Raw genomic sequence first — 72,089 nt, forward strand, 5'->3', positions numbered from 1 at the left:
TCCAACTCCCCACCCTCACACACACTGTATCCCCATCCCACTCCCCACCCTCTCACACACACTGTACCCCATCCAACTCCCCATCCTCACACACACACTGTACCCCATCCAAAACCCTACCCTCACACACACACTGTACACCATCCAACTCCCCAACCTTTGACACACACTATACCCCATCCAACTCCCCACCCTCACAGACACACTGTACACCATTCAACTCCCCACCCTCACACACACTGAACCCCATCCAACTCTCCACCCTCACAGACACACTGTACACCATCCAACTCCCCACCCTCTCACACACACACTGTACCCATCCAAATTCCAACCCTCACACACACTGTACCCCATCCAACTCTCCACCCTCACAGACACACTGTACACCATCCAACTCCCCACCCTCTCACACACACACTGTACCCCATCCAACTCCCCACCCTCACAGACACACTGTACACCATCCAACTCCCCACCTTCTCACACACACACTGTACCCCATCCAACTCCCCACCCTCACAGACACACTGTACACCATCCAACTCCCCATGCTCAAACACACACTGAACCCCATCCAACTCCCCACACTTTCACACACACTGTACCCCATCCAACTCCCCACCCTCACTCACACACTGAACCCCATCCAACTCCCCACCCTTTCACACACACTGTACCCCATCCAACTCCCCACCCTCACACACACACTGTACCCCATCTAAATCCCCACCCTCACACACACTGTACCCCATCCAACTGCCCACCCTCACACACACACTGTACGCCATCCAACTCCCCACCCTTTCACACACTGTACCCCATCCAACTTCCCAACCTCACTCACACTGTACCCCATCCAACTCCCCACCCTCTCACACACTGTACCCCATCCAACTCCCCACCCTCTTGTAATGATCAGTAACCTGTCATTATAAAATGGTACACTAGGTGGAGCTGTATGTTTAGCTATATGTATATAAGAGTGGGCTACCCATGATGCACTAGGCTACCCAGAAGGCTGTAGTCAAGATGGATGCTGTACAAGTCCACATGGCATGAATAAAGTGACGAGCTAGAAGCTAGCTGGTCATAATGAAAACGACTAGTTATTAATGAACATAACATGGTAGCAGGATTGGTAAAATCTGCTGAATATTGTGAAATGCGACATGGAGACTTTGAAGCCACCGGAGGGTTTGAAACTCACAGGGAATGTCGACTGCAATTGGCGGACTTTCAAACAACAATTTGAACTCTACATTGCTGCCATCGGGTTCGGTACGATGCCAGATGCTAGGAAAATAGCGTTGTTGCTCACTGTTGCAGGCCCACAGGTGATAGAGGTACTTAATACATTTGTTTTTGATCAAGAGGAGAACAGAAAAAAATTGGACAATGTGCTAAAGAAATTTGTTACACATTGTTCTCCCAAAAAGAACGAAACCTATGAGAGGTACGTGTTCCGTTCACGGACACAGCAGCAAAATGAGACTTTTGATAGCTTTGTGACCGATCTGAAACTGAAAGCACAGACATGTAATTTCTCTGAGCTGAAATCATCCATGATTCGTGACCAGATTGTGTTTGGTATTCATGATAAAAAAGGTCAGGGAACGTCTGTTGAGAGAAACTGAACTATTATTGGAAAATGCTGTGAAAATATGCCAAGCCAGTGAGCTAGCTCAAAAGCACGTGAAGACTTTCAGTGAAATTAATAATAATGCGATTGTAGTAAGTGATAGTGCTGCTGTCAGTGCTGTGTCTTACAAAGGGAAGAAACATGGGCAGAACAGAAATGCAAAGCAATTGGAGGAAGGAATTTTTAATTGTAAATGCTGTGGTTACAAACACCAGTCACGACAATGCCCAGCATTTGGAAAAATGTGCACAAAATGTCATGGAAAGAATCACTTTGCCAAACAATGCTTTTCAAAAGTAAAAACAAAGAAAGGGCAACAAGTCCAAGTCAATGTGATTGAGGACACTGATTTAAGTGACACATTTTCTGTAGGAATGGTGTCATGTGACAATATCAAAAAGGAAACAGAAAATGTGCAGCCCTCAGGAATGGACAATGCTGAACATAAAGTTAATGCAGTAAAAGAGGACAAATGGATAATGTCACTGCAGGTAAATGGAGCATTAGTTACATTGAAACTAGACACTGGGGCAAAAGCAAACTTAATCAGTATGAGTGACATTAAAAACATGAAAGAAAAGCCCAAAATACAAAAAAAGTCAGTACTACTGAAAAACTATAACGGACAGAAAATAGATAGCTTAGGTGTATGCAGGCTTAAAGTGACAGTCAAAGACAAAGTGCATCATCTCATGTTTTCTGTTGTGGCTGAAGGACTTGATTCACTACTAGGTGACAAAGCTTGTGAGGACTTAGAACTGGTCAAGAGAGTCTACCGTATAAACTGTGCCATAAGCAGACCAGATGACTCAGTGGATTCTGTAGTGAGTAATTTCCAGGATGTTTTCAAAGGATTTGGAGTGCTACCATTCACTTACAAGATCCAGCTAAAGGAGGATGCTCAGCCAGTGGTACATGCTCCACGGAGAGTTCCAGCACCCCTGCGTGACCGGCTCAAGAAAGAACTGGACAGAATGACCACACTAGGAGTCATCAAGAAAGTCGAAGAGCCAACAGACTGGGTTAACTCCATGGTATGTGTAAAGAAAAAGAACAATGAACTAAGAATATGCATGGATCCAAAGGACTTAAATGCAAACATAAAACGTGAACACTACCAGATTCCCAAGCAAGAAGAAATCACCAGTGAAATGTCAGGTGCCAGATACTTCACAAAGCTCGATGCCTCACAAGGATTTTGGCAACTAAAACTGGATGAAGAGAGCACCAAATACTGTACATTCAACACACCATTTGGCAGGTATTGTTTCCTCAGAATGCCTTTCGGGATAATATCTGCATCTGAAATCTTTCATAGAGCGATGGAACACATAATTGAAGGTCTGGAAGGAGTTCGGGTCTATGTTGATGACATCATCATCTGGGGCTCCACACTGAAAGAACACAATGATAGTAGCTGACTTACCAACAGCACCATGGCAAAAGGTTGGTATGGACCTTTTTCATTTGAATGGTAAAGAATATCTAATAGTGATTGACTACTATTCTAACTATCCTGAGATGGCGCTGCTCTCAAGCACCACAGCAAGCAGTGTCATAATGCATGTGAAATCCATCTTCGCCAGACATGGAATTCCCAGGATTGCCATTAGGGACAATGGTCCGTGCTTCAACTGTAAGGAGTGGCAACAGTTTGCAGCACAGTATGACTTTCAGCACATCACATCCAGTCCTCTGTATGCTCAGTCGAATGGTAAGGCAGAAAAAGGCATTCAAGTTCTCAAACAGCTACTGAAGAAAGCAACAGAAAGCAAGTCTGATCCTTATCTCACCCTGCTGAGCTACCGAGCCTCACCTTTAGACTCTGGTTCTTCACCTGCTGAACTCCTAATGGGTCGCAAGTTGCGTACCACGCTACCCTGCTGTGCAAAAGAAAAGCAGAGTAAGGAACTGAGACAGAGACTTCAACTGTTAAAGCTGAAACAGAAATCATACTATGACAAGTCATCCAAAACTCTGAAACCATTGACAAGGGATGATGTTGTCAGGATTGAGGATCCAGATGCATGGAACAGGAAAGCTACAGTTCTTGAGGAAGTAGGACCAAGGTCATACACTGTTAGAATTGAGGAAGGACAGATTCTCAGGAGGAACCGCTGTTCCCTCCTAAAAACACAAGAAACTATCCAAGAGCAAATCGATGACAATGCCGCAACTGAATCTTGTCAATCACCACCAGAACAATCTAACACAAACACACATACAGACTCTCATGAAAACACATCAGACTTACCTGTGCTGAGAAGATCCACACGTGAAGTAAAAAAGCCTGATAGACTTAATCTTTGAGTATAAAGTAAAGCTTTGAAAATGTGTTGACTGTTGTGAAAATGTTTATGTTTATAGAGCACTAACAAAAGTGTTACTGATATCATCTTTATCGTTTTTCTTGAAAGTTGATTGATATTGATTTTGTTTAACCTCAAAGAAAGGGGAATGTAATGATCAGTAACCTGTCATTCTAGAATGGTACACTAGGTGTAGCTGTATGTTGCTGTATGTTTAGCTGTATGTATATAAGAGTGGGCTACCCACAACGCACTAGGCTACCCAGAAGGCAGTAGTCAAGATGGATGCTGTACAAGTCCACATGGCATGAATAAAGTGACTAGCTGTTCATAATGAAAACGACTAGTTATTAATGAACATAACACCTCTCACACACTGTACCCCATCCAACTCCCCACCCTCTCACACACTGTACCCCATCCAACTCCCCACCCTCTCACATACACTGTACCCCATCCAACTCCCCACCCTCTCACACACACTGTACCCCATCCAACTCCCCACCCTCTCACATACACTGTACCCCATCCAACTCCCCACCCTCTCACACACACTGTACCCCATCCAACTCCCCACCCTCTCACACACTGTACCCCATCCAACTCCCCACCCTCTCACATACACTGTACCCCATCCAACTCCCCACCCTCTCACACACACTGTACCCCATCCAACTCCCCACCCTCTCACATACACTGTACCCCATCCAACTCCCCACCCTCTCACACACACTGTACCACATCCAACTCCACACCCTCTCACACACACTGTACTCCATCCAACTCCCCACCCTCACACACACACTGTATCCCCATCCAACTCCCCACCCACTCACATACACTGTACCCCATCCAACTCCCCACCCTCACACACACACTGTTCCCCATCCAATTCCCCACCCTCACACACACACACTGTACCCCTTCCAACTTCCCACCCTCACACCCACACTGTACCCCATCCAACACCCCACCCTCACACACACATTGTATCCCCATCCAATTCCCTACCCTCACACACACTGCACCCCATGCAAATCTCCACCCCTTTCACACACTACCCCAGCCAAATACCCACCCTCACACACACTGTATCCCCATCCCTCTCCCTACCCTCTCACACACACTGTACCCCATCCAACTCCCCACCCTCACAGACACACTGTACACCATCCAACTCCCCACCCTCTCACTCACACACTGAACCCCATCCAACTCCCCACCCTTTCACACACACTGTACCCCATCCAACTCCCCCCCTCTCACACACACTCTGTACCCCATCCAACTCCCCTGTAAGATTCGCAAAATTCCCACATTCCCCCAAGGTTATTAATAAAGAGGACCCTGCATGGACATTTTTAAAAAGGGTACCCAAAGATGGCGCCCGCACCTCGTGACCAAAAGCCTGCAAGATTTTAAAAGCTTGGACTCTGTGGCAGCACAAGCAGCTTTTGGGGAAATCGAAACCTAAAATGCAGTTTCTGTGAAAAAGGACTTTGTGTTTTGAGAAACAGACAGCAAAGATTGAATATGCATTATGCCAGATCGTAGACAGATCAAAACCAGTTAGGCCTACACTTGAGGCCATCAAGTTGCCTGCATAAATAATCGGAAACAGCTTATGGGAGCCGACAAGGCTGGACAGGCCGATTAGAATGCATTAATAACAATACAGCTCAGACGTCAGGTCATTAGGTGTGATAAACGGCCATCTAAAAACAGTTAGTTTAGATTGCTATAATCATTTAAAACAGCCCGCCAAAATTGAAACAATGAACTAACCTGATTTGGCACGCAGATAAGGGCCATTCGAAAGGAGTATAACTGTGGGCCCTGGGTAGCAATCACTCTCTTGACTCTTGCGCTCTTGACTCTGATCTTTCGTCTGATCTTGGGTTGCCGCCGCCCGTACTCATGCCCTGGCCTCATGGCGGGTTCTCTCTTCACTCCCCGTAGCAGAGTTTCAGCAACTAAGGACACTGTACCAACAGCAGGGGAGGGGAACGAGACTTGAGTCCCTAGCCATCCGGGACGCACAGGCCGCAAAAAGGAGCGAGACGAATTGAGCAGGTAGCCCAGGACTTGTATAGTAGTCCGGCAAGACGAGGCGAATAGAGACGAAGTAGGCGGTAACAACTCGATAAGAGCGAGCAGGGCAGCGAAAATCGTATCGATAAAGGCCAAACACCTAGTTATAAGCTGGCGCTTGGGAAGACAAACACCTTGTTGAACACTGCGATAACGCAGGTGTCTACGCCACAACGAATATACTGGCGTTTGACGCATGGGTAGTAAAATCTAAACGGTGAAGACTGCTAACTGTCTGATAAACATAACGTTACCGCCGACGACCGCCCGAGGTAGAAGAAGAGGAGAACCCATCGCGACAAGTCGACGACGGCAGCGGAGGAGAAGAAGGTGTGTCGCAGCAGCAGCTCCAGCCCCACGCCCCTGAAGACCACATGGCGACGAGGTACCAAAGAGGACAGAAAACCAAACCTCAAAACCTGCACTCGTTAAACAGTTGGCTTTGCTTTGGATTGGTGAGCATGAATTCTGGCCCCTCATAGCTTGATCTAGTTAGGTATAGGGGGTGGGATAAGGATAAGGAGATTGTTAACGTAGATGTATTTCCATCGATGTGCCGTGTGTTCCCCATTCGCTGTATAAGTATAGTTATAGTGTTATATGCCTGTATTTTATACTAGTAATCTTCTCATACGACTGTTTTATTTTCTGTTTTAATAGAAGCCTGGTTTTTCTCACATCCAAACTACTTGTCTACTCGAGTTTTCTGTATCGCCGCCTGTACCTAAGTCCGGTGTCTAGAACCCAGGGGCGTGGGAGCGATTCGAACCGCTCACAGACAGTCAGGGGCATAACTGACTGGGCGCACGCACGCCACACCCGCCAACCCCTTCACCCCACGCTCTCACATAGACTGTACCCCATCCAACTCCCCACCCTCACACACACTCTGTACCCCATCCAACTCCCCACCCTCACACACACACTGTACCCCATCCAACTCCCCACCCTCACACACACTGTACCCCATCCAACTCCCCACCCTCACACACACACACTGTACCCCATCCAACTCCCCACCCTCTCACACACACTGTACCCCATCCAACTCCCCACCCTCTCACACACACTGTACCCCATCCAACTCCCCACCCTCACACTCACACTGTACCCCATCCAACTCCCCACCCTCACACTCACACTGTACCCCATCCAACTCCCCACCCTCACACACACTGTACCCCATCCAACTCCCCACCCTCACACACACACACTGTACCCCATCCAACTCCCCACCCTCACACATACACTGTACCCCATCCAACTCCCCACCCTCTCACACACACTGTACCCCATCCAACTCCCCACCCTCACACTCACACTGTACCCCATCCAACTCCCCACCCTCACACTCACACTGTACCCCATCCAACTCCCCACCCTCACACTCACACTGTACCCCATCCAACTCCCGACCCTTTCACACACACTGTACCGCATCCAACACCCCACCCTCACACACACACTGTACCCCATCCAACTCCCCACCCTCACACTCACACTGTACCCCATCCAACTCCCGACCCTTTCACACACACTGTACCGCATCCAACACCCCACCCTCACACACACTGTACCCCATCCAACTCCCCACCCTCACACACACTGTACCCCATCCAACTCCCCACCCTCACACTCACTGTACCCCACCCAACTACCCACTCTTTCACACTCACTGTACCCCACCCAACTCCCCACCCTCACACACACGCTGTACCCCTTCCAACTCCCCACCCTCTCACACACACTGTACCCCTTCCAACTTCCCACCCTCACACCCACACTGTACCCCCATCCAACACTCCACCCTTAGACACACACTGTACCCCATCCAACTCCCCACCCTCACACACACTGTACCCCACCCAACTCCCCACCCTCACACACACGCTGTACACCATCCAACTCCCCACTCTTTCACACTCACTGTACCCCACCCAACTTCCCACCCTCACACCCACACTGTACCCCCATCCAACTCCCCACCCTCACACACACTGTACCCCATCCAACTCCCCACCCTCACACACACGCTGTACACCATCCAACTCCCCACCCTCTCACACACACTGTACCCCTTCCAACTTCCCACCCTCACACCCACACTGTACCCCATCCAACTCCCCACCCTCACACACTGTACCCCCATCCAACACTCCACCCTCACACACACACTGTACCCCATCCAACTCCCCACCCTCACACTCACTGTACCCCATCCAACTCCCCATTAAAGGCTCTGTATAAATGCAAGTTGTTGTTGTTTATGGTCACACCCTTCCCGACAGGGCCATAGCAGCCTGCGCCATTCCCTAGTGGGCACTTCACCACATTCTTGGGTTGAAGTGTAGGATGTGCTGAATTCTACGTCTTGGCTTTCTCTGTGCTACCAGACTGCTTGTCCAACATGTGCTCTTGGATAATCATCCCTTCATTTCTACATCGGGAAGACTGAATCCATCATCTTTGGCCACCGCAACAAGCTCCCTTCTTCTGTAACTGATTCCACCCCTTCTCCAGCCAGTGACTCAGACTGAACCCGACCGTTTACACCGTCAGCTGTAGGATGCAATGCAGCGTAGGATTTGCCGAGCAAAATTGTGGGCAAATTGGAGCTTATGGAAGGCAAAGAATGGGAGAGTGTTGGAATGATCGAGTCTGAAGGTGACACAGGCATGTGCAAGGGTTTGAGTGATGATGGAGCTAAAGTCGGAGCTGAGGAGGGTGATGTTACAGAGGGAGAAGTTATCAGCCTTTGGAGAGGATATGGGGTTCAAAGCTCAGCTCAGGGTTTATTGGTGACTCCAATGGTTGCAGGGATCCTGAACTCAGTGGTAAATCCCAAACCCATTACACTGTCCTTCCTGACCTACATTGATTCCAGAAACCCCAAAGCCTTACATTTCAAATCCTCATCCTCAACGTTTCCATATCACCTTCTGCTTTCTGTCAATAAGACAGTTTACAGTTCATGCAGCTAATTTGTCATTCATTTCCTGAGTTTAAATGCTCTTTAAGAACCTTATGAATGATATTTTATTGTTTGCCTCCTGAATTCCAAGGAGATTATAGCCACTGGATTGTTTTTCTGAACAAGTGCAGTGATACACTCAAAGGATTCCGGTAGATTTTTTCGGCACAACCTATTGCTTCCCAGCTAAGTTGATTCTTCGGGTAACCATTCTCAGCAATAGGTATGACCAAGCAGTTAGCTCTGTTACTATGGGAAACAGCCCATCATGGGCAAGATGAAGAGACTTAGAAATAGTCACTGAGGGTAGGGCGTGGCGAAGAGAGCTTCACTGAGGCAATCTCTGGCAGTCTCTGTTTCCAGTTAACTCCTTACATGCAGGCACAGACTGCTTTATTATCTGAGAAATTGCGAATGGAATTTAACACTGTGCAATCATTAACAAACATCCCCACATCTGACCTTCAAATGGAGGGAAGGTTATTGATGAAGCAGCTGAACCCAAGCTGAGCGTCGGTGAGCAGGTTATTAGTGAGTAAGTGCCGCTAGAGAGCACTGTCAACAACACCTTCCATCACTTTGCTGATGATTGAGATTAGACTGATGGGGCGGTAATTGGCTGGACTGGATTTGTCCTGCTTTTTGTGGACAAGACAGACCTGGGCAGTTTTCCACATTGTCGGGTAGATGCCAGTGTTGTAGCTATACTGGAACAGCTTGGCTAGAGGTGTGGCTAGTTCGGGAGTGCAAGTCTTCAGCACTACAGCCAGGATGTTGTCGGGGCCCATAGCCATATCTGCATCCAGTGCCCTCAGCAGTTTCTTGATATCATGTAGAGTGAATCAACTTGGCTGAAGATTGGCTTCTGTGATGGTGGAGACCTCAGTAGGAGGCCGAGATGGATCATCCACTCGGCACTTCTGACTGAAAATAGTTGCAAACGCTTCAGCCTTGTCTTTTACACTCACACGCTGGGCTCCGCCATCATTGAGGATGGGGATGTTCATGGGGGGCCCCTCCTCCCATTAGTTGTCTAATTGTCTACCATCATTCATGACTGGATGTGGCAGGACTCATCCGTTGGTTGTGGGGTCGCTTAGCACTGTCTATGGCATGCTGCTTCTGCTGTTTAGCATGTATGTAGTCCTGGGTTGTACCTTCACCAGGTTGGGACCTCATTTTTAGGTAAGCCTGATATTGCTCCTGGCATACTCTTCTACACGCCTCTTTGAACAAGGCTTGGTTGCCTGGCTTGATGATGATGGAGGAGTGAGGGATATGCCGGGCCATGAGGTTACAGATTGTGATGGTATACAATTCTGCTGCTGCTGATGGCCCACAGTGCCTCATGGATGCCCAGTTTTGAGCTGCTACATCTGTTCTTAATCTATCCCATTTAGCACAGTGGTAGTGCCACGCAACATAATGGAGGGTGTCCTCAGTGTGAAGATGGGACTTCACCCCCGCAAGGACTCTGCGATGGTCACTCCAACCAATACTGTCACCTGAGATGAGGTCTTGAGATGCATCTGTGACGGGTAGATTGGTGAGGATGAGGTCAAGTAGGTTTTCCCTCACATTGGTTCTCTCACTACCTGTTGCAGGCCCAGTCTGGCAACTATGTCCATCAGTCCTCCAACTCGGTCAGTAGTGGTGCTACCGAGTCACTCTTGGTGATGGACATTGAAGTCCCCCACCCAGAGTACATTCTGTGCCCTTGCTGCTCTCACTGCTTCTTCCAAGTGGTGTTCAACATGGAGGAGTACTGATTCATCAGCTCAGGGAGGGCGACAGGTGGTGATCAGCAGGAGGTTTCCTTGTCCATGCTTGACTTGAAGCCATGAGACGTCGTGGGGCCCGGAGTTAATGTTGAGGACTCCCATGGCCACTCCCTCCTGACTGTATACCACTGTGCCGCCTCCTCTGGTGGGTCAGTCCTGCCGGTGAGACAAGACATACCCAGAGATGGTGATGGAGGAGTCTGGGACGTTGGCTGATAGATATGATTCTGTGAGTATGCCTATGTCAGGCTGTTAACATAAGAACATAAGAAATAGGAGCTGGAGTAGGCCATTCGGCCCATCGAGCCTGCCGCGCCATTCAATCAGATCATGGCTGATCTTCTACCTCATCTCCACTTTCCTGCATATCCCCATATCCCTTGATTCCCTTAATATTCAAAAACCTATTGACCTCTGTCTTGAATATATTCAACCACTGAGCCTCCACAGCCCTCTGGGGTGGAGAATTCCAAAGATTCACCACCCTCTGAGTGAAGAACTTTCTCCTCATCTCAGTCCTAAATGGCAATCCCTTATTCTGAGACTGTGACCTCTGGTTCTAGAATCCCCAGCCAGGGGAAACATCCTCCTTGCATCTACCCTGTCAAGTTACTTGACTAGGCTTTAGAACAGCTCTCCCAATTTTGGCACAAGTCACAGATACTAGTGAGGAGGACTTTGCAGAGTCGACTGGGCTGGGTGTGCCTTTGTCGTGTCTGAATCTGATGCCTAGGTCGAAGCTGAGTGATCCGTCCTGTTTTATTCTTATTATACTTCTTTGTAATGGTTTGATACAACTGTCTAAAGTTAGGCCATTTGAGAGGGTAGTTAAAAGTCAACCACAATTGCTGTGGGTTTGGAGTCACATATAGGCCAGACCACAGATTATTATTTATATCAAACATTCTGCTAATGTGGTAAAACTCTGAAATAAAAATCTAAAAACCCAGGAAGTCCTTCTGTCCACTGAAGGATGAAATTGGCAACACAGAGTCTGAGCCGAGATTTGACAGAGGGATGTTTCTGACTGTTGCACTTAATCCTTTCCGTGCTGTGGGGAGTCACAGCCACCGGAGCAGCATTGCTAGGGTATGCTGTGGGGAGTGCCGGAGAACGATCTATATAATATATACATAATTCAGCAAAGCATTACAGAGTTCAGCAGCACTGTGTGTCGTGGTGCAGGGTAATACACCACAACCCAAACCCTGACCTTTAAGTGAAAGTAAACCAGGTTTCGTCCCAGGTCTGGTCTGTGTATTCGGGACCCATTGAGCCATTGGTTGGTACTTTACACCACATTCATTGTGATCGTGTTGCACTATAAATTACTTCAAAGTTTGAATCGCAAAACTGATGTAATTTGAAACCTGGAGCGATTATCAGAGAGACATTTACCCCATTAATCTGAGAGTGTTTTTTTTTAACTTTAGCGGAGTATTCAGAGCACAATTAAAGAACAGTGCACCAATGAAAACATGTCCCAGCTTGTTTTACCTGGAAGAAAAAACAGAAAGACTTGCATTTATATAGCACCTTTCATGATCTCAGGACATCGCAAAGTGCTTTACAGTCAATGAAGTACTTTTTAAAGTGTAATCACTGTTGTAATGTAGGAAACACAGCAGCCAATTTGCGCACAGCAAGCTCCCACAAACAGCAATGTGTTAATGACCAGATAATCTGCTTTTAGTGATGTTGGTTTAGGGATAAATATTGGCCAGGACACCGGGGATAACTCCCCTGCTCTTCTTCAAAATAGTTCCATGGGATCTATTACATCCACCTGAGAGAGCAGACCCTGTTTAACGTCTCCGCCAAAAGACGGCACTTGTGACAGTGCAGCACTCCCTCAGTACTGCACTGGAGTGTCAGCCGAGATTTTGTGCTCAAATCGCTGGAATGGGCTTTGAAACCAGGACCTTTTGACTGAGAAGCGAGAGTGCTACCGACTGAGAAATGGCTGGCACAGTCCTCAATACCTCCTCTCAGATGGAAGAAATTCACCACTATTGTTCTGGGTATTGTTCAGTTGGGGCCACAAAGTTTATTGATGGTTTACATCAATGTGCTCCAAACGATCAGAAAAACTGCTCAAAAAAAGTTGTAAGGCAGGACATGGTTACTTCAGGACCCTGCAGCAAACTACGAATGTTATAATAACTTCTGATAAGTTGATAATTAAGATTGCCAGTATTCTTGTGAATCAGTCCAAATTTTGGCCGTATGTTTCATGTCACTGCCATAAACAATGAACTCAGTGAAATAAATAAGTTGGGCTTGAATTTGACATGTTTTTCTTATCTTCAGCTTAAATTAAATAATAAATGTTTCACAAACAACATCGGTGCCAACAATAATAAAAGTAATAAAAAGGGAACTGAAAGTTGGCACCAATGGAGTTCAGACAGGGGAGTCAGCCGGAACACCAGCCCTATTACATCACACTTCCAGTACGACCCTCCCTCCCGTCCCAGAAGCTACATGTCAACCAAGAAAATTCAGAACTGTGCAAACCTTCTGGGCTCCGTCAAAGTCTGCTTCTTAGTATTCTCCTGCTAAAGCTTCAAGAGAAAATAAGGTAAGAACTTAATCCTTTGGATAAAATTCTGCGGAATAAATCTGTTGAAATACTAACGTATTTTATGGCATCGTTATTTTGAAGTGTATCATGATTGGTAAGTTGAAAAAAACTTAACCCCTTCACCACTAAATCCCTTAGCAGAGAAGTCAATAACCGGGGGCATAGATTTAAAGTAATTGGTAGAAGGATTAGCGGGAAGTTGAGGAGAACATTTTTCACTCAGAGAGTGGTGGGGGGTCTGGATCTCAATGCCTGAAAGAGTGGTAGAGGCAGAAACCCTCAACGCATTTAGAAAGTAAATGGACATGCAGTTGAAGAGCCGTAACCTCCAGGGCTACGGACCAAGATATTCGGCCGGAGAGCTCTTTCTCAGCTGGCACAGACACGATGGGCCGAATGGCCTCCGTCTGTGCTATAGATTGCTACGATTCTATATATCCAATTCTAAAAAGGCTCTGCTGTGAAACATTAAAGTAACATTCGAGAAATGTAGAGCAGAGAATATTTTATGGCTTATGTTAATAGTGGAATAAAGTGAAATAACTTCAAACAGTAATATTAAAGAATTTGACATTAAAAGCCGATGTAATCTTTAGAGAGTTAAAATATAAATGCTGTCACATCTTTGAACAATTTATATTCTGCTAAGAGACAGAAAGCACACTTCAAAGAAATGCTATGGCAATCTTTCATGGTTACTGTCGCTGCACAAGCTTCTTGCTGGAGCCTGTTATTAACATGTACGCAGTTTAAGAAAGGATTTACGTAGCTAAAAGAGAGCCTGAGGGAGCAGAGCATGAAAAAACTTTGCACTCTCTAGTGATTAATAATAGTGATAAATCAGTACACATGTTTGAATACGGTCAGACTGTTTGTTGACAGGTAACAGTGAGGATTACAGGCTGACTGTGTAGTGGTAGGCAACAGTGAGAAGTACAGTCAGACTGTGTGTTGACAGGTAACATTGAGAGGTACAGTCTGATTGTGTATCACTGTTACCTGTTAATGCACAGTCAGACTTTACTGCTCACTGTTACCTGTGAACACACAGTCCAACTGTAGTCCTCAATGATACCTGTCAACACACAGTCTGACTGTACTCCACACTGTTACCTGTCTACACACACTCTGACTGTACCCCTCAGTGTTACCTGTCAACACAGTCTGACTATATTCCTCATTGTTACCTGTCAACACAGTTTGACTGTACTTCTCACAATTACCTGTCAACACACAGTCTGACTGTATTCCTCACTGTTACCTGTCAACACACAGTCTGACTGTATTCCTCACTGTTACCTGTCAACACACAGTCTGACTGTATTCCTCACTGTTACCTGTCAACACACAGTCTGAATGTATTCCTCATGGTTACCTGCCTACCCACAGTCAGACTGTACTCCAAACTGTTACCTACCAACACACGATATGACTGTACTCTTCAATGTTACCTGTCAACGCAGTCCGACTGTACTCCTCACTGTTGCAACTCTTCAATGTTACCTGTCAGTACAGTCCAACTGTACTCCTCACAGTTACGTGTCAACTCACAGTCAGACTGTACTCCTCACTGTTACCTGTCAACACACAGTCCGACTGTACTCCTCACTGTTACCTGTCAACACAGTCCGACTGTACTCCTCACTGTTGCAACTCAAGAAGCAGTCCAACTGTACTCCTCACTGTCACCTGCCAACACAGTCTGACTGTACTCCTCACTGTTACCTGTCAACACAGTCAGACTGTGTATTAACAGGTAACAATGATGAATGCATTCATCATTGTTAACTGTTAATGCACAGTCTGACCGTACTCCTCATTGTTACCTGCCAACACACAGTTAGACTGCATTCATCACTGTTATCTGTTAACACACGGTCAGACTGTACTCCTCACTGTTACCTGCTAATGCACAGTTGGACTGCACGCCTTATTGTTATGTGTCAACACAGTCAGACTGTATTCCTCATTGTTACCTGCCAACACACAGTCAGGCTGCATTCATCACTGTTACCTGTTAATGCACAGTCAGATTGTACTGCTCACTGTTACATGCCAACACAGTCCGACTGTACTCATCACTGTTACCTGTCAACATACAATCTGATTGTAGTCCTCACTGTTACCTGTCTACCCACAGTCAGTCTGTATTCCTCACTGTTACCTGTCAACACAGTCTGACTGTATTTGTCACTGTTACCTGTCAACACACAGTCAGACTGTACTCTTCATGTTTACCTGTCAGCACAGTCCGACTGTACTCCTCACTGTTACCTGTCAGCACAGTCTGACTGTACTCCTCACTGTTGCAAGTCAATAAACAGTCCAACTGTACTCCACACTGTTGCCTGTCAACACAGTCCACCTTTACTCCTCACTGTTTCCTTTCAAGACACAGTCCGACTGTGCTCCTCACTGTTAGCTGTCAACACAGACTGACTGTATTCCTTACTGTTACCTGTCAACACACAGTCAGAATGTACTCCTCACTGTTACCTGTCAACACACAGTCTGACTGTACACCTCACTGTTACCTGTCAACAATGTTTGACTGCACTCCTCACTGTTAACTGTCAACACAGAGTCCAACTGTACCCCTCATTGTTACATGTCAACACACAGTCTGACTGCATTCATCACTGTTACATGTAAACACACGGTCTGAACGTACTCCTCATTGTTACCTGCCAACAAAAAGTCAGGCTGCACTCATCACTGTTACCTGTCAACATACAATCTGATTGTACTCCTCACTGTTACCTGTCTACCCACAGTCAGACTGTATTCCTCACTGTTAGCTGTCAACACAGTCTGATTGTATTCATCACTGTTACCTGTCAACACACAGTCAGATTTTACACTTCACTGTTACCTGTCAGCAGAGTGCAACTGTACTCCTCCCAGTTACCTGTCAACACACAGTCCGAATGTACTCCTCACTGTTATCTGTCAACAAAATCTGACTGTATCCCTCACTATTACCTGTCAACACTGTTCATCTGTACTCCTCACAATTACCTGTCAACACACAGTCAGACAGTAATCCTCACTGTTACCTGTCAACACACAGTCTGACTGTACTGCACATTGTTACCTGCCAACACACAGTCAGTCTGCATTCATCACTGTTACATGTAAACACACAGTCTGAACATACTCCTCATTGTTACCTGCCAACACAAAGTAATGGCTGCATTAATCACTTACTTGTTAACGCACAGTCAGATTGTACTGCTCACTCGTACATGCCAACACAGTCTGACTGTACTCATCACTGTTATATGTCAACATACAATCTGATTGTAATCCTCACTGTTCCCTGTCTACCCACAGTCAGATTGTATTCCTCACTGTTACCTGTAAACACACAGTCAAACTGTACTCCTCACTGTTACCTGTCAACACAGTCAAACTGTACTCCTCACTGATGCAAGTCAATACACATTCCGACTGTACTCCTCACTGATGCAAGTCAATTCAGAGACTGACTTTGCCCCTCACTGTTGCCTGTCAACACAGTCTGACATTACTCCTCACTGTTACCTTTTTTAGACACAGTCAGACTGTACTCATCACTGTTACTTGTCAACACAGTCTGACTGTATTCCTCACTGTTACCTATCAACACACAGTCCAACTGTATTCCTCACAGTTCTTAACTACACACAGTCCGACTGTATTCCTCACTGTTACTTGTTAACACAGTCTGACTGTATTCCTCACTGTTACCTGTCAACACACAGTAATATTGTACTCATCACTGTTACCTGTCAATGTAGTCTGACTGTACTCCGCACTGATACCTGTCAACATACAGTTCGACTACACTCCTCACTGACACCTGTCAACACAGTCCTTCTTTATTCCTAACTATTACCTGTCAACACACGGTCAGACTGTAAACCTCACTGTTTCCTATCAACACACAGTCTGACTGTGTTCACCACTGTTAACTGCCAACACACAGTCAGACTGCATTCATCACCACTAGCAGATAACACACAGTCAGAATGTACTTCTCACTGTTACCTATTAACACAGTCTGATGGTATATCTCACTGTTACCTGTCAATGCACAGTCCAACTGTACTCCTCACTGTTACCTCTCAACAAACAGTGAGAATATAATCCTCATGGTTAACTGTTAATGCACAGTCCTACTGTACTCCTCACTGTTACCTGTCAACACACAGTCTGTGTGTACTCCTCATTGTTATCTGTGAACACACAGTCAGACTGTATTCCTCACTGTTACCTGTCAACACAGTCCAACTGTACTCATCACTGTTACCTTTCAACACACAGCCTGACTGTACTCCTCACTGTTACCTGTCAACACAATGTCGGACTGTTTCCGCACTTTTACCTGTCAACACAGTCAGATTTTACTCCTCACTTTTATCTGACAAACCACAGTCAGACTGTAATCCACACTATCACATGTCAACAGACAGTCAGACCGTAATCCTCATTTTTACCTGTCAACACACGGTCTGATTGCATTCATCACTGTTACCTGTTAAAACACAGTCAGAATGTATTCCTCATGGTTAACTGTTAAAGCACAGTCCTACTGCACTCCTCGCTGTTACCTCTCAACACACAGTCTGAGTGTGCTCCTCATTGTTATCTGAGAACACACAGTCAGTGTGTACTCATCACTGTTACCTGTCAACCCACAGTCAAACTGTATTCCTCACTGTTAATTGTCAACAAATTCCAACTGTACTACTCACTGTTACCTTTCAACACACAGTCTGAGTGTACTCCTCACTGTTGCCTGTCAACACACAGCCGGACTGTATCCGCACTTTTGCCTGTCAACACACAATCAGATTTTACACTTCACTGTTATCTGACAAACCACAGTCAGATTGTAATCCACACTATTACATGTCAACAGACAGTCAGACTGTAATCCTCACTGTTACCTGTCAACACACAGTCTGACTGCATTCATCACCGTTACCTGTTAACACACAGTCAGAATGTACTCCTCACTGGTAAATGTTAATGCACAGTCAGAATGTACCCCTCACTGTTACCTGTCAACACAGTCTGACTGTATTCCTCATTGTTAGTGTCAACACAGTTCACCTGTACTCCTCACAATTACCTGTCAACACCCAGTCCAACTGTATTCCTCACTGTTACCTGTCAAAACATAGTCTGACTGTAATCCACACTGTTACCTGTTAATGCACAGTCAGATTGTATTGCTCACTTTTACCTGTTAACACAAAGTCCAAACGTACTTCTCAGTGTTGCCTGTCAACCCACAATCTGACTGTACTCCTCACTGTTACCTGTCAACACATAGACTGACTGCACTCCTCACTGATACCTGTCAACACAGTCCTCCTTTATTCCTCACTATTACCTGTCAACACATGGTCAGAGAGTAATCCTCACTGTTTCCTATCAACACACAGCCTGAATGTGTTCATCACTGTTAACTGCCAACACACAGTCAGGCTGTATTCATCACCACTACCGGTAAACACACAGTCAGAATATACTTCTCACTGTTACCTGTTAACACACAGTCTGACTGTATATCTCACTGTTACCTGTTAACACACAGTCCGACTGTACTCCTCACTGTTACCTCTCAACAAACAGTGAGACTATAATCCTCATGCTCAACTGTTAATGCAGAGTCCTACTTTACTCCTCACTGTTACCTGTCAACACACAGTCTGAGTGTACTCCTAATTTTTATCTGTGAACACACAGTCAGAGTTTACTCATCACTGTTACCTGTCAACCTACAGTCTGTCTGTACTCCTCACTGTTAACTGTCAACACACAGTCGGATTGCATCCGTACATTTACCTGTCAACACACAGTCAGATTTTACTCCTCACTGTTATCTGACAAACCACAGTCAGACTGTAATCCACACTATTACATGTCCACAGTCTGACTGTAATCCTCATTTTTACCTGCCAATAAACAGTCTGACTGACTCCTCACTGTTACCTGTCAACACACAGTCTGACTGCATTCATCATTGTTACCTGTTAACACACAGTCAGAATGTACTCCGCACTGTTAAATGTTAATGCACAGTTAGACTGTACCCCTCACTGTTACCTGTCAACACAGTCTGGCTCTATTCCTCATTGTTATGTGTCAACACAGTTTGCCTGTACTCCTCACAATTACCTGTCAACACCCAGTCCAACTGTATTCCTCACTGCTACCTGTCAAAACACAGTCAGATTGTTACCTGTCAACACATAGACTGGCTGTATTCCTCACTGTTACCTGTCAACACAGACTGACTGCACTCCTCACTGTTACCTGTCAACACACAATCTGACTGTAGTCCTCACTGTTAGCTGCCAACACACAGTCTTACTGTACTCCTCACTGTTACCTGTCAAAACAGTCTGACTGTATTTGTCACTGTTACCTGCCAACACACTATCTGACTGTACTCCTCACTGTTACCAGTCAGCACAGTCAGAATGTACTCCTCACAGTTACTTGACAACCCAGATTCAGACTGTACTCCTCAATGTTACCTGTCAACAAACAGTCAGACTGCATTCATCACTGCTACCTGTTAACACACGGTCAGATTATACTGCTCATTGTTACCTGTCAACACACAGTCCAACTCTACTCCTCACTGTTACCTGTCAACACAGTCTGACTGTATTCCGCACTGTTATCTGTTAATATATATATTCCGACTGTAGTCCTCACTGTTACCTGTCAACACACAGCCAGAATGTACTACTCACTGTTAAATGTTAATGCACAGTCAGACTGTACACCTCACTGTTACCTGTCAACACAGTCTGACTGTATTCCTCATTGTTATGTTTCAACACAGTTCACCTGTACTCCTCACAATTACCTGTCAACACCCAGTCCAACTGTATTCCTCACTGTTACCTGTCAAAACACAGTCCGACTCTACTCCACACTGTTACCTGTCAACACATAGACTGACTGTACTCCTCACTGATATCTGTCAACACAGTCCTCCTTTATTCCTCACTATTACCTATCAACACATGGTCAGACAGTAATCCTCACTGTTTCCTATGAACACACAGCCTGACTGTGTTCATCACTGTTAACTGCCAACACACAGTCAGACTGCATTCATCACCGCTACCGGTAAACACACAGTCAGAATGTACTTCTCACTGTTACCTGTTAACACACAGTCTGACTGTATATCTCACTGTTACCTGTCAGTGCACAGTCTGACTGTACTCCTCACTGTTACCTCTCAACAAACAGTGAGACTATAATCCTCATGCTTAATTGTTAATGCAGAGTCTTACTTTACTCCTCACTGTTACCTGTCAACACACAGTCTGAGTGTACTCCTCATTGTTATCTGTGAACACACAGTCAGAGTTTACTCATCACTGTTAGCTGTCAACCCACAGTCTGACTGTACTCCTCACTGTTACCTGTCAACACACAGTCGGACTGTATCCGCACATTTACCTGTCAACACAGTCAGATTTTATTCCTCACTGTTATCTGACAAACCACCGTCAGACTGTAATCCACACTATTGAATGTCAACAGACAGTCAGAATGTAATCCTCATTTTTACCTGTCAATACACAGTCTGACTGACTCCTCACTGTTACCTGTCAACACACAGTCTGACTGCATTCATCACTGTTACCTGTTAACACACAGTCAGAATGTACTCTGCACTGTTAAATGTTAATGTACCCCTCTCTGTTACCTGTCAACACAGTCTGGCTCTATTCCTCATTGTTATGTGTCAACACAGTTTGCCTGTACTCCTCACAATTACCTGTCAACACCCAGTCAAACTGTATTCCTCACTGTTACCTGTCAAAACACAGTCAGATTGTTACCTGTCAACACATAGACTGACTGTATTCCTCACTGTTACCTGTCAACACAGACCGACTGCACTCCTCACTGTTACCTTTCAACACACAATCTGACTGTAGTCCTCACTGTTAGCTGCCAACACACAGTCTTACTGTACTCCTCACTGTTACCTGTGAAAACAGTCTGGCTGTATTTATCACTGTTACCTGCCAACACACTATCTGACTGTACTCCTCACTGTTACCAGTCAGCACAGTCAGAATGTACTCCTCACAGTTACTCAACAACCCAGATTCAGACTGTACTCCTCAATGTTACCTGTCAACAAACAGTCAGACTGCATTCATCACTGCTACCTGTTAACACACGGTCAGATTATACTGCTCATTGTTACCTGTCAACACACAGTCCAACTCTACTCCTCACTGTTACCTGTCAACACAGTCTGACTGTATTCCGCACTGTTATCTGTCAATATATAGTCCGACTGTAGTCCTCACTGTTACCTGTCAACACACAGCCAGAATGTACTACTCACTGTTAAATGTTAATGCACAGTCAGACTGCACCCCTCACTGTTACCTGACAACACAGTCTGACTGTATTCCTCATTGTTATGTGTCAACACAGTTCACCTGTACTCCTCACAATTACCTGCCAACACCCAGTCCAACTGTATTCCTCACTGTTACCTGTCAAAACACAGTCTGACTGTACTCCACACTGTTACCTGTTAATGCACAGTCAGATTGTATTGCTCACTTTTACCTGTTAACACAAAGTCCGAACATACTTCTCACTGTTGCCTGTCAACCCACAATCAGACTGTACTCCTCACTGTTACCTGTCAACAGATAGACTGACTGTACTCCTCACTGATACCTGTCAACACAGTCCTCCTTTATTCCTCACTGTTACCTGTCAACACACGGTCAGATTGTAAACCTTACTGTTTCCTATCAACACACAGTCTGACTGTGTTCACCACTGTTAACTGCCAACACACAGTCAGACTGTATTCATCACCACTTCCGGTTAACACACAGTCAGAATGTACTTCTCACTGTTACCTGTTAACACAGTCTGACGGTATATCTCACTGTTACCTGTCAATGCACAGTTCCACTGTACTCCTCACTTTTACCTCTCAACAAACAGCAAGACTATAATCCTCATGGTTAACTGTTAATGCACAGTCCTACTGTACTCCTCACGGTTACCTGTCAACACACAGTCTGTGTGTACTCCTCATTGTTATCTGTGAACACTCAGTCAGACTGTATTCCTCACTGTTACCTGTCAACACAGTCCAACTGTACTCCTCACTTTTACCTTTCAACACACAGTCTGACAGTACTCCTCACTGTTACCTGTCAACACAATGTCGGACTGTTTCCGCACTTTTACCTGTCAACACACAGTCAGATTTTACTCCTCACTTTTATCTGACAAACCACAGTCAGACTGTAATCCACACTATTACATGCCAACAGACAGTCAGACCATAATCCTCATTTTTACCTATCAGTACACAGTCTGACTGACCCCTCACTGTCACCTGTCAACACACAGTCTGATTGCATTCATCACTGTTACCTGTTAACACACAGTCAGAATATATTCCTCATGGTTAACTGTTAATTCACAGTCCTTCTGCACTCCTCACTGTTACCTCTCAACACACAGTCAGAGTGTACTCCTCATTGTTATCTGTGAAAACACAGTCAGTGTGTACTCATCACTGTTACCTGTCAACCCACAGTCAAACTGTATTCCTCACTGTTACCTGTCAACAAAGTCCAACTGTACTCCTCACTGTTACCTGTCAACACACAGCCGGACTGTAGCTGCACATTTACCTGTCAACACACAATCAGGTTTTAATCCTCACTGTTATCTGACAAACCACAGTCAGATTGTTATCCACACTGTTACATGTCAACAGACAGTCAGACTGTAATCCTCACTGTTACCTTTCAACACACAGTCTGACTACATTCATCACCGTTACCTGTTAACACACAGTCAGAATGTACTACTCACTATTAAATGTTAATGCACAGTCAGAATGTAACCCTCACTGTTACCTGTCAGCACATTCTGACTGTATTCCTCATTGTTATGTGTCAACACAGTTCACCGGTACTCCTCACAATTACCTGTCAACACCCAGTCCAACTGTATTCCTCACTGTTACCTGTCAAAACACAGTCCGACTATACTCCACACTGTTACCTGTTAATGCACAGTCAGATTGTATTGCTCACTTTTACCTGTTAACACAAAGTCCGAACGTACTTCTCACTGTTGCCTGTCAACCCACATTCTGATTGTACTCCTCACTGTTACCTGCCAACACATAGACTGACTGTACTCCTCACTGATACCTGTCAACACAGTCCTCCTTTATTCCTCACTATTACCTGTCAACACATGGTCAGACAGTAATCCTCACTGTTTCCTATCAACACACAGCCTGACTGCATTCATCACCGCTACCGGTAAACACACAGTCAGAATGTACTTCTCACTGTTACCTGTTAACACACAGTCTGACTGTATATCTCACTGTTACCTGTCAATGCACAGTCCGAATGTACTCCTCACTGTTATCTCTCAACAAACAGTGAGACTATAATCCTCACGCTTAACTGTTAATGCAGAGTCCTACTTTACTCCTCACTGTTACCTGTCAACACACAGTCTGAGTGTACTCCTCATTGTTATCTGTGAACACACAGTCAGAGTTTACTCATCACTGTTACCTGTCAACCTACAGTCTGAATGTACTCCTCACTGTTAACTGTCAACACACAATCGGACTGTATCCGCACTTTTACCTGTCAACACTCAGTCAGATTTTACTCCTCACTGTTATCTGACAAACCACAGTCAGACTGTAATCCACACTATTACAGGTCAACAGACATTCAGACTGTAATCCTCATTTTTACCTGTCAATACACAGTCTGACTGACTCATCACTGTTACCTGTCAACACACAGTCTGACTGCATTCATCACTGTTACCTGTTAACACACAGTCAGAATGTACTCCGCACTGTTAAATGTTAATGCACAGTTAGACTGTACCCCTCACTGTTACCTGTCAACACAGTCCGGCTCTATTCCTCATTTTTACGTGTCAACACAGTTTGCCTGTAATCCTCACAATTACCTGTCAACACCCAGTCCAACTGTATTTCTCACTGATACCTGTCAAAACACAGTCAGATTGTTACCTGTCAACACATAGACTGACTGTATTCCTCACTGTTACCAGTCAACACGGTCCGAATGTACTCATCACTGTTATCTGTCAACACAGTCCGACTATACTCCTCACTTTAACCTTTCAACATACTGTCCGACTGTATTGCTCACTGTTACCTGCCAAAACACAGTCTGACTGTACTCCTCACTGTTACCTGCGAACACACATGGTCAGAATGTACTCCTCACTGTTACCTGTCAACACAATCAGACTGTATTCCTCACTGTTACCTGTCAACACAGTCTGAACCTATTCCTCACTGTTAGCTTCCAACACACAGTCCGACTGTACTCCTCACTGTTAGCAGTCAACACACAGTCAGACTGTACTCCACACTGTTACCTATCAACACACAGTTCGACAGTACTCCTCACTGTTACCTGTCAACAGAGTCCGACTATACTCCTCACTGTTATCTGTCAACACAGTCCGACTATACTCCTCACTGTTACCTTTGAACACACAGGCTGACGGTCCCCTCACTGTTGCTTGTCAACACAGTCTGACTGTACTCCTCACTGTTACCTGTCAACACACTGTCTGAGTGTACTCATCACTGTAACCTGTAAACACACATTTAGATTGAACCTTACTGATACCTATCACCACACAGGCAGTCTGCATGCCTCACTGTTACCTGTTAACAAACAATCACACTGAACTTCTCACATTTAACAGTTAGCACAGTCAGATTTTATTCCTCACTATTAACTCTCAACACACAGTCCAACAGTACTTATCACTATGAACTGTCAACACACAGTCAGACTGTACTCCTCACTGTTATCTGTCAACACAGTCCAACTTTACCCGTCACTGGTAACAGCCAGCATACAGTCCAACTGTACTCCTCACTGTTACCTGTCAGCACACAGTCTGATTGTACTCCTCACTGTTACCTGTCAACACAGTCTGACTGTACTCATCACTGTTACCTTTGAACACACAGTCTGACTGTACTCCTCACTGTTACCTGTCAACACAGGCAGTTGGCACTCCTCACTGTTACCTGTTAACAAACAATCACACTGTACTCCTCACATTTAACTGTTAGCAAACAGTCTGACACTGCTCCTCACTGATACCTCTTAACACACAGTCTGATTGTACTCCTCACTATAAGCTGTCAACACAGTCCAACTGTATTCCTTACTGTTACCTTTGAACACACACTCAGACTGTACTCATAACTGTTACCTGTCAACATATAGTCTGACAGCATTCCCCACTGTTACATGTCAACACACAGTCTGACTGCACTCCTCAGTGTTAGCTGTCAACACACAGTCCGACTGTGTACCTCACTGTTACCTGTGAACACAAAGTGCAGCTGTACTTCTCACTGTTATCTGTCAACACAGTCCGACTGTACCCTCACTGATACCTGTCAATACACAGTCTGACTTTAATCCTCACCATTACCTGTCAAAACAGTCCAACTTTACTCCTCACTGTTACCTTTCAACACACAGTCTGACTGTACTCCTCACTGTTATCTGCCAACACAGTCCAACTGTACTCCTCACTGTTACCTGTCAACACACTCAGACGGTACTCCTCACTGTTACCTGTCAACACACATTTAGATTGAACTCCTTTCTGATACCTATCACCACACAGGCAGTCTGCACCCCTCACTGTTACCTGTTAACAAACAATCACACTGAACTTCTCACATGTAACTGTTAGCACAGTCAGATGTTATTCCTCACTGTTAGCACTCAACAGACAGTCCGACAGTACTTATCACTATGGCCTGTCAGCACACTGTCAGACTGTACTCCTCACTGTTACCTGCCAAAACACAGTCCGACTGTAGTCATCACTGTTACCTGTCAACACAGTCAGACTTTACTCCTCACTGTTAACTGTCAACACACAGTCTGACTGATCTCCTCACTGTTACATGTCAACTCAGTGCGACTGTACTCCTCACTGTTACCTGTCAAAACAGTCCAACTGTATTCCTTACTGTTACCTTTGAACGCACACTCAGACTGTACTCGTAACTGTTACCTGTCAACATATAGTCTGACAGCATTCCCCACTGTTACCTGTCAACACACAGTCTGAATGTACTCCTCACTGTTAGCTGTCAACACACATTCTGATTGTACACCTCACTGTTACATGGGAACAAACATTGTGACTGTACCCTCATTGTTACCTGTCAACACAGTCTGATTGTATTCCCCACTGTTACCTGTCAACACAGTCCAACTGTACTCCTCACTGTTACCCCTCAACACAGTCTGACTGTACACCTTACTGTTACCTGTCAACACGCAGTCTGACTGTACTCCTCACTGTTACCTGTCAACACGGTCCAACTGTACCCTCACTGATGCCTGTCAATACACAGTCTGACTGTAATCCTCACTGTTATCTGTCAACAGTGTACAACTTTTCTCCTCACTGTTACCTGTCAAATCACAGCCAGACTGTACTCCTCATTGTTACCTGTGAACACACACAGTCAGAATGTGCTCCTCACCATTACCTGTCAACACAGTCCAACTCGACTCCTAACTGTTACCTGTCAACACAGTCCAAACGTATTCCTCACTGTTACCTTTCAACACACAGTCCGACTGTACACCTCACTGTTAGCTATCAACATACAGTTCGACAGTACTCATCACTGTTACCTGTCAACACAATCAGACTGTACTCCAAACTCTTTCCAACCAACACACAGACCGACTGTACTCCTCACTGTTATCTGTCAACACAGTCCGACTATACTCCTCACTGTTGCCTTTGAACACACAGGCTGACGGTCCCCTCACTGTTACTTGTCAACCCAGTCTGACTGTACTCCTCACTGTTACCTGTCAACACAGTCAAACTGTACTCCTCACTGTTACCTGTCAACACACAGTCAGACTGTACTCCTCACTGTTACCTGTCAACACTGTCCAAATTTACCCCTCACTGTTAACAGCCAGCATACAATCCAACTGTACTCCTCACTGTTACCTGTCAGCACACAGTCCGACTGTACTCCTCACTGTTACTTGTCAACACAGTACGAATGTACTCCTCATTGTTACCTGTCAACAAAGTCTGACTGTACTCCTCACTGTAACCTTTCAGCACACAGTCCGACTGCACTCCTCACTGTTACCTGTCAACAGAACACCAGACTGTTCTGCTCACTGTAAGCTGTCAACCCAGTCTGACTGTACTCCTCACTGTTACCTGTCAACACAGTCAAACTGTACTCCTCACTGTTACCTGTCAACACACAGTCAGACTGTACTCCTCACTGTTACCTGTCAACACTGTCCAAATTTACCCCTCACTGTTAACAGCCAGCATACAATCCAACTGTACTCCTCACTGTTACCTGTCAGCACACAGTCCGACTGTACTCCTCACTGTTACTTGTCAACACAGTACGAATGTACTCCTCATTGTTACCTGTCAACAAAGTCTGACTGTACTCCTCACTGTAACCTTTCAGCACACAGTCCGACTGCACTCCTCACTGTTACCTGTCAACAGAACACCAGACTGTTCTGCTCACTGTAAGCTGTCAACACAGTCCGACTGTACTCTTCACTGTTACATGTCAACTCAGTGCGACTGTACTCCTCACTGTTACCTGTCAACACAGTCCAACTGTACTCCTCACTGTTACCCCTCAACACAGTCATACTGTATTCCTCACTGTTACCTATCAATACACAGCCTGACTGTACTCCTCACTGTTACCTGTCAACACAGTCCGACTGTACTCCTCGCTGTTACCTGTCAACAGAACACCAGACTGTACTCCTCACTGTTGCCTGTCAACACTGTCAGACTGTACTCCTCACTGTTACCTGTCAACACAGGCAGTCAGCACTGCTCACTGTTACCTGTTAACAAACAATCACACTGTATTCCTCACATTTAACTGTTAGCACACAGTCTGACTCTGCTCCTCACTGTTACCTCTTAACACACAGTCAGACTTTACTCCTTACTGTTAACTGTCAACACACAGTCTGACTGATCTCCTCACTGTAAACTGTCAACACAGTCCGACTGTACACTTCACTGTTACATGTCAACTCAGTGTGACTGTACTCCTCACTGTTACCTGTCAACACAGTCCAACTGTACTCCTCACTGTTACACCTCAACACAGTCAGACTGCATTCCTCACTGTTACCTATCAATACACAGTCTGACTGTACACCTCACTGTTACCTGTCAAAACAGTCCAACTGTATTCCTTACTGTTACCTTTGAACACTCACTCAGACTGTACTCCTAACTGTTACCTGTCAACACTCAGTCCAACTGTACTCCTCATTGTTACTTGTCAACACAGTCTGACTATACTCCTCACTGGTACCTGTGAACACACACAGTCAGAATGTACTCCTCACTGTTACCTGTCAACACACAGACCAACTGTATGCCTCAATTTTACCTGTCAACATATACCTACTCGAATCCTCATGGTTACCTGTCAACACAGTCCGATTTACTCCTCACTGTTACCTGTCAACACAGTCCAACTGCACTCCTCACTGTTACTTGTCAACACACAGTCCGACTGAACTCCTCACTGTTAACTGTCAATACACATTTAGATTGAACTCCTTACTGATACCTATCAAGACACAGGCAGTCTGCACACCTCACTGTTACCTGTCAACACAGTCAGAATTTATTCCTCACTGTTAACTTTCAACAGACAGTCCGACTGTATTTATCACTATGACATGTAAACACACAGTCAGTCTGCATTTCTCACTGTTACCTGTCAACACAGTCCTACTGTACTCCTCACTGTTAACTGCGAACACACATGGTCAGACTGTACTCCTCACTGTGACCTGTCAAGGTGTGGAGATGCCGGAGTTGGACTGGGGTGGACAAATGTAAGAAGTCACACGACACCAGGTTATAGTCCAACAGCTTTATTTGAAATCACAAGCTTTCGGAGCGCTGCTCCTTCTTCAGGTGAAGTGGAGAAATGCATAAAGACACAGCTTATATAGTCAGAGAATCATGTCAGATGTTTACAGGTAACCTTTCCAACTGCCATTTATCACACCTCGGCAGAGAGATAATCACAGCAGTCAAAGGTGTGAATGGTGTCCAAACAGGTCAGTCAGGGAAACATTACATCAAAGAACAATGAGGTGGGGTCACAAGGGGTCAAATATTGCAGATGCTGGGGTCTGTATGAAAAACAAAAAAACAGACAAAAAACATTTTTTTTGGCTGGAAATCACAGCAGGTCCGGCCGCATCTGTGTAGAGAGAACAAGCCAATGTCGACTCGAGTCTGGATGACCCTGCATCAGGTGGGGTTACATGTAGCGTGACATGAACCCAAGATGTCAACACACCTGTCAACACACAGTCTGACTGTACTCATCACTGTTACCTGCCAACACACAGTCCAACTCTACTCCTCATTGTTACCAGTCAAAACAGTCTGATTGTACTCCTCAATGTTACCTGTTAATACACAGTGCGACTGTTCTCCTCATTGTTACCTGTCAAACAGTCCGACTGTACCCCTCACTGTTATCTGTCAACACAGTCCAACTTTACTCCTCACTGTTACCTGTCAGCACACAGCCAGACTGTACTCCTCACTGTTGCATGTTAACACACAGTCTGACTGTAATCCTCACTGTGACCTTTCAACACACAGTCCGACTGTACTTCTCACTGTTACCTGTCAACACAGTCAGACTGTACTCCTCACTGTTACCTGTCAACACACAATCCGACTGTACTCCTCACTGTTACCTGTCAACACAGTCAGACTGTTCTCCTCACTGTTACCTGTCAACACACAGTCTGACTGTACTCCTCACTGTTACCTGTCAGCACACATTTAGATTGAACTCCTTACTGATACCTATCAACTCACAGGCAGTCTGCATCCCTCACTGTTACCTGTTAACACACAATCACACTGTACTGCTCATATTTAACTGTTAGCACACTTTCCGATTCTACTTCTCACTGTTCCCTCTTAACACACAGTCAGACTTTATTCCTCACTGTTACCTGTCAACACACAGTCCATCTGTACTCCTCACTTTTACCTGTCAGCCCACAGTCTGACTGTACTCCTCGCTGTGGACTGGCAACACACAGTCAGAATGTACACCTCACTGTTACATTACAACACATAGTCAGACTGTACTTCTCACTATTACCTGTAAACACCCTGTCAACACCGAGCCAGACTGCAATCCTCACAGCTACCTGCCAACACACAATCACACTGTGAACTTCAATGTGCCTGTCAACACACAGTCAGACTGTACTCCTCACTATTACCTCCCAACACAGTCAGATAGTATTCCTCACCTTTACCTGCCAACACATGGCCAGCCTGTACTCCTCACGGTTTCTTGTAAAAACTCAGTCAGACTGTACTCATCACTGATACCTGCCAATACACAATCAGAATCCTCATCTCCACTTCCTCAAGGTCAAGGAATGCAGATTTGAACATATATGGTGGACCACTGTTTTAACCATTCATTTCCAAATCTGGCTGGACCACATAAAGCACTATCAGGTCCTGCTCTCCTCAGCCGAAACTGCTCACTGTTTCAGGATCATCCTGGAATGTAATGATAGCCCCGGCTTCTCTTCTCCACTACAAACCGTCTTCTTAAACCCCTCTCCCCTGCCCCCTTCACCCTCACCTCCAACAAGTGCGAAGAGCTCATGGATTTCTTTGTCACTAAGATTGAGACCATCCATTCAGCTGCCTTGGCTGCTTCCTCCCCTGCCCTAGCCCACCAGACCAAATTCCCCGAAGGTTGTCCCTGCCCTAGCCCTGAACTTGCATCTTTCTGTAGGTTCTCTCCTATCTCCCCTCATGACCTCTCCGCATTCATCTTGTCCATGAGACTCAACTTCAGCTCCCTCGACCCTATTCCCAGCAAACTGCTAACCACCCACTTTCCTTCCTGGCCCCTATGTTAGTTGTTATTGTTATTGGTTCCCTCTCCTCAGGTGCTGTCCCCCTCACCATCAAATCTGCCATCATCGTCCCTCTTCTTAAAAAAAAACCTTGACCTCTCTGTCCTTGCAAACTACCACCCCATCTCCAACCTTCCTTTCCTCCCTTTCCTTGAATGTGTTGTCCCAAATCCATGCCCACATTTCCTGCAAATCCATGTTTGATTCCCTCCAATCAGGTTTTTGCCCCTGCCACAGTATCGAAACAGCTCTTATCAAAGTCACAAATTATATCCTATGCAACAGTGACCAAGGTAAACTATGCCCCCTCGTCCTACTCGACCTGTCTGCAGCTTTGACACGGTTGACCACTCCATCCTCCTCCAACACCTCTACTCGCTCAGTTTTCCCTCCCACCACCATCGGTTTCCCCTCTTCCCGCACTCGGTTTTCCCTCTTCCCCTCTTGGGTTTCCCGCTTACACCCCCACTCGGGTTCGCCACTTCCCCACTCTCAGTTTCCCATCCCTCGCTTTCCCCTCCCTCGGTTTCCCCACTCTCAGTTTCCACTCCCTCGATTTCCCCTCCCTCGATTTCCCCACTCTCAGTTTCCTCTCCCTCGGTTTCCCCACTCTCAGTTTCCACTCCCTCGATTTCCCCTCCCTCGATTTCCCCTCCCTCGGTTTCCCCACTCTCAGTTTCCCCTCCTTCGGTTTCCCCACTCTCAGTTTCCACTCCCTCGATTTCCCCTCCCTCGATTTCCCCTCCCTCGGTTTCCCCACTCTCAGTTTCCCCTCCCTCGGTTTCCCCACTCTCAGTTTCCCCTCCCTCGGTTTCCCCACTCTCAGTTTCCACTCCCTCGATTTCCCCTCCCTCGATTTCCCCTCCCACGGTTTCCCCACTCTCAGTTTCCCCTCCCTCGGTTTCCCCACTCTCAGTTTCCCCTCCCTCGGTTTCCCCACTCTCAGTTTCCCCTCCCTCGGTTTCCCCACTCTCAGTTTCCTCTCCCTCGGTTTCCCCACTCTCAGTTTCCACTCCCTCGGTTTCCCCACTCTCAGTTTCCTCTCCCTCGGTTTCCCCACTCTCAGTTTCCTCTCCCTCGGTTTCCCCACTCTCAGTTTCCACTCCCTCGGTTTCCCCACTCTCAGTTTCCTCTCCCTCGGTTTCCCCACTCTCAGTTTCCCCTCCCTTGCTTTCCCCTCCCTCGGTTTCCCCTCCCTCGGTTTCCCCTCCCTCATTTTCCGCTCCCTCGGTTTCCCCTCCCTCGGTTTCCCCACTCTCAGTTTCCACTCCCTCGATTTCCCCTCCTTCGGTTTCTCCTCCCTCGGTTTCCCCTCCCTCATTTTCTGCTCCCTCGGTTTCCCCTCCCTCGGTTTCCCCTCCCTCGGTTTCTCCTCCCTCGGTTTCCCCTCCCTCGGTTTCTCCTCCCTCGTTTTCCCCTCCCACGGTTTCCCCACTCTCAGTTTCCACTCCCTCGATTTCCCCTCCCTCGATTTCCCCTCCCTCGGTTTCCCCACTCTCAGTTTCCCCTCCTTCGGTTTCCCCACTCTCAGTTTCCACTCCCTCGGTTTCCCCACTCTCAGTTTCCACTCCCTCGATTTCCCCTCCCTCGATTTCCCCTCCCTCGGTTTCCCCACTCTCAGTTTCCCCTCCTTCGGTTTCCCCACTCTCAGTTTCCACTCCCTCGATTTCCCCTCCCTCGATTTCCCCTCCCTCGGTTTCCCCACTCTCAGTTTCCCCTCCCTCGGTTTCCCCACTCTCAGTTTCCTCTCCCTCGGTTTCCCCACTCTCAGTTTCCACTCCCTCGATTTCCCCTCCCTCGATTTCCTCTCCCTCGGTTTCCCCACTCTCAGTTTCCCCTCCCTTGCTTTCCCCTCCCTCGGTTTCCCCTCCCTTGGTTTCCCCTCCCTCATTTTCCGCTCCCTCGGTTTCCCCTCCCTCGGTTTCCCCACTCTCAGTTTCCACTCCCTCGATTTCCCCTCCTTCGGTTTCTCCTCCCTCGGTTTCCCCTCCCTCATTTTCTGCTCCCTCGGTTTCCCCTCCCTCGGTTTCCCCTCCCTCGGTTTCTCCTCCCTCGGTTTCCCCTCCCTCGGTTTCTCCTCCCTCGTTTTCCCCTCCCACGGTTTCCCCACTCTCAGTTTCCACTCCCTCGATTTCCCCTCCCTCGATTTCCCCTCCCTCGGTTTCCCCACTCTCAGTTTCCCCTCCCTCAGTTTCCCCACTCTCAGTTTCCACTCCCTCGATTTCCCCTCCCTCGGTTTCCCCTCTCTCGGTTTCCGCTCCCTCGGTTTCCCCACTCTCAGTTTCCACTCCCTTGATTTCCCCTCCCTCGGTTTCTCCTCCCTCGTTTTCCCCTCCCTCGGTTTCCGCTCCCTCGGTTTCCCCACTCTCAGTTTCCACTCCCTTGATTTCCCCTCCCTCGGTTTCCCCTCCCTCGGTTTCTCCTCCCTCGTTTTCCCCTCCCTCGGTTTCCGCTCCCTCGGTTTCCCCTCCCTCAGTTTCTCCTCCCTCGGTTTCCCCTCCCTCATTTTCCACTCCCTCGGTTTCCCCTCCCTCGGTTTCCCCTCCCTCGGTTTCTCCTCCCTCGTTTTCCCCTCCCTCGGTTTCCGCTCCCTCAGTTTCCCCTCTCTCGGTTTCTCCTCCCTCGTTTTCCACTCCCTCGGTTCTTGGACTTTCTCGCCCAACAGATGCTGCAGAAAAGCCAGGCACAAAAATACTCAACTCCTGAGACCCAACATTTCTGAGGTAAATGTAGTAACATTTGCGGGCGTCACGTGATCAGGATGTCATGTGATAAAACCTCTGGAATTCCTCCAAGGAGTTGCTAACCCAAAGCCAGACGATCCTCCTCATAGCACCTGTCAGATTCACAGGGGCACTGACAGAAAGTTTCATTTCACAATTAAAACAAACAGAACCCAAGGGGGTAATTTTAACACCCCAAAAAATTTGAGTTTGGGTCGGGTGAGAAGTTAAAAATTTTTACATTTCCGATCCGACCCTAACCCTCCTCGAACCTGCACACTTCCAGTTTTAATGGAGGCAGGACGAGAGACGGGTGACCAATCCGCTCGCAGGAGGTGGGTCGGTCGGTAACAGCTTTTAAGGAGGCCGCCTGGCTCCATTTTAACCAGCTTTTTATTTTTAACCCATGTTGGCTGGGTTTCCTGGGCCTCGGGAATGCCGGCACATAAAAGGAGGTGAGAAGGGCCGGATCCATGAGGTAAGTGCCTTTACAACATTGTCTGTGGGCCAGGAGGAGCAGGAGTGATTCCCCCCCCCAGCCCAACAAGCTTACCTGGTTCCAGCTCCACGATCGCCGACTCCCCCCGATCTCCCCCACCCCGATCCCCCCCCGACCACCATCTGCACTCCCCCTTCCGACCACGCTCTCCCGCCTCCCCACAAACACTGCCCCCTGACCACCATCTCACCCCCAACCACTATCTGCCCCCGCAAACACAATCTATCGCCCCGACCGCAATCTCTCCCCCAAGATGGGCAATAAATGCTGGCCTTGCCAGCGACGCCCAACTCCCAGGAACAAATAAATAAATTATCCTGGCAACCCGAAATTCTGGGTTTCCTGTCCAGAACTCCTCTGCCAAGTCCGAACGCGGGGCCCTGTAAATGTTGGGGCCCAGGTGTCTGTGGTCCCCCATTTTGGAATCACTGCCTAAATCTGGCTTTGGTGAAATCAGCACCGAGTGCACAGTCACACACTGACCACTAGATGGATCAACAGACAGAGAGAAATGATAGAGACAAGTTCAAATGTAAATTGTTCCTCTTTTATGTAAAACCACAGCTAACAATAGATTTAGGCCGCCAGATTCGGAGGTCTAGCGTGGGCTGTTAAGGCAGGTTTTGCCGAAAAAATGGCAGCCACCTCGCTTCCGCCCGCCTCTGGCACGGAACGTGGCAGCCGCCATTTTGGGGAGGCCGGCAGCACTGCCGTTGCCTGAGTTCACCGCCCACATGTAAATTATGCAGATCATGACGTCAATCGTCACCACTCGGGATACTGTCCTCTCCAAACCACGCACAGAAGAACGTGTGCGCAGCAGTGGTACAGAGATGTCGCCAGCGCTTCTTAAAGGGAAACACACTTCTTTCAGGTAATTTTAGATTTTAGTTTTTGGACTTCTTTTGCATTTTATTGGTGTAGTGGCTTGGTGCAATACAGTTAAAAATTGTTAAAGCATACAGGAAGTGCAGGGAGTGCTGCTGGACGCTTGCAAGGCTTTGGATGTTAAAGGAAGGCCTCTGAGAGCACCACTTGCTCCCAGTCCTGGGGTCTCTGGTTGCTGTCCCTCTTGGGCTATAACATCACATGGAGATGAAACAGAGGCAGCAAAGGGGAAAAGCTGCTCGCAGAGGGAAGAGGAAGAAGCAGAAGAGGAGGAAGTGGAAGGAAGGATGCAACCCAGACAGTCCCTTTCTGGCCGGGATATTTGTAATGTATGTACCTTTAAGGGGAGAACTACTTTTTACAGCTCCTGTATACTGTAGTACCGGCAGTGACCACACCTGTATATAAACCCTGAGTAGTGATCTGTACAGTTAGTTCCAGAGTAACCCTCATTCAGTAAACACCTGTTGAATCGTTCCCTGCAGTCTGTTGTCTGATTATTGAAGGACACAACATTAAGATACACGGTTCTAACATTGGCGACGTGGCAGATTCGAACCTATCTGCAACTCTGCATCACCTCCCAGGGATTCGCTCCTGGAGAACAGTGGAAGAAGGTCGAGTCCAGACGCACAGGCGTCGACCACGGGCAACCGCCCAGTCATCCAGCAGAGATTTGAGCATCGCAGGGGAGGCTGTCGAGTGCCAGGCTAGGCTTTCCAGTCACGGTGGTCCAGCGAAACGGGCTGGCAACAGGTACTGCGCAGACTCTTCCCGGACAGCGATGGGCTAGAGCCCGACCGAGCGGTACAGAAAAAGGCCGAGCAGTGTCGACGGGGGAGAGAGAGAGGGCAGAGCGCACAGGGTGCAGCCGGTGTTCAGGACCGAGCGGCGTCAACAGGGGAGAGAGACGAGAGAGAGCAGAGCGCAGCCGGTGTTCAAGGGCCGAGCAGCTTCAACGGGGGAGAGAGACGAGAGAGAGCAGAGCGCAGCCGGTGTTCAAGGGCCGAGCAGCGTCAACGGGGGAGAGAGACGAGAGAGAGCAGAGCGCAGCCAGTGTTCAAGGGCCGAGCAGCGTTGACGAGGGAGAGAGAGAGGGCAGAGCGCACAGGGTGCAGCCAGTGTTCAGGACCGAGCGGCGTCAACGGGGGAGAGAAACGAGAGAGAGCAGAGCACAGCCAGTGTTCAAGGGCCAAGCAGCGTCAACGAGGGAGAGAGGCACGCAGGAAACCTTGAGGCGCTTCCATTGCCATGAGGACCACAGAGAGCGGCGTTGGCAGCAGCGCAGGAGCAGCGCAAGAAACCCACAGGGCGTCGCCATTTGCCACAAGGACCGCCGAGAGCGGCGTTGGCAGCAGCGCGGGAGACGCCATTTTAAGCCGCAGTGGGGAAGAAAGGAAAGCGCGGGAGATGCCATTTTAAGCCAGTCTAACCACACCCAAAAATGCCGAAGAGTGGCAGTATCACAGCGTTTGACAATGAAGTCGAAGATTGGACGACATATGTCGAACGCATAGAAGCATACTGCAAGGCGAATGAAGTGCCAGATGACAAGAAACCGCTGGTATTGTTGAATTCAATCGGTGCAAAAACGTATGGCTTACTGCGAAACCTAGTCACCCCAGAGAAGCCAGTAGAAAAGGATTTTGAAAACATAGTGTCAATCCTACAGGACCACTTAAACCCCACACTGCTGCAGATAGCAGAAAGATTTAAGTTTCACAAAAGGAATCAGCATAAAGATGAAAGTAATGCTGAGTATTTAACGGAACTGCACAAGCTATCGAAACACTGCCAGTTTGGAACGGGACTAGCAGATACTTTAAGGGACAAGTTTGTGTGTGGGCTTCAAAGTGAATGAACCCAGAAATGGCTTCTATCAGAAAAGGATCTTACGCTGGACAAGGCTTTCAGCATTGCAGTATCACACGAAGCAGCAGCACGGGGCACGCTGCAGAGATACAACGGAGACCGCAAGAATATGGCACAAATGAAATGTCATACGGAACAGTGAAGTGCTATCGCTGCGGCAGAACAACACATGACCATAATGATTGCTGATTCAAGGACAAAGTGTGCAGACAGTGTGGAAAAGTAGGACACATAGCAAGAGTCTGCAGGTCGGGAAAGAAAACCAGCTGCAAGAAATCTCCACAGGAGAAGTACAAGAAGGTACATAAGGTGACGGAGAGTAGTTCAGACGAACAGAAGAGTGATACAGACTCCGGAAGCAAGGAGCTGGGTTGTTTGAAACTACATAATATGATCAAAATGGAGGATCTCCAAACTATCTGGGTCACGCTCAAGATAGCAGGAGTCCAAGTGAAAATGGAATTGGACACAGGATCAGCCCTAACAGTCATAAACCGAAGGGACTACAAGCGGCTATTCTCACATATACCCTTGAGAGATACAAAGATTGTCTTGAAGACATACACGGGGCAAAATGTCTACCCCAAAGGAAAAATAAGGGTGAACGTTATATATAACGGCAAGGAAACACCAAAAATGGACCTATATGTGTTGCCAGATGGAGGACCACCACTACTAGGACGTGAATGCATCCAGAAGGTACAACTAGATTGGCATTCCATACAGGCACTGACTGTGGCTGACAAAAAGGATGATGACGTCACACCTGGGCGACTGTCAAAGATCCTAACTGACGTGAAAGAAGTGTTCCAGCAAGGACTCGGAACACTAAAAGGCATGACAGCGATGATTAAAATTGAAGAAAACGCAAGCCCAAAATTTTTTAAGGCCAGACCGGTACCTTATGCAATCCGCCCAGCCGTCGAAGCAGAGCTGGAGAGTCTGGAATGTTCAGATGTACTGTCCAAGGTAGACTGGAGCGAGTGGGCTACACCCATCGTCCCTGTGATGAAAAAGTCGTTGAGCAGCACGCCTGGGGAACCAAGGAAGGTTCGCGTCTGTGGGGACGTTAAGGTAACAGTGAACCCGATCCTTCACACCGTACAATATCCACTTCCGCGGATTGAAGATATTTTCGCCTCGCTATCTGGAGGGAAATGCTTCACTAAGATTGATCTGGCCCAGGCGTATCTGCAAATGGAGGTAGAAGAAGCATCAAAAAAATACCTCACAATCAACACCCATAAAGGTCTCTACCAATACAACCGGCTGGTATTCGGGGTAGCATCAGCTCCGGCTATTTGGCTTGCCAGAACAGATTTGCTCCGACAACGGACCACAGTTTGTGTCCGAAGAGTTCCGGAGGTTCTTGAAAAAGAATGGGGTAAGGCATTACACATCCGCCCCGTATCATCCAGCCACAAATGGATTGGCTGAGAGGTTCGTACAAACCTTTAAGAAGGCAATAAAGGCTATGTACAATGACAACATTCCGCTGCAGCACAAGGTGGATAATTTCCTGTTCGCCTACCGGAATGCGACACATGCAGTCACCAACCAGGCCCCAGCCATGATGTTCTTTAACCGAAGGTTAAGATCTCGCCTGGATTTGCTCAGACCAAACGTACGAAGAAATGTTGAGAGTAAGCAATTCCAGCACATCCATGAGAAGCCAACAAGGAGCTTCAATGTAGGGCAACCAGTCTCGGCCCGCGACTACCGAACAGAAAAATAGCAGCCAGAAACGATATGCACACGGCAGGGCCCATTAATGTACACAGTGGACGTTGGGGAGAGCATCGTGAGACGCCATGCTGACCAGATCCTAGAGTCACAGGAACAAGTCAACCCCATGCCTCTCCCATACATACCTGGTGATGAACCCGACGTACAGGTCACATCTACCCCAGAAACAGTAGCATCGGAAGCTGATGAACCAACCGACGACAGGGGGCCAGAATCGCCTCCGCACCAAGAGCAAGACACTCGGGAAAGGCGCTATCCAGAAAGGATCAGGAAGCCTCCCCAAAGACTGAATTTATAAATAGACTATTTTTAGCTAATGTTGCATGTTAAAAGTGTTAATTGTAATTAGTTTGATATTTAATTGTTAAATGAGTGTTATGGTACTGTTAATCTAAAAGGGGAGGAATTGTAATGTATGTACCTTTAAGGGAGAGAACTACTTTTTACAGCTCCTGTATACTGTAGTACCGGCAGTGACCACACCTGTATATAAACCCTGAGTAGTGATCTGTATAGTTAGTTCTAGAGTAACCCTCATTCAGTAAACACCTGTTGAATCGTTCCCTGCAGTCTGTTGTCTGATTATTGAAGGACACAACATTAAGATACACGGATCTAACAATATTCAGGATGGAATCATCCTCCTGCGGTACCAGTGAACACAACCCAAATTCCCCTTTCAACATTTCTCCCACACCTTACCTTCCCTCTGCTACTGACCATCACAGTGTCCTCTAGGCCACAATGCTAAAATAAAACCCACCACAAAGCTAACTTTCCAATCCAACTTTACCCATATATGCATCCAATATTACATCAAACAATCAACTGATCACCCTTGCACATTCCCTCAGTAAGTATCTTGTTTGTGTCTTTGCCTATCCTAGTGATGTCACACAGTGCTGCCCCAGTGGCTGCAGCATGGCTGGTGGAAGGCTGCTGACTTTCAGTGGGGGACACTGCAAATGGCCTTGCTTGTCGACCTCGAGGAGCTGGTGGCTGGGAGTGTGAAATCGAGTGATGGTGTTTCTTCTTCTTCACTCTCCTCTCCCTCTTCTTGGTCAACCGCTGGATGGGCAGGCTGCATTTCTTGGGTGGGTGAAATGAGGAAGGGGCAAGGTTAGGGTTGCGGTGAGAGTAGGGGAAAAGCAAGAGGTGCATGCTTACACCATGTGCAGCTTGTACATCAGAAGATATTGTGTGCTGAGGGGGAAGTGAGATGTGAGAAGGAGGATAACATATGAGGATACCAGCACTTGTATTCTTTCAGCCCCGCCAGTGGCCAAGGGCTTAGCCATACCCCTGGCAAGAATGGCCAGCACCATCTCCTCCTAGGGGGTGAGGTGAAGCTAGGAATGTGAGATGTGCCTTGTGTTTGGTAGAGATTATTGGTAGGTGTGTGATGGGGGGGTGGGGGCCATGCATTGAGCAGTGTGTGAGGCTAGTGGCGCAGTTGGTAGGAGACGGCTTTTAGTTCAGCTTTAAAAGCTGCAGACTGCCTAGTTCAGAAGGATTTTTAATTTTATTTTCTCAGAAGGCAGTTGAGCTTTAAGGGCTAGAGGCTGCCTTGTAAAGGAACAGGTTAGCTTTAAGTAAAGGCAGCCTCGCTACAGCTGCGCGACATTGGGCCTCCTGCTGAGCGCATAGCCTGCCAGCAGTGCAATAGTCGCTGGGCTGTGTGCTACAATCATTTAAATTAGCAGGCCGCACCAAATTGACGGCCGCCTGTACTTTCTGAACGGGCGCGCATCGCAGTGCCCACGCCTGTTTCCGGGCCTTATTGAATTTCACCCCTCAATTCTTTCAAATGAGACATTTTTCTTTTATTCAATGTAATGCTGCCTAATGCTTTGTTTTTTCTAATTGTGCACAAAAGTTTCTTTTGTGCTATGTTCAGATCTCCATGTTTTCTGGCTTGTTTCAGATTCTACAGATTGTCTCCTAACACGCCATGGAGCCCAATCGCATTTCTCTGATGCTACTGTTGGCAGTACTGGGTTCGTTGGTTCAAGGTTTTGAAACAAATTCTGGAGTCCCTGGGATACCCGGCACTCACGGAATACCAGGAATACCCGGCAAAGATGGCAGAGATGGCCCAAAAGGAGCGAAAGGAGAAGCAGGTAAACAGGCTCACCCACAATAAGCCATGTCCGTTGGCCGTCACATTATAGATCGAAGAATCAGTCTGTTATTCCACTGTAAACAACACTCTTATAACTTTTAAAGAGAGTGCCAGAGAGATGGCTTTCACCCAGCAAACCGTGGAACTTTATAGCGCAGAAGGAGGCTGTTTGGTCTATTGTGCCTGTGTCGAAAATTAATCCCACTGTCCCACATGCCAACAATAGCTTGTATCTTCCCCGGCTTCAAATATTTATCCATTTTTCCTTTCCAAGATTCACCGTTCCGGAATGTCCTCAGGCAGAGTTCCAAGGTAAAGGGGCTGGGAGGGGGATTGGCAGGGGTCGGCAGGTTGGTGGGACCCAGAAATGTTGGATCTCTGGCCAAAGACTTCATGGTGGAAATTGGCGCCAGGAGCAGGGACAGGCTGGGAAGATGACATCCCCTGTCGGGAATTCCCGCTGCTCCCCGCCAACCTCCTTTTCTCTAAGTGATCTGGATCCAGGCAGGATGCTGGCACCCAGGTCAAGGGAGGGGCGTATTTGTTGCCCACAGAGGTGGCCAGGCCTGGGCCTTGACATGGAAATCAGGAAGGCTGCAGGCTGGCAGAGTCAAACCGCTCGCTTATAAAGGGAACAACTTCCAATGTCATTGTTTTCTCAGCCTGTTGCACTGGAGCTCCCCAACTGGCTTTCCAGCGCTGCCGCTTTCACTGTCCCTCCCCCTCCCTGTGGGTGCCTGAGATGTTCCCATACTGGTGTGAGTATCTGCCAGAATAATGACATTACATGGCCCTGCACTGCCCTGCCCCCGGATACTGGTACCAGTAAAAGTGACCAGGAACCTGTCAGATTATCATTAAGAACCAAACTGGTTCACTAGAATCCTTTAGGAAACCTGCCGTGCTTACTCGGGCTGGCCTACATGTGACTCCAAATCAGTGAAGTTGACTCTCAACTTCCCTCTGCAGTGGCCCAGCAAGCCACTCAGTTATGAGGGATGGGCATTAAATACAGGCCTTGGCAGCGGCGCCCGCATCCCCACAATTAATAAATTATACTCCAACCGGGTCAGGAGCACAGGTCATCGCCGGATATTGAATCTGCTGCCATTATGGCGGAGTAGCAGGATCGAGAAACTTTGCTCCCACGGTCTCTGCCTCACCTACCTCCTGCGACAGCACATTCCATGCTGTAGCACCTCTCCTAACCTCTCTCCTCACTCACAGTCAAAGTGCTGCGATTCCTCCGCACTTAAATATCAACATTGCTTGCGAAGGTCCCCTGGGTATAAGTATCGCTAATACCTATCAGATAATAAGTTTATCGGCACACGTGATAAAATATTCGTATAATTTTATTGTGTCTATCAAATAAACATAAATTACCTAACCACAACCATGAAACTCATAATTTAAAAAGTTTACAAGTTGCAATGACGTCTAACAGCAAACAGTGAGTATTGCAAGAATGGGCTTTGTTTGAGGTCCAGATGTTGAAAGTGGGATTCCTGGACCCTGGAGGGATGAGATCGTTCAAGGGGTCTGCACCCGCCCCTATACAGGGGTTCAAGTGTTGTACTGCACCCGCCCCTATACAAGGGTTCAAGTGATGTACTGTACCCGCCCCATACAAGGGTTCAAGTGATGTACTGTACCCGCCCCTATACAAGGGTTCAAGTGTTGTACTGTACCCGCCCCTATACAACGGTTCAAGTGTTGTACTGCACCCGCCCCGATACAAAGGCTTCAAGTGATGTACTGTACCCACCCCATACAAGGGTTCAAGTGATGCAATGTACCTGCCCCTATACAAGGGCTCAAGTGATGTACTGCACCCACCCCTGTACAAGGGTTCAAGTGATGTACTGTACCTGCCCCTATACAAGGGTTCAAGTGATGATCTGCACCCGCCCCTATACAAGGGTTCAAGTGATGTACTGCACCCGCCCCTATGCAGGGGTTCAAGTGTTGTACTGCACCCGCCCCTATGCAGGGGTTCAAGTGTTGTACTGTACCCGCCCCTATACAAAGGCTTCAAGTGATGTACTGTACCCACCCCATACAAGGGTTCAAGTGATGCAATGTACCCGCCCCTATACAAGGGCTCAAGTGATGTACTGCACCCACCCCTGTACAAGGGTTCAAGTGATGTACTGTACCCACCCCTATACAGGGGGTTCAGGTGATGTACTGCACCCGCCCCTGTACAGGGGGTTCAAGTGATGTGCTGTACCTGCCCCTATACAAGGGTTCAAGTGATGATCTGCACCCACCCCTATACAGGGGGTTCAAGTGTTGTACTGTACCCACCCCATACAAGGGTTCAAGTGATGCAATGTACCCGCCCCTATACAAGGTTTCAAGTGATGATCTGCACCCGCCCCTATACAGGGGGTTCAAGTGATGTACTGTACCCGCCCCTATACAGGGGGTTCAAGTGATGTACTGCACCCGCCCCTATGCAGGGGTTCAAGTGATGTACTGTACCCACCCCTATACAGGGGGTTCAAGTGATGTACTGTACCCACCCCATACAAGGGTTCAAGTGATGATCTGCACCCGCCCCTATACAGGGGGTTCAAGTGATGTACTGTACCCACCCCTATACAGGGGGTTCAGGTGATGTACTGCACCCGCCCCTATGCAGGGGTTCAAGTGTTGTACTTCACCCGCTCCCATACAAGGGTTCAAGTGATGTTCTTCATTTGCCCTTGGCCAAAGCCCTCTCCCATTTACACATTTGTTGCCCCAGCCTATGGATTCTGTCAGCCATTTCTATTACCTGAACAAATCATGCACTACCTGAAGTATACATTCAGAATATGAGAAAAGCTACCAACATTTTTGTCCCCTATAGTCACTGAGCTTTAAATGACCACTTACCTTTAGTTTTACCCAGCATCCCTCGTAAGCTGCTCTTTTAAGAATGTTGAGATGTGATTTCCCATACTCCCCACTTCCAGGGAGTATGTCAGCTCGAACATCAGAACATCATCCTCATTACGTAGGTGAGTCTGAGGCCACACAATCAGGCAGGGGCCAGACTCTAACAGAGAATGCTGAATAGCCCACTTGGAAAACCCTCACTCCTAGTTCAGGAGGAGTTTACAACTGCCTCCTGCTCCCAAATCTTTACAAGAATGGATTGACAGCTAAAGTATCAGAAGAGTTCCTTGGATAAACCTACAATAGGAAAGATAATGGCTGGGAATTCCTCAGAGCTCTACTGGCGTTACTTCCCCGGAAGTCCGAACCCCGTTTACATTACAACGCGTTTGCTGTGAAGGAACTCCGATACAGTGGGAGTAGCTCCAAGGAATTTCCTGCCCATTTTTACCCTTGAGAAGGTATAGAGGAGAGCAGTGAGAATCTGAGGTTAAGGAATTGGGCTTGTTCTCTACGGAAAAGAGACTTTGAGGTGAAACATTAAGTGAAAAGTTGATCAAGGTAAATTGCTCACTGTGGAAATGGGATCAAGTACCAGGGCACATAAGGTAAAAATCAGGAACTTAGGAGAGAGAAGTATTTTCTCATCCCAAGAGTAATAGAATTGCAGGGGAGTGGGACTAATCCGACAGCTCTTTCAAAGAGCCGGCACAGACACAATGGGCCGAAAGGCCTCCTTCTGTGCTGTCTGCTTCTATGATTCCATGAATTGTGGAGAATGATACCAAGAAAGGCTATTAAAGTCAATCATGAAGAAACAATGAGATGTGTTTCTGCAGAGCAGGGTCTGAGAGATCTGGTGAGAAGGCAGGGGATGGAATCAATGAAATAAAGAAAAGATGGCGGCCTTTCTCTGTCCCAAATATTATTTTGGGATGCTGACAACAGTGTAGCGTATTACTAGATTGCAAGGTTCCAGGCTCACTCCTGTATCGGGAGTGCCTAGTCCCAGTTCACTCCTGTATCTGGAGTGCCCTGTCCCAGTTCACTCCTGTATCTGGAGTGCCCTGTCCCAGTTCACTCCTGTATCTGGAGTGCCCAGTCCCAGTTCACTCCAGTATCTGCAATGCCTAGTCCCAGTTCACTCCTGTATCTGGAATGCCTAGTCCCAGATCACTCCTGTATCTGGAGTGCCCAGTTCCAGTTCACTCCTGTATCTGGAGCGCGCAGTCCCAGTTCACTCCTTTATATGGAGTGCCCAGTCCCAGTTCACTCCTGTATCTGGAGTGCCCAGTCCCAGTTCACTCCTGTATCTGGAGTGCCCAGTCCCAGTTCAATCCTGTATCTGGAGTGCCCAGTCCCAGTTCACTCCTGTATCTGGAGTGCCCAGTCCCAGTTCACTCCTGTATCTGGGGTGCCTAGTCCCAGTTCACTCCTGTATCTGGAGTGCCCAGTCCCAGTTCACTCCTGTATCTGGGGTGCCCAGTCCCAGTTCACTCCTGTGTCTGGAGTGCCCAGTCCCAGTTCACTCCTCTATCTGGAGTGCCTAGTCCCAGTTCACTCCTGTATCTGGAGTGCCTAGTTCCAGTTCACTCCTGTATCTGGAGTGCCCAGTCCCAGTTCACTCCTGTATCTGGAGTGCCCAGTCCCAGTTCACTCCTGTTCCTGGAGTGCCCAATACCAGTTCACTCCATTATCTGGAGTGCCTAGTCCCAGTTCACTCCTGTATCTGGAGTGCCTAGTTCCAGTTCACTCCTGTATCTGGAGTGCCCAGTCCCAGTTCACTCCTGTATCTGGAGTGCCCAGTCCCAGTTCACTCCTGTATCTGGAGTGCCCAGTCCCAGTTCACTCCTTTATATGGAGTGCCTAGTCCCAGTTCACTCCTGTATCTGGAGTGCCCAGTCCCTGTTCACTCCTGTATCTGGAGTGCCCAGTCCCAGTTCACTCCATTATCTGGAGTGCCCAGTCCCAGTTCACTCCATTATCTGGAGTGCCCAGTCCCAGTTCACTCCTGTATCTGGAGTGCTCAGTCCCAGTTCACTCCTGTATCTGGAGTGCCCAGTCCCAGTTCACTCCTGTATCTGGAGTGCTCAGTCCCAGTTCACTCCTGTATCTGGAGTGCCCAGTCCCAGTTCACTCCTGTATCTGGAGTGCCAGTCCCAGTTCACTCCTGTATCTGGAGTGCTCAGTCCCAGTTCACTCCTGTATCTGGAGTGCCCAGTCCCAGTTCACTCCTGTATCTGGAGTGCTCAGTCCCAGTTCACTCCTGTATCTGGAGTGCCCAGTCCCAGTTCACTCCTGTATCTGGAGTGCTCAGTCCCAGTTCACTCCTGTATCTGGAGTGCCCAGTCCCAGTTCACTCCTGTATCTGGAGTGCTCAGTCCCAGTTCACTCCTGTATCTGGAGTGCCCAGTCCCAGTTCACTCCTGTATCTGGAGTGCCCAGTCCCAGTTCACTCCTGTATCTGGAGTGCCCAGTCCCAGTTCACTCCTGTATCTGGAGTGCCCAGTCCCAGTTCACTCCTGTATCTGGAGTGCCTAGTCCCAGTTCACTCCTGTATCTGGAGTGCCTAGTCCCAGTTCACTCCTGTATCTGGAGTGCTTAGTCCCAGTTCACTCCTGTATCTGGAGAGCCCAGTCCCAGTTCACTCCTGTTCCTGGAGTGCCCAATCCCAGTTCACTCCTGTATCTGGAGTGCCTTGTCCCAGTTCACTCCAGTATCGGAAGTGCCTGGTCCCAGTTCACTCCTGTATCGGGAGTGCCCAGTCCCAGTTCATTCCTGTGTCTGAGGTGCCCAGTCCCAGTTCACTCCAGTATATGGAGTGCCTAGTTCCAGTTCACTCCTGCTCCTGGAGTGCCCAGTCCCAGTTCACTCCAGTATCTGGAGTGCCCAGTCCCAGTTCACTCCTGTTCCTGGAGTGCCCAGTCCCAGTTCACTCCTGTATCTGGAGTGCCTAGTCTCAGTTCATTCCAGTATCTGGAGTGCCCAGTCCCAGTTCACTCCTGTTCCTGGAGTGCCCAGTCCCAGTTCACTCCTGTATCTGGAGTGCCCATTCCCAGTTCACTCCTGTATCTGGTTTGCCTAGTCCCAGTTCACTCCTGTATCTGGAGTGCCCAGTCCCAGTTCACTCCTGTATCTGGAGAGCCCAGTCCCAGTTCACTCCTGTATCTGGAGTGCCCAGTCCCAGTTCACTCCTGTATCTGGAGTGCCCAGTCCCAGTTCACTCCTGTATCTGGAGTGCCCAGTCCCAGTTCACTCCTGTATCTGGAGTGCCCAGTCCCAGTTCACTCCTGTATCTGGAGTGCCCAGTCCCAGTTCACTCCTGTATCTGGAGTGCCTAGTCCCAGTTCACTCCTGTATCTGGAGTGCCCAGTCCCAGTTCACTCCTGTATCTGGAGTGCCCAGTCCCAGTTCACTCTGTATCTGGAGTGCCCAGTCCCAGTTCACTCCTGTATCTGGAGTGCCCAGTCCCAGTTCACTCCTGTATCTGGAGTGCCCAGTCCCAGTTCACTCCTGTATCTGGAGTGCCCAGTCCCAGTTCACTCCTGTATCTGGAGTGCCTAGTCCCAGTTCACTCCTGTATCTGGAGTGCCCAGTCCCAGTTCACTCCTGTATCTGGAGTGCCCAGTCCCAGTTCACTCTGTATCTGGAGTGCCCAGTCCCAGTTCACTCTGTATCTGGAGTGCCCAGTCCCAGTTCACTCTGTATCTGGAGTGCCCAGTCCCAGTTCACTCCTGTATCTGGAGTGCCCAGTCCCAGTTCACTCCAGTATCTGGAGTGCCCAGTCCCAGTTCACTCCTGTATCTGGAGTGCCTAGTCCCAGTTCACTCCTGTATCTGGAGTGCCCAGTCCCAGTTCACTCCTGTTCCTGGAGTGCCTAGTCCCAGTTCACTCCAGTATTGGGAGTGCCTGGTCCCAGTTCACTCCTGTATCTGGAGTGCCCAGTCCCTGTTCACTCCTGTATCTGGAGTGCCCAGTCCCAGCTCACTCCTGTATCTGGAGTGCCCAGTCCCAGTTCACTCCTGTATCTGGAGTGCCCAGTCCCAGTTCACTCCTGTATCTGGAGAGCCCAGTCCCAGTTCACTCCTGTATCTGGAGTGCCCAGTCCCAGTTCACTCCTGTATCTGGAGTGCCCAGTCCCAGTTCACTCCTGTATCTGGAGTGCCCAGTCCCAGTTCACTCCTGTTCCTGGAGTGCCTAGTCCCAGTTCACTCCAGTATTGGGAGTGCCTGGTCCCAGTTCACTCCTGTATCGGGAGTGCCCAGTCCCAGTTCACTCCTGTATCTGGAGTGCCCAATCCCAGTTCACTCCTGTATCTGGAGTGCCCAATCCCAGTTCACTCCTGTATCTGGAGTGCCCAGTCCCAGTTCACTCCTGTATCGGGAGTGCCCAGTCCCAGTTCACTCCTGTATCTGGAGTGCTCAGTCCCAGTTCGCTCCTGTATCGGGAGTGCCCAGTCCCAGTTCACTCCTGTATCTGGAGTGCCCAATCCCAGTTCACTCCTGTATCTGGAGTGCCCAATCCCAGTTCACTCCTGTATCTGGAGTGCCCAATCCCAGTTCACTCCTGCATCTGGAGTGCCCAGTCCCAGTTCACTCCTGTATCTGGAGTGCCCAGTCCCAGTTCACTCCTGTATCTGGAGTGCCCAGTCCCAGTTCACTCCTGTATCTGGAGTGCCCAGTCCCAGTTCACTCCTGTATCTGGAGTGCCCAGTCGCAGTTCACTCCTGTGTCTGGAGTGCCCAGTCCCAGTTCACTCCTGTGTCTGGAGTGCCCAGTCCCAGTTCACTCCTGTATCTGGAGTGCCCAGTCCCAGTTCACTCCTGTACCTGGAGTGCTCAGTTCCAGTTCACTGCTGTATCTGGAGTGCCCAGTCCCAGTTCAATCCTGTATCTGGAGAGCCCAGTCCCAGTTCACTCCTGTTCCTGGAGTGCCCAGTCCCAGTTCACTCCTGTATCTGGCGTGCCTAGTCCCAGTTCACTTCTGTATCTGGAGAGCCCAGTCCCAGTTCACTCCTGTTCCTGGAGTGCCCAGTCCCAGTTCACTCCTGTATCTGGCGTGCCTAGTCCCATTTCACTCCAGTATCGGGAGAGCCTTGTCCCAGTTCACTCCTGTATCGGGAGTGCCTAGTCCCAGTTTCACACCTGTATCGGGAGTGCCTAGACCCAGTTCATTCCTGTTCCTGGAGTGCCCAGTCCCAGTTCACTCCTGTATCCGGAGTGCCTAGTCCCAGTTCACTCCAGTATCGGGAGAGCCTGGTCCCAGTTCCCTCCTGTATCGGGAGTGCCTAGTCCCAGTTTCACACCTGTATCGGGGGTGCCTAGTCCCAGTTCATTCCTGTGTCTGGAGTGCCCAGTCCCAGTTCACTCCATTATCTGGAGGGCCTAGTCCCAGTTCACTCCTGCTCCTGGAGTGCCCAGTCCCAGTTCACTCCAGTATCTGGAGTGCCCAGTCCCAGTTCACTCCTGTGCCTGGAGTGCCCAGTCCCAGTTCACTCCTGTATCTGGAGTGCCTAGTCCCAGTTCACTCCTGTTCCTGGAGTGCCCAGTCCCAGTTCACTCCAGTATCTAGAGTGCCCAGTCCCAGCTCGCTCCTGTTCCTGGTGTGCCCAGCCCCAGTTCACTCCTGTATCTGGAGTGCCCAGTCCCAGTTCACCCAGTCCCAGTTCACTCCTGTATCTGGAGTGCCCAGTCCCAGTTCACTCCTGTATCTGGGGTGCCCAGTCCCAGCTCACTCCTGTATCTGGAGTGCCTAGTCCCAGTTCACTCCTGTATCTGGAGTGCCTAGTCCCAGTTCACTCCTGTATCTGGAGTGCCCAGTCCCAGTTCTCTCCTGTATCTGGAGTGCCCAGTCCCAGTTCACTCCTGTATCTGGAGTGCCCAGTCCCAGTTCACTCCTGTATCTGGAGTGCCCAGTCCCAGTTCACTCCTGTATCTGGAGTGCTGAGTCCCAGTTCACTCCTGTATCTGGAGTGCTGAGTCCCAGTTCACTCCTGTATCTGGAGTGCCCAGTCCCAGTTCACTCCTGTATCGGGAGTGCCTAGTCCCAGTTTCACTCCAGTTATTGCCACCCAAGGTTATGCTCAATCTGTACCTGTATGTTCTTCAAATAGGGGATTCACTCTGTCCTACTCTCAGGTACATCCTTGCAGATGACTCATGGATCATTGGCAAGAGGCCGAGAGCACGATCCCATCCTGTCCTTTCTATGGGGAATACTGTGTGGTCTTAGAAACTTTTCAGAGATTGAGGGAAAAAAATCCTGTCAGTATTCCTACATAACTGATTCAAGGGGAGATCTTGAGGAGCATTCTCTGCCCAAACTAATCCCAACTGTGGAATAAATGAGCCAATCACAGTTGTTCAAATGTTGTTACTGTGCTGCCGTAGTGGATTTCACTTCCCAGCTGTGTGGTTACATCATTTAGGGGGAAGTGGCTGTTAATGGTTCCAACACCATCATCAAGTTTGCAGATGATACCACGGTAGTAGGCCAGATCACCAACAACAATGAGTCAGCCTACAGGGAGGAGGTCCAGCATCTCGTGAAGTGGTGCGCCGATAACAACCTGGCCCTTATCATCAAGAAAACCAAAGAAATCATTGTGGACTTCAGGAAGTCTAAAGGCGGTAACCACACCCCCATCCACATCAAAAGGCTGTGGTGGAAAGGGTGGACAGTTTTAAGTTCCTCGGAGTCCACATCACGGAAGACCTCTCCTGGTCACTCAATACCTCCTCTCTGGTGAAGAAGGCCCAGCAGCGCCTATATATCCTAAGGAGGCTGAAGGGATGTAACCTGTCACCCCTGATCCTCTCTAACTTTTACCGCTGCACAATAGAGAGCATCCTGACAAACTGTATCACAGTATGGTATGGCAGCTGTAGCTACTATGACCGGAAAGCCCTGCAGCGGGTAGTCAAAACTGCCCAACGCATTACCGGCACCCGGCTACCGACCATAGAGCACATATACCAGAAACGCTGTCTACGGAGGTCACGGTCCATCATCAAAGACCCTACCCACCCCAGCCACAGCCTGTTCACCCTCCTGCCATCTGGGAGACGCTACAGATGCATTCGCACCCGTACGACCAGATTTAGGAACAGCTTCTTTCCCAGGGCTGTCATCCTACTGAACTCCACAAATAAACTCTAAAGCCTGCACATCTGCCAATGCACTTTATTATGGTTATGTTTATGTTAATGTATTACAAGCCAAATGTATGTTGAATGTTTAAATGTCTTAATCTAAATGTACACTCTCGGGAGCCGCAAGCCTACATTTCGTTGTACTGCACTTGACAATAAAAGTTGATTTGATTTGATTTGATTTTGAACTCCAGACAGGCTGCAATGTGCCCGGAGCATAGACAGGCCTGCATGCCCATTCACAATTGCCAAACCAAGAAGACACGACAGAGTCTTCACATTATAGAATGAAACCCTTCGTCACATCACACAAACCTCTCAAAGATCTTCACGCAATGAATCTGTGGGGGGTTTTTTTCTCTCAGAATTAATATTTTGTGCTTTTTGACAGGGTTCCCTGGCTTAGCACTCGCTCAGGGTGAAATTGGCGATAAGGGTGATCCAGGAATCACAGGCCCAACCGGAAAAAGAGGGCGCAGGGGGTCCGCAGGACAAAATGGAGACCCAGGCAATGTGGGAACCAAAGGTGAGACGGGGAGATCAGGAGACCACAAGAGCACGTTGAAATCTGCCTTTTCAGCGAAGCGGGGTGGATTTCAATACCCTCCACGGGACACCCACATCAGATTCACTAAAGTCATATCTAACGACCAAAACCACTATGACAGCAAAACAGGTGTGTTTACCTGTAACATAACCGGCTATTATTACTTTGTATACCATGCGACGTCCGATAATAACCTGTGCGTTAGCCTGAACAAGAATGGAGTGAAGATAGCTGGCTTCTGCAATCATGGCAATTTCGTTCAGGTCAATTCGGGAGGGATTGTGCTTCATCTGCAGGTCAGTGATAAGGTCTGGCTCGAACCAACAGATTACAATGCCATGATGGGGAAAGAAGATCATGACAGTGTCTTCAGTGGATTTCTTCTCTTTCCAGATTAAGAATGCAAAGAATAGAAGGAAGATTTTTGGCTGAATGCTCTGCTGAAAATTATAAAAGATTGTCTTTATTGCAAGTATAACGTTTGCCTATTAAAGCTGAGACAAATACCATCAGCATCCTTCTCTGATTCATGCTATGTGTTGCCAATTGATGAGTTGTTACCTGTTTGAATACTCACGACAGTGAATGACGTCAGTGCTGAGGAATGGAACGCTTTCATCTCTTTCTCTGATTGGGGAGCTATGGCACTGGCCAAGTGTAATGCAAGCTATGCCTTGGCACCCAAACAAAGCCCCTTAGAAAAGCACGGACTATTACTGGGACAATAACTTACTGCAAGAGGGTGGGTTACATGAAACCAAATCAATGAGTGGCATGGGGGCACATTGAAACTGCAGGTTGCATATTTCTGATGTCGAGCATCGCATTATGTTTGAGCGCTGTAATTCGTGCTTACCGCATCCATCATTTATTACAGCAAAGTTAAACTAACTGCATTGATGCAGATGATGAGCCTGTCCCAGGGAGTGGACACGTCAGCATTACTCCCACACACTCAATAATTTAGGCCATGATTCAATACATCACACATGTGATAGAATCCAGTGTCACTTTGTAAGATCCAGCCCTATTCTCACTCGGAGGTTTGGGTATTACTTGTAACATGATATGATGGATCTCTGCCCTCCTCCTCCTGCTCCCCTACCTGGGTCCCATTGAAATGGTAGAATTGGCACTAACCTAGCATGAAAGGTGACAGGTGAAAAAAACACACTGGTGTTCTTTTCACTCTCGTAACTTGGCCTGGAAGCTACTAAAATCCCACACAGATCAAAAATACTGATTGTCCAATATACAGCCTTTCATTTACAAATTTGTTGTTAGGCAAACACTCAGAAAAACACATTGGGGGAGAAATTCAGTATAGCCCCGTTTGGGGCGCTAACTTCGCGCGCCCCGGAAAAATTAGCGCCCCCGCGCTGGAAATTGGTCGGTTGCGCCCCAAAGGGAAGCGGGGCGCTACTGGAGGCGCCCCGCCTCCTTCTTGGGGAGCTGCGAGTGAATATCGTGGCGCTACGTGCCGCAGCGCCACACGCTGCGGCACGTCGCGCTGCGGTACTTCAGGCCTTCCTCCCCTTCTTAAAGGGGAGGGGCCTTGTGCAGCGCGATCTGGGGCCCAGCTGGGCCCCCGGGGATCGGGAGTGCAGGCAAAAGAGCCCGGCACCCAAGAGAAGTGCCAGGCTCTTGGAGCGCAGCTGGCACTCCGCGGGGGGGGGGGGGAGTTTCCGGAGGCCGGGGACGGGAGCGCAGGCAGGTGCTGGCAGGCGGCCAACAACAAAAATGGCCGCCCCGCACCTCACCTTTAATTTTCACCTCCCCGGCCACAGGTACGCCACCCTGATCCTGTCAGACATAGCGTCCGGCAGTAAATCAGGGGGCGCTCCCAAAGATCGCGGCCGGGGCGTGAGCGGGGTGCTGTGCACACCAATGACGTCATTGCCAGCGGTGCAGGGCTAACGGTTAGCGCCACCACTAACCTCCCGCTGAATTTGGCGGGAGGCATGGGCAGTGCCGCGCCCGAGCGCTAGTTGGTTTGCGCCCCACTTAGCGCCCTCTTAAGGTGCTAACGGGTGGCGCAACCAAGTGAATTTTTCCCCCATTGTTTCTGCTGCCCTTTAGCACTGAACTTGACAGTCATATTCATAAATGATCACATCATTCACAGATCAATCAGTAACATTTATGGTATCGCTGCCTCCTCTGAAAGGCAGATCCATACTGGAGATTTCACCATGGAATCTGTCATTTCAAATCTTACAGTCTAAGTCCATTCTAAACTTTGGTTAAATGAATGCATTGGCTTCAACATACACGTAGTGGGACACATTGTTAAATGGATAAATCTGTGGGTTGTTTACTAATACATGCTGAGATATTTCAGTATGAACCCCGAGGAATCTATAAACTGGCCTGAAAAATCTAGTTGGCCCGTTTAGGAGTTGTCCCTCTTTACTGCAGTAATCCTCACTCTGCTACATGTTGTGAGAAACAGCCAGAAGATAATGAATTGTTGATTATTGTATTTCCAATGCTTATAACCATCACCTGTTCTTCTGTGTATATAACATATACATGGACTTGCAACTGAATTATTAGAGTAAATGTTCAATAAATATGTCTTACATTGAGGATTTTGTTCATTGCCTGATAATTCTGGTTCCAACTCATAGTCACTTCAGTGATGTTAACTTCAAGCAAGTAGTTAAGTCATGAAAGTAGCCCATAAACTGCTGAATAACGCCCACATAGGACTAATTGGAGCCTCAAAATGCGATACAGCAAAGATATGTCAATGATATGTGAGTGAGCCAAGATTACTTGGAGCCTGGTAATGTGCCAATAGATAAACATGTGCTTGACATTCTCTCAGGTCTCACTCTACCTTTTCAGAAATAAGTGTTTAATAATTAGTAAAAATGTTAGATAATTTCCCACACTGTGCAGTGTACTACGATTCATTATGAGGAATACTCAGTGGTTGCCTGACACAGGAAAACACGTCAATACTCTGAGAACTAAAGAGCAGGTCCCACTGGGAGACCTGTAATTCTCTTAAAAGAACATGTGCACATGTTCTTTATATTGCCAGAAATGTGAGAATTGGGCATCAGAGGGACAAGAATAGTGAAGGATCAGACAGAAACAAAGGTTACGCACTACCTAACTCAGCTGCAGAGGTTAGCCGGGAGCTTGATGTCTTCAAACCCAGAGGCACAGAGGTTTATTTTTATTCGTTCCTGGGATCTGGGCGTCACTGGCAAGGCCAGCATTTATTGTCCATCCCTAGTTGCCCTTGAGAAGGTGGTGGTGAGCCGCCTTCTTGAACCGCTGCTGTCAGTCTGGTGAAGGTACTCCCACAGTGCTGTTAGGGATTTTGACTCAGCGACAATGAAGGAACTGCGATATACTTCCAAGTCAGGATGGTGTGTGACTTGGAGGGGAACTTGGAGGTGATGGTGTTCCCATGCACCTGCTGCCTTTGTCCTTCTAGGTGGTAGAGGTCGCGGGTTTGGGAGATGCTTTCGAAGAAGAGGTGCTGATACGAAGCAAAGAGGACGGCATTAGTCTTGCCAACATTCAGCTGGAGGAGATTTTGTCAAACACATACATTCTGAGAGTATCACAGCAATTTACAGGAAGTAGCGAGGTAGAGGTGGGTGTGGTCAGTATAGTCAAGGAAACAAGTCCCCAGGTTCTTTGAAGCCTCCCTTGAGGTCCTGCTGGACAAGGTGTGGGAGAGGATGGAAGTCCTTTACCCCAGCACTGGAGAGAGGGTACCTAAGCATGAGGCCCACCAACAACAACAAAATTTGTATTTATATAGCATCTTTAACGTAGTAAAATGTCCCAAGGCGCATCACAGGAGAGTTATCAAACAACATTTGCAACCAAGCCACACAAGAAGATATTAGGGGTGATGGGTGAACGGGCTTTACTGTGAGTTAGGACACGGGCAGCAGAGTTTTGGATGAGCTTAAGTTTATGGAGGGTGGAAGATGGGAAGCTGGCCAGGAGTGCGTTGGAATAGTCAAGTCTAGAGGTAACAAAGGCATGGATGAGGGTTTCAGCAGCAGATGAGCTGAGGCAGGGGCGGAGTCGGGTGATGTTACGGAGGTGGAAGTAGGCAGTCTTGGTGATGGAGCGGATATGTGATCCGAAGCTCAGTTCAGGATCAAAGACAACATTAATGTTGCAAACAGACCAGTTGTGAAAAGCGCTGTATAAATACAAGTCTTTCTTTCTTATCTTTCTTAACTGCTCCTCCATCCTCCAAGGAATGAAGCAAAAACAGCCTCCATGATAAGCAGTGAGTGTTTATCAGGGTATGTTAGGGGGAGAAAGTCAGAAAGAAGTGTTCTCCAAGCTTAGACCTGCCTTGGAAATCACAATAGTGCACAGAACCTAGTGACCTGACTGCCTGCAGGTGAGTGTCCCTTTAAATATTGCTTCCAGCCTTGTCAGCAAGCTTTTGAGGCCAATCCTGCGAGGGTTTACTCAGTGGGTTGGCCGCTGGGACTGCAGACCCACACAGTTAAAATAGGGGTGGGATTCCTAATGACATCATGGGAGCCTGATTTGCATTTATTTATTTATTTATTTTGCAACGTTTCAGTTGACCAGTTAAAATGGCGGCCGGTGGTTCCTGGCGTGAACAGGGCGGTTATTCAATTTTTGATATTTTAACTACTCGCTTACCCCGTTCCCGCCAAGTGGGTTGGGTTAAAATCGGGGCCTATATCCGTGAATGATGTCACCAAGGGGCAGCAAGCAAACAAGGGAGAGAGGGGACCAAAGATGAATCCTCGGAGGACTCCTGCACTGACCGTGCAGTGGTGGGCAGAGAAACACAACACTCAAACGTAACTAATTCCCAAATCCTTTCTGTGTAGAAAAAAACTGATTAAAAATCCTGAAACATGGCATTGACATCCCAAATGGATAGTAGGAAGCCAATCAGGTGCTGCCTTATCATAGAATCATAGAAATGTATGTCACAGAAGAAGGACATTTGACTCATCGTGTCTGCAACTGTGATAGCAAACTGGAGCCAGACTATGTGCATTCCTCGTGGGGGACTTTTGGCTTATTGCAAGATGGAGGATGAGCAGGAAATGTCCCAGCATCACCACAGACAGTCCACCTGCATCACAGGAGGTGCAGCACAGATGGAATGACCCTGGGCCTCCTCTCATTCGAGGAGTAATTCGAGGTGTCTGCGCATACAGCCAGTAGTCAGTATATTGCTCAACAGCCGAAAGGCCTCAAGAGCATCTCTCCACTGAATTAGAAAGCAAGAAATCAGCTAAAACGCTGATTTGTTTTGTGCTGCCGGCTGGTGTATGGAATATCACAGCCTGCATCAGGGGAGGAGCTGGTCTCTTAACCGCAGTCCTGGGCTGTTGCATCGATTGCTGACTGCGGATTGGTGAGCTTAATCCTTCAACTCAACGCAACTCACATCGAGAACAATCAGGTCTCTGTGTGAAGGGCTGCAATAGATTACCTCCTTCAGTTTTTAATTTCAAATATATACACTTACTTGACAACGTTGAATTCATGCTCTCTTCCCTTCCCTCCCCCCATCCCCCACCACCCTTACAATCCCTTCAGTAACTCCCTACATTTTTATTTATTAAATCGCGCTCGCAATCTCATTGGTATTGTTTTATAATTGCATGCATCCCGTTACGAGTGGCATGGTGACATTGTGATATTCAGAACAGCACAGCAACGGGATGAATCGTGCTGCCACTCACCCTGATTCACTCTGGACTTCAAACAGAAATCGCCTGCACTGGGGAGAGAGTTCTGAGCAGTGTCAGAAATAACAGGCGCATGGCTGCCGGCTGTAGCATAGCTTTAAATACAAGTGGCCCTCAGCACATAGCCAGCGACTGCTGAAAGAGTGAGCTTGTTATGCCAGTCAGGTTCCCGAGTGGTATAGAACTTGCCCAGCCAGCTGGCAGCTGCCTTCTGTTTATTCGGTGATTCCTTTCTCATTGTTTCTGCGGGTCAAAGGACTCATCTGTGGCAAATGATTTTTTTATGTCACTGCTCTACAGACCAGAACCATCTGCTTTCTTGTTAATTTGCATGTTAGACATGAGACACAAAGCGTTCCTTGTGATTATTCCCCTGCATTTTAACAGCAAAGTGAGAATGCGGAATAATTTACCATCGGAATTAAAGTGATCACCGAGCCAGTCTTCTCTGTCACTTCTAAACTTTTATGCTTTCAATGAAAAAAAAATAATTCTGTAAATTCAGCGAACAGCAGCAGGGATATTGTCCCATTATTTTTTTAAAGAATGTTCTTTGAATTGTCCGGCTATGCTCTCCTGGCTTGGTCACGGTGAGGAGTTGTCAATGGTTTTCACCAGGAATGACACTGTGATCTGTTTCCGTGGGATTTGCATTTTCGCACCATATGTGTGTAAGCAAAGAGAAATAAAGTTTTTCAGGCACTTTTAGTCAGGATTTTAAATTCCTTTTTAATTTGATTGAATTGCGAAACTTCTGTTTTAAAAGTTGACTCTCTTAATCATTTTAAAATAATACAAGATGGTAAGTTCATTGAGAAATTTTTCAGCCCTTGGGAGTGACCAGTTTAAGCCGTAGTCTGGGGAGCTCCTGTTTAACAGCAGCAGGATAACTCTCTGATCCACACTCACACAGTGCCATTACTCACCAGAGGAACTGAAAGAGCTGAATTGCTTGGACACTGATTGCCTCAGTGATTAACGACTGCAGTTGGAGCTCAGTGATTGGGGTTAATCCTTGTAGGACGGCTCTCCATGTCACAAGTGAGAAGAGCCGAGGCGGTAAAGACAGCACGCTGACAGATGATGGATCGACAAGGCTGGCGAACTGAATATCGATGGGTATTTGGGCTAGTCCCACAGGTCAGGACTTGGATAGATTTGAACCATCCATTGTGGTTTGGAGGCTGCAGAACTCAGAGTCACGAAAGAGGCTGCACGGAATGGGGAGGAGATTCTACTGCCCTAACCTAGCCTCTCAATAAGGGAACTTCCACTAATCTGCCAGGGACCAGTTAACCTGAGACTGGACCGTGAGAGGCTGTTACAGTTGTGTTCAGGGGGTGACGTGCTGAAGGGTTCAAAGCTACATATCAAATAAAATAGGAAAACTGGCAATGGAAGAAGAAAATAAACTGGAATCAGTGGGAAAAAAATAAACATGTAATGGGCACTTTTTACAAGGCCTTACCAATGGTGTGGGACTCAAAATATTTTTATTGCCCTGGAGGGGGGTACAGAGGAGGTTTACCAGGGTGGCACCAGGGATGAGGGATTTACAGTTATGTGGAGAGACTGGAGAAGCTGGGGCTGTTTTCCAGAGCAGAGAAGGTTAAGGGGAGACCTAATAGAGGTATTCCAAACTATGAGGGGCTTTGTTAGAGCAAGTAGGGAGAAACTGTCTCCTCTGGCAAGTGGGCCGATAACCAGAGGTCACAGATTTAAAATAATTGGCAAAAGAAGTAGAGGGGAAATGAGGAGAAATTACTTCACACAGAGTGTTGTTATGATCTGGAACGCACTACCTGAAAGGCTGGTTAAATCAGACTCGATAGGAACTTTTAAAAGGCAGTTGGACATGTTAAGAGGGCTAATTTGCAGGGTTATGGGGTGAAAGCCGGGGAGTGGAACTAATTGGAGAGCTCTTTCAATGAGCCGGCACAGGCATGATGGGCCAAATGGCCTCCTTCTGTGCTGTAAGATTCTCTGATTCTATGAAAACTGGGTCCATTGCGACTTTGGGTGTGTCGCTGTACAAACCTCTACCATATAAAATGGCACATAAGAATCTTGGGCCTGGTCTGCTCCAACAAGCTTCTTAAAGGGGTTAAGTTGCTGCAAAGTCTTATTTTCACATTGTTGACCACTTTTTTGCTGCAGCTTGCTTGATGCACTAGTTGGTTTTGCTGGGTACTTTGCCATCCAGTCCAACAGGATTAGCGAGCGTGCCGTTCATGTGCCAGCGGTTTGTTTAGATTAGGGGGAGGGACTCAAGTCACAAAATTGTGACAGACGTGAACCTGTCCCATTTTTGCCAGTTTCACAATATTGGGTTTATATGTTCACTATATTGGCCAGGTCCCAGACCCAGACCTTCACTATACTGGCCCGGTCCCAGACCCAGACCTTCACTACACTGGCCAGGTCCCAGACCCAGACCTTCACTATACTGGCCCGGTCCCAGACCCAGACCTTCACTATACTGGCCCGGTCCCAGACCCAGACCTTCACTATATTGGCCCGGTCCCAGACCCAGACCTTCACTATACTGGCCCGGTCCCAGACCCAGACCTTCACTATACTGGCCCGGTCCCAGACCCAGACCTTCACTATACTGGCCCGGTCCCAGACCCAGACCTTCACTATACTGGCCAGGTCCCAGACCCAGACCTTTACTATACTGGCCCGGTCCCAGACCCAGACCTTCACTATATTGGCCCGGTCCCAGACCCAGACCTTCGCTATACTGGCCCGGTCCCAGACCCAGACCTTCACTATACTGGCCAGGTCCCAGACACAGACCTTCACTGTACTGGCCCGGTCCCAGACCCAGACCTTCACTATACTGGCCCGGTCCCAGACCCAGACCTTTACTATACTGGCCCGGTCCCAGACCCAGACCTTTACTATACTGGCCCGGTCCCAGACCCAGACCTTCACTATTTTGGCCCGGTCCCAGACCCAGGCCTTCACTACACTGGCCAGGTCCCAGACCCAGACCTTTACTATACTGGCCCGGTCCCAGACCCAGACCTTCACTATATTGGCCAGGTCCCAGACCCAGACCTTCACTATACTGGCCCGGTCCCAGACCCAGACCTTCACTACACTGGCCAGGTCCCAGACCCAGACCTTTACTACACTGGCCCGGTCCCAGACCCAGACCTTTACTATACTGGCCCGGTCCCAGACCCAGACCTTCACTATACTGGCCCGGTCCCAGACCCAGACCTTCACTATATTGGCCCGGTCCCAGACCCAGACCTTCACTATACTGGCCCGGTCCCAGACCCAGACCTTCACTATATTGGCCCGGTCCCAGACCCAGACCTTCACTATACTGGCCCGGTCCCAGACCCAGACCTTCACTATATTGGCCCGGTCCCAGACCCAGACCTTCACTATACTGGCCAGGTCCCAGACACAGACCTTCACTATACTGGCCCGGTCCCAGACCCAGACCTTTACTACACTGGCCAGGTCCCAGACCCAGACCTTCACTATACTGGCCCGGTCCCAGACCCAGACCTTCACTATACTGGCCCGGTCCCAGACCCAGACCTTCACTATACTGGCCCGGTCCCAGACCCAGACCTTCACTATACTGGCCAGGTCCCAGACCCAGACCTTTACTACACTGGCCAGGTCCCAGACACAGACCTTCACTATATTGGCCCGGTCCCAGACCCAGACCTTCACTATACTGGCCCGGTCCCAGACCCAGACCTTCACTATACTGGCCCGGTCCCAGACCCAGACCTTCACTACACTGGCCAGGTCCCAGACCCAGACCTTCACTGTACTGGCCCGGTCCCAGACCCAGACCTTCACTACACTGGCCAGGTCCCAGACCCAGACCTTCACTGTACTGGCCCGGTCCCAGACCCAGACCTTCACTGTACTGGCCCGGTCCCAGACCCAGACCTTCACTATACTGGCCAGGTCCCAGACCCAGACCTTCACTGTACTGGCCCGGTCCCAGACCCAGACCTTCACTATACTGGCCAGGTCCCAGACCCAGACCTTCACTATACTGGCCAGGTCCCAGACACAGACCTTCACTACACTGGCCAGGTCCCAGACCCAGACCTTCACTACACTGGCCCGGTCCCAGACCCAGACCTTCACTATACTGGCCAGGTCCCAGACACAGACCTTCACTATACTGGCCAGGTCCCAGACCCAGACCTTCACTGTACTGGCCCGGTCCCAGACCCAGACCTTCACTATACTGGCCAGGTCCCAGACCCAGACCTTCACTATACTGGCCAGGTCCCAGACCCAGACCTTCACTATACTGGCCAGGTCCCAGACACAGACCTTCACTATACTGGCCCGGTCCCAGACCCAGACCTTCACTATACTGGCCAGGTCCCAGACCCAGACCTTCACTATACTGGCCAGGTCCCAGACACAGACCTTCACTATACTGGCCAGGTCCCAGACACAGACCTTCACTATACTGGCCAGGTCCCAGACCCAGACCTTCACTGTACTGGCCCGGTCCCAGACCCAGACCTTCACTATACTGGCCAGGTCCCAGACCCAGACCTTCACTGTACTGGCCCGGTCCCAGACCCAGACCTTCACTATACTGGCCAGGTCCCAGACCCAGACCTTCACTGTACTGGCCAGGTCCCAGACACAGACCTTCACTATACTGGCCCGGTCCCAGACCCAGACCTTCACTATACTGGCCAGGTCCCAGACCCAGACCTTCACTATACTGGCCAGGTCCCAGACCTTCACTATACTGGCCAGGTCCCAGACACAGAACTTCACTATACTGGCCAGGTCCCAGACACAGACCTTCATTATTCTGGCCAGTTCCCGGACCCTTACTATACTGCCAGGGGTTGAGGGTGAAGATTAAGAAAATAATTTAAACCAACAATTCTCACTGTAAAAGCAGCAATAACACGCACTTGTGTTTGTTCATTGTCCATGGGTACGTCCACTGCAGGCTATACTAGAGAGTTGAGGAAGGAACCACACTTGATTCCTGGTCTGTGCTGAGGTAGCTGACCTTAAGTGAATAGCAGTGAGCATTTTACTGTTTTGCATTCCTCGGATAGCAAAGGAAACATTGGGTAGGGATTAGCGTCCATACAATGGACACTTGAGGGGAACACCAGAGGGCAGTGCAACCACAATTAACAGGAGCCCTTGCCGGGGAGGGGAGGGAAGTGGCGGGGGAAGGGGGAATTGTAATGTGGATTCTTAGCATTGTCATATTCTGTCCGCTGGGCATTGGTAGATGTTAATTGTGAAATTCAAGGAGTAGCTCTCCAATATTCTATCATTTTTCCAACATTGAAACTTTCAAACTGAAACACTGCAATAAATCTTGCCCCTTCACACACTCACAAACACACACACACACAAACACACACACACATGCACACACACACACAGACACACACAAACACACACACACACACACACACACACACAGACACACGCAAACACACACACACATGCACATGCACACACACACAAACACACACACATGCACACACATGCACACACACACACATGCACACACATGCACACACACATGCACACACACATGCATGCACACACACACATACACACACGCACACACCTATGCACACACACACACAAACACACACACATGCACACACATACATGCACACACACATGCACACACACATGCACACAAACACACACACACATGCACACACACATGCACACACACATGCACACACACATGCACACAAACACACACATGCACACACACATGCATGCACACACACATGCATACACACGCACACACACATGCACACACACACACTCATACACACACATGAACACACACACACACAAACACACACACATGCACCCACACACATGCACACACACATGCACACACACATGCACACACACACAAACACACACACACATGCACACACACAAACATACACACACACATGCACACTCACACACATGCACACACACACAAACACACACACACATGCACACACACACATGAACACACATGCACACACACACACAAACACACACACACACACATGCACACACATACATACACAGTCACTTTTCACAATAATTGGCACCGTAGTTTTGTAGAGATTTTGATTAGATTGTCTAGTAAGAAACTGAATGTAGATTCAATGCAACCCGTGTGATAAGATTAATATTATGTGCATGAAAATGTGCTTTAAAAATTGACAGTATACACAACCACATTGCAATATAATTGTTGATCTGTTGGCAGGTGCCTGTGTGGGGAGGAGGAATAATCAGCACTGCTCACCATCTCAAGTCCTGATTTCAGAGCTTGACAGTTTTATTCTGAATTTTTTAATGTTTTGGATCATGAAGAAAGACATTTTTCATTTAACAACACATTTAAGATTCTGAATCCTCCAGTGAAGCGATAACGTGGATAATAGGAATGGATTAAGATTCACATGCCAGCAATTTCACTCCACACAGTTCAAAGTTATTGCCTTACTGATGAATTTATGAGAGTGAATTTCCTTAACTGAATACCACATGTCTGGTGTAGGCAAGGAAGTTCAAGGAGGTTCCAGATACGTGCTGGAGTTTTATAGGGCTATTTGTGCCAAAGAGTTCAGCACTGCAGGTGTAAATTAAATAAGATAATGATCATCACTAAGGTAATTCAATTGAGAAGTTCTGATAACATCATAAATTGAGAGTCACTTTGCATCAGCAGAGCTACAGATTGAGGGGGTATAAATTAATCTTCAGTGTTAGACCAAAGTGGGCGATAGTGAATTTTCAGCCTGCTTTGCACCACTTCATGAATGTAATATGAGTTCATTTTTGAATGGCTTTCTGGAAATCTAGCCTGATGCCCCGTGAATTCCTATCCCACAATCACAGTGCGGTGTGAAGCTTTGTGTTGTACAACAGTACATTAAATATGGATCCCTTGTGGTAGAGGATGGCACTGCATAAACCAGCAGGAAAAACAGAAAATGTCGGAATTTTACACTGCGGGCGAGTCAGCTTCTGTAACAGGAAAGGACAGGTTAATGGTCCGGTTGCAGTTCATCAGCTGCTCTGCTCTGCTGAGTGCGTCCAGTGTTTTCTGCTTTTCTTTCAGATTTCCAGCATTTTTTGTTGGCACTGAATCAACCAGTCACTGCAACACTGAAGCAATTGCCACTGTGAATAGCCTCCACACAGGTTATAGCAGATGGATGTCAGTTATTGACAGTAATCTGATCCCCGCCTTCTGATGAACAGTCTCTTGAGTTTCTCTCTCATGGGTTATGACATCAACAGGACCCTTTAGGTGAACTAATGTCCTGTAATTCCGATAGCTATTCTGTACCCTCTATTTACACTGTGCACTATCGAGTAAACCGCATACTATATATTAGATGTCATTCTCTGTATTATTAGGTACGCTTGAGATAAACCTACTTTTAAATCTTTAAAAACTTCCAAAACAAGTAAATCAATTAACAGTGAGAAGCTAACAACATGAGTGGAGCTTGTGTATAGCATCCTTTTACAAGGCTGCATCATGAGGGTGAGACTTACATCATTTACAATATTTTTAGGAGCATTTGAGGTAATTATTGAAATCTAACATAATATACCTCAGGCGAAGGCATCCTCCATAGACATATCTTGGAACGTGCGGGAGCAGTTTTCTACTGCACTTATTTTTAATCAATTTTTCTTACCAGAGGTGACAGGGTGTTGGAAGGATTGATTAACTGTCAAGGGCCACAAGACATTTCCATTTACTGAATGCGGTAGATGGGAAGGGAGCCTTTCCATGGACTGAAAGCAGCATTCACACCAGATAACTGGGAAAGGGCCCAAACTGCCTGTTTTCACACAGGATCTGATCTCTATATGACAAGATAAATAACAATAAAAGATGTAATTGATTTTTTATCGTTTTGCGATAGGTTGGATGTGAGGTCAAATCAATGCTGCTTCAGGCAAACTTCGTTGCTGCGACAATATAAAGGCACCAAAATGGGATGAAATCTTTTGCATGAAAATAAGTTGGGTTCTACAATGGACTGTTCCACAATGGGCGGTTCCACAATGGACGGTTCCACAATGGACGATTCCACAATGGACGGTTCCACAATGGGCGGTTCCACAATGGGCGATTCCACAATGGACGGTTCCACAATGGGCGATTCCACAATGGGCGGTTCCACAATGGGCGATTCCACAATGGGCGGTTCCACAATGGGCGATTCCACAATGGGCGGTTCCACAATGGATGGTTCCACAATGGGCGGTTCCACAATGGGCGGTTCCACAATGGACTGTTCCACAATGGGCGGTTCCACAATGGATTGTTCCACAACGGACTGTTCCAAAGTGGACAGTTCTACAATGGACGGTTCTACAATGGACTGTTCCACAATGGGCGGTTCCACAATGGACTGTTCCACAAAGGGCGGTTCCACAATGGACTGTTCCACAATGGACTGTTCCAAAATGGACGGTTACACAATGGACGGTTCCACAAAGCACGGTTCCACAATGGGCTGTTCCACAATGGGCGTTTTCTCAATGGACGGTTGCACAATGGGCGGTTCCACCATGGGCGTTTCCACAATGGACTGTTCTGCAATGGCCGGTTCCACAATGGACTGTTCCACAATGGCCGGTTCCAAAATGGACGGTTCCACAATGGGCTGTTCCACAATGGGCTGTTCCACAATGGACAGTTCCACAATGGACGGTTCTACAATGGGCTGTTCCACAATGGGCTGTTCCTCATTGGGCGGTTCCACAATGGATGGTTCCACAATGGGCTGTTCCATAATGGACGGTTCTACAATGGTCGGTTCCACTATGGACGGTTCTACAATGGGCGGTTCTACAATGGGCGATACTACAATGGACTGTTCCAAAATAGGCGGTTCCTAAAAGGACAGTTCCACAATGGACGGTTCTACAATGGGCTGTTCCACAATGGACAGTTCCAAAATGGGTGGTTCTACAATGGGAGGTAGCACAATGGACGGTTCCACAATGGGCGGTTAGGCATGGATGGTTCCACAATGGTCAGTTCCATAATGGACTATTCCACAATGGGCAGTTCTACAATGGACAGTTCCACAATGGACTGTTCCCCAATAGATGGTTCCACAATGGGCGGTTCCACAACGGGTATTTCAACAATGGACGGTTCCACAATGGACGGTTCCTCAAAGGACGATTCCACAATGGACGGTTGCACAATGGGCGGGTCCACAATGGGCGGTTCTACAATGGACTCTTCCGCAATGGCCTGTACCACAATGGATGGTTCCACAATGGGCTGTTCACCAATGGGATGTTCCACAATTGACGGTTCCACAAAGGACGGTTCTACAATGGACAGTTCTACAATGGGCTGTTCTACAATGGACTGTTCCACAATAGATGGTTCCACAATGGGCGGTTCCACAATGGGCAGTTCTACAATGGACTCTTCCGCAAGGGCCTGTTCCACAATGGATGGTTCCACAATGGGCTTTTTCACAATGGACAGTTCCACAATGGACTGTTCCACAATAGATGGTTGCACAATGGGCGGTTCCACAATGGGCGGTTCTACAATGGACTCTTCCGCAATGGCCTGTTCCACAGTGGATGGTTCCACAATGGGCTGTTCACCAATGGGCTGTTCCACAGTTGACGGTTCCACAATGGACAGTTCCACAAGGGACGGATCCACAATGGGCTGTTCCTCAATGGACAGTTTCACAATGGACTGTTCCACAATGGACCTTTCTACAATGGGCGGTTCTACATTGGGCAGTTCCACAATGGACGGTTCCACAATGGACGGTTCTACAATGGGCGGATCCACAATGGGCGGTTCCAAATTGAGCGGTTCTACAATGGGAGGTAACACAATGGATGGTTCCTCAATGGACCGTTATACAATGGACGGTTCTAGAATGGACGGTTCCACAATGGACGGTTCCACAATGGGTGGTTCCACAATGGACTGTTCTACAATGGACTGTTCCACCATGGGCGGTTCCACAATGGACGGTTCCACAATGGGCAGTTCCACAATGGACGGTTCCACAATGGAATGTTCCACAATGGGCGGTTCTACAATGGACAGTTCCACAATGGACTGTTCCACAATAGATGGTTCCACAATGGGCGGTTCCACAACGGGTATTTCAACAATGGACGGTTCCAAAATGGACGGTTCCTCAAAGGACAATTCCACAATGGACGGTTGCACAATGAGCGTCCACAATGGGCGGTTCTACAATGGACTCTTCCGCAATGGCCTGTACCACAATGGATGGTTCCACAATGGGCTGTTCACCAATGGGATGTTCCACAATTGACGGTTCCACAAAGGACGGTTCTACAATGGACAGTTCTACAATGGGCTGTTCTACAATGGACTGTTCCACAATAGATGGTTCCACAATGGGCGGTTCCACAATGGGCAGTTCTACAATGGACTCTTCCGCAAGGGCCTGTTCCACAATGGATGGTTCCACAATGGGCTTTTTCACAATGGACAGTTCCACAATGGACTGTTCCACAATAGATGGTTGCACAATGGGCGGTTCCACAATGGGCGGTTCTACAATGGACTCTTCCGCAATGGCCTGTTCCACAATGGATGGTTCCACAATGGGCTGTTCACCAATGGGCTGTTCCACAGTTGACGGTTCCACAATGGACAGTTCCACAAGGGACGGATCCACAATGGGCTGTTCCTCAATGGACAGTTTCACAATGGACTGTTCCACAATGGACCTTTCTACAATGGGCGGTTCTACATTGGGCAGTTCCACAATGGACGGTTCCACAATGGACGGTTCTACAATGGGCGGATCCACAATGGGCGGTTCCAAAATGGGCGGTTCTACAATGGGAGGTAACACAATGGATGGTTCCTCAATGGACCGTTATACAATGGACAGTTCTAGAATGGACGGTTCCACAATGGACGGTTCCACAATGGGTGGTTCCACAATGGACTGTTCTACAATGGACTGTTCCACCATGGGCGGTTCCACAATGGACGGTTCCACAATGGGCGGTTCCACAATGGACGGTTCCACAATGGACTGTTCCACCATGGGCGGTTCCACAATGGACTGTTCCACAATGGACGGTTCCACAATGGGCTGTTCCACAGTGGACAGTTCTACAATGGACTGTTCCACAATGGACGGTTCCACAATGGGCTGTTCCACAGTGGACAGTTCTACAATGGATGGTTCTACAATGGACTGTTCCACAAAGGCCGGATGCACGATGGACTGTTTCACAAAGGGCGGTTCCACAAAGGACGGTTCGACAATGGGCGGTTCCACAATGGACTGTTCCACAATGGACGGTTCCAGAATGGACGGTTCTTCAAAGGGCGGTTCCTCATTAGGCGGTTCTACAATGGGCTGTTCCACAACGGACTGTTCCACAAAGGACGGTTGCACAATGGGCAGTTCCACAAAGGACGGTTCCACAATGGACGGTTCCAGAATGGGCGGTTCCACAATGGATGGTTCCACAATGGGCGGTTCTACAATGGACTGTTCCACCATGGGCGGTTCCACAATGGACTGTTCCACAATGGACTGTTCCACCATGGGCGGTTCCACAATGGACGGTTCCACAATGGACTGTTCCACAATGGGCGGTTCCACAATGGATGGTTCCACAATGGGCGGTTCTACAATGGACTGTTCCACCATGGGCGGTTCCACAATGGACTGTTCCACAATGGACTGTTCCACAATGGACTGTTCCACAATGGGCGGTTCCACAAAGGACGGTTCCACAATGGACGGTTCCAGAATGGACGGTTCTTCAAAGGGCGGTTCCTCATTAGGCGGTTCTACAATGGACTGTTCCACAATGGACTGTTCCACAATGGATGCTTCCACAATGGACTGTTCCACAAAGGACGGTTGCACAATGGGCAGTTCCACAAAGGACGGTTCCACAATGGTTGGTTCCAGAATGGACGGTTCCTCATTGGGCAGTTCCACAAAGGACTGTTCCACAATGGATTGTTCCACAATGGGTGGTTCTACAGTGGAATGATCCAAAATGGGCACTTCTATAATGGACGGTTCCACAATGGACTGTTCCAAAATGGACGGTTCCACAATGGACGGTTCCACAATGGACATTTCTACAATGGACTGTTCTACAATGGGCATTTTCACAATGGACGGTTCCACAATGGATGGTTCCACAATGGGCGGGTCCACAATGGATGGTTCTACAATGGGCGGTTTCACAATGGACGGTTCCACAATGGACGGTTCCACAATGGATGGTTCCACAATGGACGGTTCCACATTGGACGTTTCTACAATGGACTGGTCTATAATGGATGGTTCTACAATGGGCGGATCCACAATGGATGGTTCCACAATAGGCTGCTTCAAATTGGACGTTTCCACAATGGACGGTTCTACAGTGGGCTGTTCCACAATGGACGGTTCCACAATGGGTTGTACCAGAATGGGCTTTTCCTCATTGTGTGGTTCCACAAAGGATGGTTCCACAATGGGCTTTTCCACAATGGACGGGTCCACAATGGACGGTTCCAAAATGGACAGTTCCACAATGGACGGTTCCACAATGCACGGTTCCACAATGGGCTGTTCCACAATGGGCGTTTTCTCAATGGACGGTTCCACAATGGGCTGTTCCTCATTGGGCGGTTCCACAATGGATGGTTCCACAATGGGCTGTTCCACAATGGGCTGTTCCTCATTGGGCGGTTCCACAATGGATGGTTCCACAATGGGCTGTTCCATAATGGACGGTTCTACAATGGTCGGTTCCACTATGGATGGTTCCACAATGGACGGCTCTACAATGGACCATTCCACAATGGGTGGTTCCACAATGGACAGTTCTACAATGGGCGGTTCTACAATGGGCGATACTACAATGGACTGTTCCAAAATAGGCGGTTCCAAAAAGGACGGTTCCACAATGGATGGTTCCAAAATGGGCGGTTCTACAATGGGAGGTAGCACAATGGAATGTTCCACAATGGGCGGTTCTACAATGGACAGTTCCACAATGGATGGTTCCAAAATGGGCGGTTCTACAATGGGAGGTAGCACAATGGAATGTTCCACAATGGGCAGTTCTACAATGGACAGTTCCACAATGGAATGTTCCACAATGGGCGGTACAACAATGGGCGGTTCCACAATGGACGGTTCCACAATGGACGGTTCCACAATGGGCGATTCCACAATGGACGGTTCCACAATGGGCGATTCCACAATGGGCGGTTCCACAATGGGCGATTCCACAATGTGCGGTTCCACAATGGGCGATTCTACAATGGGCGGTTCCACCATGGATGGTTCCACAATGGGCGGTTCCACAATGGGCGGTTCCTCAATGGGCGATTCCACAATGGACGGTTCCACAATGGGCGGTTCCACAATGGACGGTTCCACAATGGGCGGTTCCACAATGGGCGGTTCCACAATGGGCGATTCCACAATGGGCGGTTCCACAATGGATGGTTCCACAATGGACGGTTCCACAATGGACGATTCCACAATGGACGGTTCCACAATGGGCGGTTCCACAATGGACGGTTCCACAATGGGCGGTTCCACAATGGACGGTTCCACAATGGACGATTCCACAATGGACGGTTCCACAATGGGCGATTCCACAATGGACGGTTCCACAATGGGCGATTCCACAATGGGCGGTTCCACAATGGGCGATTCCACAATGGGCGGTTCCACAATGGGCGATTCCACAATGGGCGGTTCCACAATGGATGGTTCCACAATGGGCGGTGCCACAATGGGCGGTTCCACAATGGGCGATTCCACAATGGACGGTTCCACAATGGGCGGTTCCACAATGGACGGTCCCACAATGGGCGGTTCCACAATGGACGGTTCCACAATGGGCGGTTCCACAATGGGCGATTCCACAATGGGCGGTTTTACAATGGACTGTTCCACCATGGACAGTTCCACAATGGACGGTTCCACAATGGACTGTTCCACAATGGGCGGTTCCACAATGGATTGTTCCACAACGGACTGTTCCAAAGTGGACAGTTCTACAATGGACGGTTCTACAATGGACTGTTCCACAATGGGCGGTTCCACAATGGACTGTTCCACAAAGGGCGGTTCCACAATGGACTGTTCCACAATGGACTGTTCCAAAATGGACGGTTACAGAATGGACGGTTCCACAAAGCACGGTTCCACAATGGGCTGTTCCACAATGGGCGTTTTCTCAATGGACGGTTGCACAATGGGCGGTTCCACCATGGGCGTTTCCACAATGGACTGTTCTGCAATGGCCGGTTCCACAATGGACTGTTCCACAATGGCCGGTTCCAAAATGGACGGTTCCACAATGGGCTGTTCCACAATGGGCTGTTCCACAATGGGCTGTTCCACAATGGACAGTTCCACAATGGACGGTTCTACAATGGGCTGTTCCACAATGGGCTGTTCCTCATTGGGCGGTTCC

At 48.1% G+C, this 72,089-nt stretch overlaps 1 protein-coding gene across 2 annotated transcripts; it reads left to right on the forward strand.

The window, feature by feature from the left end:
- The first annotated feature begins 13,217 nt into the window (after nt 1-13,217).
- Nucleotides 13,218-54,465, forward strand: LOC147100492 (complement C1q subcomponent subunit C-like). Of its 2 annotated transcripts, none has more exons than XM_085966790.1 (3): nt 13,218-13,375; nt 41,096-41,291; nt 51,721-54,465. In XM_085966790.1, exons 2-3 carry the CDS (start codon nt 41,123-41,125, stop codon nt 52,272-52,274), a joined length of 723 nt encoding a protein of 240 aa, XP_085822916.1. In that variant the 5' UTR covers nt 13,218-13,375; nt 41,096-41,122; the 3' UTR covers nt 52,275-54,465. The 2 variants fall into 2 exon arrangements, with proteins under 2 accessions (XP_085822916.1, XP_085822918.1); XM_085966792.1 differs by lacking the exon at nt 13,218-13,375 and adding an exon at nt 34,624-34,644.
- The last annotated feature ends 17,624 nt before the right edge of the window (nt 54,466-72,089 follow it).

Source organism: Somniosus microcephalus, chromosome 25 (assembly GCF_052327205.1).
Source record: "Somniosus microcephalus isolate GS21.2 chromosome 25, FLI_Smic_1.0, whole genome shotgun sequence".
NCBI classification, from domain to species: Eukaryota; Metazoa; Chordata; class Chondrichthyes; order Squaliformes; family Somniosidae; genus Somniosus; species Somniosus microcephalus.

Excerpts from the sequence above, each read along its gene's own strand:
- LOC147100492 (XM_085966790.1), top strand. The coding sequence starts at position 41,123 with ATGGAGCCCAATCGCATTTCTCTGATGCTACTGTTGGCAGTACTGGGT. Across the intron at positions 41,292-51,720 it reads AGGAGCGAAAGGAGAAGCAG|GGTTCCCTGGCTTAGCACTC; the intron begins GTAAACAGGCTC and ends GCTTTTTGACAG.